The sequence below is a fragment of the Pinus tabuliformis genome, chromosome X (genome assembly GCF_031772625.1).
Source record: "Pinus tabuliformis cultivar Carrire ecotype Pingquan chromosome X, CPIR1, whole genome shotgun sequence".
Lineage (NCBI taxonomy): Eukaryota > Viridiplantae > Streptophyta > Pinopsida > Pinales > Pinaceae > Pinus > Pinus tabuliformis.
This window is the reverse complement of record NC_142308.1, coordinates 1,709,552,785-1,709,624,873: the sequence shown is the minus strand read 5'-3', so window position 1 is coordinate 1,709,624,873 and position 72,089 is coordinate 1,709,552,785.

Here is a 72,089-nt window from a genome sequence, read left to right as displayed (position 1 = left end):
TATTATCTCTCTCTCTCTCTGCTGAACTTTGAAGATAAAAGAAGATTTTATCAAAGGGTTTCCCCACACATTGTGGGGTTTGTCCCTGGCTAGCGCCACATCTTGTGTCCTCTTGTCTTGGCTTGTCTTCTGCGATTTATATTTATGTTCTATCTGCAGTTTATCTTAATGCTGATGTGATTGCTAACTGTGAAAATTTAAATAAATTGCTCTAGCATAGAACATACCTAATCTTAACAACCTCCAGCAACCTACTTTTTTTAAGGCTTCTTCAACTGTTTTATCCTTTGTGAGAGCATCTAAGCCTTCAAGTTCAGTTCTCAGACATTGTCCTGACCTGTGATTCTTTCTTTCTTCCGACATTTCTCCTATGAAATCCCTGTAGACAGAAGACTTGGAAGAAACTGCCTTGCTTTATTTAGGAACTGCCTCGCTTGAATTTGATGAAGAGCTGCCTCGCTTGAAGCCTGCGGAAGAATTTTGGTCTCTGCTCACCCTCGGTTTGTTTACTCGAACTTAAGAACAGCAACAAGTGTCTCTTGCATGAATATAACCAAGATCAACATGAGTATGACCAGGATCAACTAACCCTTTCTTTTTTTGAAATTTGAAATGATTGCAGACAAATGACCCCTAACAAATCTAATGATGGATATGAATGGTTGCATATGAGAGGTAAGGTTCATGCACTGACACCTCCTGATGAAATTTTTCTAGTGGATTTGACAGCTAGACATGATTGTTCATGAATCCCTGATTTCATAGCGCATCCAATGTAATTTCGGGGTTTTGCGCTACGAAAACGCCTAACTACGAATCCCCGATTTCATAGCGCATCCAGTGTAATTTCAGGACTTTGCACTACGAAAACACCTAGACAGTTTCGTAGCGCATCCAATTTTTTTGAAAAGACCAGACACATGAAACTTTAAACATGATATGGGATCCATAAGGGGTCAGACAATGTTGATGAACTTTATTTGACGATGGAAATGAGACTCTAATGCTATAACTAAAACTCTTTAAAAAACATAAAAATGACTTAACCCCTACCTATCACTATGACTTAGGAAAAAATGTAAACTGTCCAAGTTTGGAGAACTTTTATAGTGATAACACCTAACAACGCAGGGTAAGGGCTATTTTCATCCACTATTTCAATAATTTCAAAGTCCGTCCGGGTACTTGCACCGTCAATATCTACCGTAATTCCTTGCAACCTTCCCATGGGCAGGATCTTCTATTGATTTTCCATCCGCAATTGGATAGGAGACCATTGTAGTGTGGGCTTACCCATGCACTCCCAAGTCTGTTTAGGCAGTACGTTTGCATCTGAGCCCAGGTCCAGAATGACCTGATCCATCTCGTAATCGCCAATCTGCGCCGTTAATCGCATTTCCCGTCCAGTTCGCGATGCATGTCTTCCCAATTTTCGAACTACGCGAGGTTCACTCCACCCTGCGCATCTATTTATCAATTCTTGTAAACCTTTAACTACCCTGTTATCGCGAAGCAATTTTATGCATGTCTCTAAGAAGGTAGTCAGCATCGAGGGATCCTTGTCCAGCTCAGGCCGATCCCTACTACCCGGGGTAGAGACCTCCGTGAAGCTCTCCCTAGCTTCCAGATATGTCTCCCTACCAACCCCTACATCTTCCTTAGTTAGGTTCCCTTTATCCTCTCCTGTGGTCGCGCCACTTCTCAGTACCATGTTAACTTTGGGGTCTTCGTTGTGAGGTTCGGACCTCATCATCTGCACGTTTTACGTCATTGTAGGTGGCACTGCCCTTTTTTCACGAATCTGTGCTATCAGTATGGGGCAATCTATCAGCTCATGATCGAATTGCTCACAGTAAGTGCATGATATTCTGGTTGGGTTGGTACAATCCCACGCGTAATGTCCTGGTCCTCCATAGTTGTAACAGATTAGCTGCCCGTGACCCCTTCCGGGCCCCATTCTGTCCCATCCTTGTCCGCATCCCTGGAACCCACCACGTGCGATCGTCGCAGCTGGATCCTAACCTCGTGCCTCAGTCTACATTCTGTAGGCAAGTGAGTGGTCCATCAACATTTGATAACTATGACAATCTCTTTCTTTGTGGCCCACCGATCTACAAAAGTTGCAAAAGAGCTGTTGGGGGGTCTGGTTGAATTTTGGCAGTAGATGATAGTTATCTGTGTTATGCTTTCCTCCCACTTGACAGATTGCGCACCAAAGCAGAGTCGTCATGCTTGGCCTAGCTTGTGCCTCTGGTCACAACGGTATTAGTCCCCCCGTTGCCACATAATTCGCAAAGACCGGGCAGTGATCTTTATCATGCCCCTGGATCTTGCACCTTATACACCATACTTCCTCTCGGACTTCTGGCCGAGGTACCTATTCCTGTTTTAACTTCTTCATTTCCAGACACAAATTTTGTATCTGCGCTTGGATCTGCTGAACTCCCAACCCTGAGTCCTGTAACGGAGTCTCGTGCAACCTCATCGTTGTCTCCAATGCTTCAGCCTGGGTTGAGATCTTTTGTTGTGACAAAGTCGTCCTCAGATGTGGTGTCAATGACGCCACAAACCAAGCACAGTGCTGCGCATCCGACAAGGTCATGTTTGCTTCGCGGATGGTACTTTTTAGTTTTTTATCTAGATTCCACAGAGTTTCACCAAGCATCATCGCAATCTCCTTGAACCCTATAATCGACTGTGTTTCCGACTTTGGTTGACTAAATTCTTTCTCCATTTTGGTCAAGATCTCTGCCGTCCCCACGGTCGGGTGATTGCTTGAGTACTTTATGTACCATTTCATCGCTCGATCCTGCAACTCGCTTAGTGAGGTAGCCTTTCTAATATTATCGTCTATAATTCTTGCACGTCCCATACCAACGTTACCACGAACCAAAATTGTTCTGGATCTTCACTTCCTGCTTCTTTGAATACTGGCAACTGGATCGCGCTCGTAATTTTCAACCTCTAGTTTGCACGTTGATGTGTTCTGAATTACTACTGCTCCTGATCCCTTCGATCCTCAACTTCTTTCTCTATAGATTTCCAGCGTCCCAACATCAGACACCCCTTAGGCAGATCCCTGTCCCGGAAACAGAACCATTTGTTGGCTTATATGGGCCTGACCCAGGTTCGGAAGAGTTATTTAGCCAAACAAATCCCACAACTACCGGCCCTTTCGGCAACAGCCTGCGGAGCACGGACTGAGGTCTCACCCGAGGTAGCAGGGGAGGGTGCTGGAATCATGTTTCCACACCCTTGGTATGTTTAGATGTGGTCTGGAGGCTTCACGCACTGTTCTATAGCCTCGCGCTGCTCTGCTTCTGCGCATATCCGAAGCAGGGCTACTTCTCTCTACTACTTACTAAATGATTTATTATAGATTAGATCTACTTAAAAGGGTCTTTAAGCAAACATTTAATCAAGATAACCAGTGTGCACATTTAACATAAATACAGATTTGCCTTAACCCTAAACATAAGCATATGCATAAAGATTCAATAGAGTTATCAATCATACATTAACCAAATCCACAATAGCTCAGATTAACACAGTAATTCCAAATCAACTTATCTTTATTTCCACTTTATCACCGATACATCCAGATCTACCCTGTGCACTCAGCTGCAGGGGTCCACGCACACAGCTACGGACTCTACCAGGCCTCTGCGCACACAGCTGCAGAACCTTTATCCACTACCCAATACCCTCAACTCGGACTTACAGACACACAAATCACCTTCACAAACCCATAGCACTAGAATTCATTCTCTTCAACAAAAACTACTTTCTACCCTTAAAGTCCCTCTCTATTTATACATTCCCATGGTCTGCGGACCATGGGTAGGCCGACTTACTTCCTATTATTCTATACTATTTCTTGGGCGGACAACCCTTGACCCGACCTTTTACATTTCGCGCTCTACATATTTCAGAGTTTTTACAATTCTTTTTGTCCTAATTCTAGGCTTTCTACCCCAAAACCGTTAAGCTGGACCTTCGCTACCCAACAAAGGCATTATATTAGTGAAGTTTTTCTTTGTCACCTATCAGTGTTTTGAGCATCCACTGTCGATGTACCACTGATTTTCTTGTCCTTCTACATACAAGGTTATACCACATCTTTCTATTTGAGGTTCTTTCCTTCTCCATATCTTGGTATTTAATGGAGTTTTCTCCTTTTGATATGTTTGCCGAAATTTGCTCCTGCATTCATATTCTTCATGGCCAAAGTTGTTACAGATTGAGCATTCTATTTCATTTTCAAGAAGAGAAAAGTTATTATAGGAACTTTTCTTGATCCTTGTCACATTCCTTTGATTTCGTGCTTCCCTAGTCATGATGGTTTTGTAAGCAACACATTGAGCAGCTTTCTATCCAAAATTATGACATGAGAAACATTGACCATTAAAGAAGTTCCTGCGATTATCGAATCTATTGACCTGCTGATTGTAGTTTCTATTGATATTCATCTTTGGAGCAAATTGAGTATGATTTACCTGAGGTTGGTTGTGGCTTCTATTCATCCTTGAAGTAAATTGAGCCTGATTTACCTAGTGATCTACTTTATGCCTTTACTGACGATTGTCATGTTGTTCACTGTTCTTTGCTACATCAAGATAACTTTTAGTGGAGGTTGACGGCTTCTGTGATTGAGATGCTTCTTAAGTATATCCAAGACCTGTCTTTATCAGAGGAGAGCGCTGCACTTTTATAATTTCATTTAAGGTTTCTGATCCTTTAGCAAATCTAAGATTGAGATATTTTTCTTTCTCAAGATCCTTTCTAAGACCCACAATTTCACATTCTAGTTTTTCATTGTGTTTTTCTCTTTCAGCAAGTTGCTATGTCAAGGTATCTATAATCATATTCTTTTCTTCTAAACAGATTTTGATTTTAGAGATTTCTTCATGAAAGTCATCTTCTTCTAAAGTAACCAAAAAATTATCATCATCATAAGCCATTAGAAGTCTATAATCATTACTATTTTCATCTTCATCACTATTTGATAAACCATCGCTATCTTCATGAGTATAGTAACTCTTTTTACTTACACTTTGTTTTCTATTCCATTTTGCAGATTCCTTCCCTTTATCATATTTATATTTATGATGACATTTGGCAACATAATGATCGACTCTACCACAAGCAAAACATTTGAAGGGTAGTTTACCTCTAAATCTTCCGGAACCCCGCTGAAGCTTCTTGACAAAGTTTACTTCATCTTCTTCGTCTGAAATATGTTCGGATTCATTGAGTTATTCCTTTCCTTTTGCTGAAGCTTTAAATGTGGCTTCTCTTATATTTGATGGAACTCTTTTTCTCATCTCAAAGGCAGTTAAGATTCTGTGAAGCTGTGTCATAGTGATAGTCTGCAGATCCTTTTTTTCTTCTAAGGCAGACACTTTTGATTCAAATTTAGCTGACAAGGATCTTAAAACTTTCTCAACTAAGGTAACTTCCTTTATATCTTCACCCAGATTCTTCATACAATTAACAACCTCATCTATACGTAAAAGGTAACTGGCTATACTTTCATCGCTGTGCATCTTAAGAGTTTCATATTGAATTCTGAGAGTTTGAAGTTTAGCACGTTTTACCGGAGAGTCTCCTTCGTAGCTCAGAATGATTTTGTCCCATATTTCTTTTGTTGTTTTGAGCTACATGACTTTGACAAACTCTGATTGTAACAGACTTCCCAATAATGTATTGACAGCCCTGGCATTGGTTTCATATTGCTTTTTGCCTGTCGTATCTATAGGAATTGCTAATGGAAATGTATATCCTCCTTCCACAATTTCCCATACATTTGTTCCAAGTTATTGTAGATAGGTTGTGGTTCTTATCTTCCAATAAACAAAGTTTCTCCCATCAAAGATTGGCAGTCTGATGGATCCCACGCTTTCTTAATTACTCGTGATGATGGATCTCCCTTCAAGCAATCAAGCTTCTTCTGAAGGACCAGCTCTGATACCAATTGTTGGAAATAATACTGAGAGGGGGTGTGAATCAGTGTTATCAGATAAATAATTTTATTTTCCAAACTGATTTGTATGTGCTACTTCAGCTAAGTGAACTTGCGTATACACGCAACTGTACTTAAAGAAACTAGCGTATATGCAAAGAACTTTTGATTTAGCCAATTAATCATGCATTGAACTTTAACCAGTATATCAGAGATGTATTTGTCAGTGCAATAAAAGCAGATTAAAGCATCACACATAAGCAACACACATGAACACCAAGATTTAAGGTGGAAACCCAATGTGGGTGAAAACCACCTGTTGATGTCGTCTCTGTCTTCTTTTAATAATAATAAGAAAATTTGTTTACAATATTGTACTGGTGAAGACTCATACCAGTACGCAGGCTTCTACCTGCAGAAGGCTACAACCTTCTCTCATTCTCCAGCTTCTACTGGAAGGGAGCTACAACCCCCTAGCTCCTGTACTATTCGATATGTTTACTAGTGCATAGGTGCCAACCTACAGAAGGCTACGACCTTCTTTCTTCCTCCAGGGACCATGTTTCATAAATTTTCAGACCAGATCCATCAACAACGTTATAACTGCAATTCAATCATTAAATACATCTGCATCAACCGATCACTGAAACTCAAACATCACTTTCTGAATCATTCACTTTGACAGTCAATCTGATTGATCCGAATTGGATCCTTGAATATTATCAGAGTTTCCATGACTATTTCAAATTATTTCAAGCTTCAAAATCTTATGAACAACGAGCTTATCAGGAAGGACCTCTGGACAGTGGAAATTTGTAGCCAGCACGGAACAACAAGGACCCTCGGTCAAAGCGCATTGATCGTTGGCCCATGGAGACCGCGCATTGGCACAAATTGGCAAATGGGGAGTCCAGATCAGAAAACGGAGGTCCTTTCTGATACGAAAAGTGATAATCACATATTGCAGGGCAAACCCCTCAGTGAAGGAAAGCCCCGAGTGCTCGGTCACAAGGAAAACAGGAAACCATGCGGAAACGCCTAAACCGTCAGAAGGCGGGTCCCGCGCCCAAAACCAGCAGGATATCACGTGCATTTCAAGCGGTAAGCGGGTTTGGCCGAGGTTCGCGCGATGCCACACACCGGGTGACGCGTGTCCGGTGGATGAGAGAGAAAACCGCTTACATCGCATGAGTAACGGTCGAGCAACTCACCCGCGCGATATGAACGGAGACCGTAGGATCTGGAGACTCCAGATCAACGGCGGAGGATCAACCTGATGGATGACCGGATTTGACGGGGAAATAGAATGAGGCACATGAGATTTGGGGTCCGGCATGACTGCTGAGCTGGCAGATGAATCATTTCGCAGGCAATCTTGGAGCAACGGAAATAATGACCATTCAAGGAAAAGTTGGCACTCAGTTCGTGAGGAGACAAGTGGCCACCTCTCTGTGAAACGTTACACAGTAGCGATGACACAGAAGCAGGGGAATTCTAGCAGACAGAGGCAGATGATCCGAAGAGCCGGGAAGAGGAAGTGAACAGTCAAGGAACAGATCGGTTTTAAGCCATGAACAAACAGAGAATAAAGCAGACAGAAAAAGGGAGAAGCAATTTGCAAAGGATAGAGAAGCCGAGCTGACTTGCAAATCAAGGGCAACATCGAGCAGACAAAGAAAGAGACAGAGAGAGTCCAAGAGTCTATGAACTCCAGATAAGGCTTGAGAGGTTCAAGCAACTCCTCTATGTATACCTGTCGGGTATTGAGTACTAAATTGGACTCATGCCATTGAGACCAGTTGAGGTCGAGATCCAGTAAGGGGGAGTCTGTGTACTCTAGAGGCTTAGGGGATCCAAGTACCACCCTATTGATCATCATCTATTAAGTGAGACTCAAATTGAGCTCATTATTGTAAAAACTCTGCTTAAGACACAATAGAAAAGGCCACCACTGAAGGCTGGAACAGGAGATGTAGCCCAGGAGGATTGGGTGAACTCCTTATTAAATTTGTTGTGTTTTATGTGTTTGCTTATTGTGTTCTCTTACTGTTTCAGTGTTTGTGTATTTCACAATCTTATCGATCCATTGCATAAAATAACATAGACACACCTCAGCACATGAGTCTGTAATACCTTTATTTATTTCTCTGAAGTCATCTAAGGGTGAATTTCAAATCAAGTTGTATCAGAGCTCCTAGGTTGTTAAGGTTAGAAAAGTTGTGCTGGATTTTTCTGTTGAATGCTAACTAGATCAAAGCTTAAATTAGGAGAAGGAGAGTTGGTTGAGACTAACCCAGAAATTGGAAGAATCCATCCTCAGAAGAAAATGTCAGAGGAAAGTCTTTTGGGGCCAGACCCTCAGTTTATAGATAGTTTCATGGCCATGAGGTCCATGGTAGAGGAAATGTATATCAAGTTTAAAAAAGGAAAAGATGCAGATGCATCACACTCCAAAGATAAAGGGGAAGAAGAATCTCTCCTCCATGACCACTCCAAAGGCAAAGGGAAAGAAGAAAACTTTCTCACACCTCCTAATAGCCCTGAGAATAAAAAGAAGACATCTCTGATTAAATTAGATGTTAAATTTGATTTACCAATATATGATGGAGAGTTGAATGCAGAAAAGCTGGATAATTGGATCAGACAAATTGATGTTTATTGCAGAGTGCAGAATATCAACTCAGACAAGAGTAAGATTCAGCTGGCCAGCCTACGTCTCGGAGGCACTGCCTTGGTATGGTGGGAATGCAGGACACAAGCTGACATGAAGAAACATGGTAAGATTCTTTCTCTCTGGAGTGAATTTGTTTCTACAATCAAAAAGCAGTTCTATTCATTAGCTTACATGCAACAAGCCATGATAAGCTGACAAACTCTTCGTCAATTGAAAGGGCAAAGTGTACAAAGTTACACTCAAGAATTTAGGAAACTAGCTTTGATTCTAGGAATTTCATTAGACTCACCTGATACTCTGTTGAAGTACATAGGTGGTCTACACAGCTACATGATGCACACTATCCTCATGTTTAATCCCACTAGTCTAGATGAGGTATCTGTTCAAGCTACGCATCTAGAAGCTAGAGGAAAGAATGGGAACCCAGAAATTGGGGGATCATCCAAACCCATTGCAAGCAAGAATAAGGAGAAAAGAAAACAGAAATGGAAAGAGAGGAAGGCCAACACTGCACGAAAGAGAAAGTCTTCATGCACTCACTGTAAGAAGGAGGGGCATGATGATGAGCACTATTGGATTCTGCATCCGGAGCTGAGGCCTAAGAAGTTCGAGGGCAAGAAAAAGAAGATTTTGAATTATTGATCGGAGAGTCCACAGTTTTTGTATTTTTGTACCAACGTTTTGAATCCCAAATGGGATCCATCTTCAGGATAAGAGAATGATGATTGACAGAAGAGCAGCTAAGAAATCATAATAAATAGTGATGAGGATGAAACATTTGGAAAAAGAAGATTTCTGCAGCTATTCAGCAAGATTTGGGGTCGGACTCAGGAGATGAAACAACCATTGCAGCCACAGGTATAAAAGGTAAGAATTTTGAAGCATCTACTAGTAATTCTGCACATAATGAAGAAAATGAGAGAAAAAGACATGAGCTTTTCCATATTCGAGTTATTTCCAAGCATCAAAAGATAGATACTTTGTTTGATAGTGGCTCACAAGTAAATTTAATTTCTGAAGCAATTGTAAAGAAATTGGGATTAATGACTACACCTCAGAAGAAACCATACCCATTAGGTTGGTTAAGTGATAAAGCACAGCTACAAGTGACTAGACAATGTAAACTTAAGTTTTCTTTTGGGTCAGCATTTGTAGACGAGGTTGAGTTGGATATAATTCCTTTGGACATATGTGGAATTGTTTTAGGAAGTCCTTACTTGTATGATAGAAAAGTTATTTTTTATAGAGCTAAGAACAAGTATCTCCTCGTTAAAGATGGAATCGAATATATTCTAAGAGCTCATAAGCTCAAGAATAATTATACTCTCATAAACTCAGCACAGATGAAGTGAATTGTAAATTCATGCAAACAATTTTTATTGATGGTTGTAAAGGAAAAGAAACCTGATAAAACCAATGTATTTTAGGGCTATGATGCTAAACAACAAGCTGATTTACGAAAATTTGTTTCAGATTATGATATCTTGTTTCAAGAACCTAAAGGTCTGCCACCCAAAAAGGAAATAGTGCATGATATTAATTCGCAACAGGATGCTCCATTGCCTAACATCGGAATGTATAGGTTGTCCACTTTAGAGAACGCAGAAATCAAGAAGCAGGTGCAGGAGTTGCTCGAGAAGGGGTTCATCAGACCTAGCACATCACCATATGGGTTTCCAATTGTTTTGGTGAAAAAGAAAGATGGCTCGTGGAGAATGTGCATTGATTACCAGGCACTGAACAAGATTACGATCAAAAATCGTTATCCCCTTCCTCGTATAGATGATCTGTTAGATCAATTAAAGGAAGCTGTTTATTTTTCCAAGTTAGACTTGCATAGTGGATATCATCAGGTCAGGGTTGCAGAACAAGATGTATGGAAGACTGCTTTCAAAACAAAGCAGGGACTGTATGAGTGGCTGGTTATGCCTTTTGGCTTAACCAATGCTCCTGCTACTTTCATGAGATTAATGAATGATGTACTCAGACCTTTTCTTGATGATTTTGTTATTGTATATCTGGATGACATTCTTATATTTAGCAAAACGTGGGAAGAACACTTAAAGCATGTTAAGCAGACACTAGATGTTTTGAAAAGAGAAAAACTTTATGTTAAACTCTCAAAATGTGAATTTGGCAAAACATCTTTGAATTATTTGGGACATATAGTAGGGGATGGTGAATTGAAGATAGATCCCTCTAAGGTTGCAGTCATTGTAAATTGGCCTAAACCCAAATCTGCTACAGAAGTTAGAAGCTTCTTAGGGGCAGCACAAAATTGGAGAAAGTTCATTTCTAACTTCTCCTTCAATGCAACTCCCTTACATGTTTTGATAGGATTGAGCAAGGTGTTTCAGTGGGGAGGCAAACAACAGAAAGCCTTCGACACCTTGAAAGAAAATATTAGTATAGCACCAGTACTAGCACTGTCAGATCTTCAAAGACCATTTGAGATCCAAACAAATGCCAGTGACTATGCCATGGGAGCAGTGTTGATACAACACAGTAAACCCATATGTTATCACTCTGAGACCTTTAATTCTGCAGTAGTTAACTATCCAACATATGATAAATAATTGTATGCATTAGTACAAAGTGTGAAAAAGTGGAAACATTACTTAATGGGCAAAGAGACAGTTATACATACTAATCATCAACCACTTCAATATCTACACTCCCAAACTAAGTTGCAACAATCAAGACACTATAGGTGGATGGGTTTTCTACAACAGTTTCATTTAGTCATCAGATACAAAAAGGGCATACACAATAAAGTTGCAGATATGTTATCTAGGCCAATTATAAATGCATCTACTATACTTAAGCATAACTCAGTATTGCATGAAAGCTACATTGAACAGTATGCTCAAGATATAGATTTTAAAGATGTATATGCAACTTTAAGTCAAGGCAAACGAGTAGAAGAATTGGATTATCATGTTAAGGACCAACTCTTGTATCATTATGGGAAGCTATGCATTCCACAAACTGAAAGAGTAAAGATAATTCGAGAAGCACACACTTCTCTAATATCATGTCACTTTGGGGTAAGCAAAACAGTTGCACAGCTGCAAAGATTTTGTTATTGGCCAAAAATGAATGAGATAGTTTCTAGATATGTAAGAGGGTGTACCATGTGTGCCAAGAGCAAGCCCAGCAATAGGAAACTAGGCTTGTACACTCCACTACCAGTTCCTTCTCATCCTTGGGAAAGTGTTTCCATGGACTTTGTGGGAGGACTGCCTAAATCTAGGAAAGGTCATGACTATCTATATGTTGTTGTGGATAGGTTCAGCAAAATGTGTATTTTGGTACCTTGTAATAAACAGATTACAGCTGAACAAACTGCAAAACTATTCTTCCAGCATGTATGGGTTCATTTTGGATTACCCACTTCCATTATATCTGATCGAGACATCAGATTTGTGGGGAAAGTTTGGTCAAGTCTGTGGGAACTGATGGACACCAAATTAAAGAAAAGCATATCCTTTCATCCACAAATAGATGGCCAGACAGAAGTAGTCAACAGGACAGTGATCCAGTTGCTCAGAGGCTATTGCAGCGAGCATCCCAAGCTTTGGGATGAACATTTTTGTTATGTGCAGCATGCTTACAACCGAGAAACACATTCTTCTACACAAAAATCTCCTTTTGAGACCTGTTTTGGTTTCACACCAAGGTCTCCCTTGGATTTTGTCTTTTGTAAAGACATAACAGTTGATGGACACAGTGATGTGGACAAGGCAACCAAGTTCATTGAACAAATCCAAGAGATTCACCAGGTAGTACAGGAACAGCTGGAAAAGAGCCAAGCCAAATACAAGGCAAGGCATGACAAGCATCGGATGGAGCATAGTTTCCAAGTTGGTGATCAAGTCTGGCTATATATCAGCAAAGATAGAATGCAAGGTGAAGGTAAGAAGCTAAAGCGAATAAGGTACGGACCTTTCAAGATACTTGAGAAAATTGGTGAGAATGCATTTCGCCTTGATTTACCAGCTTACATGCACATCTACTCAGTCATTAATGCAGATAGCTTGAGACTATTTGAACCTTCATTGATTGAAGATCTCGAAGAGCGGAGTCAATTGCCTTCTATTGATGACCTGTTACCTGAATATCTTAATGAATTACAAGAACATACAGTTATGGACAAGAAGGTGAGGACGACGCGCAGGGGAGATATTAAGTACCTCAGGATTGGACTTAAGGGTTCAAAACCCAACAGTGCAAAGTGGATAGAGATTGGACAAGTGAGACAGTTATATCCTCACTTAGTCGATGCTTGAAAACCAAATTTTGGTGGTCCAAAAGCTTTTTCAGTGGGAAGGCCGTGATCCGAATTAGATCCTTGAATATTATCAGAGTTTCCATGACTGTTTTAAATTATGTCAGGCTTCAAAATCTTATGAACAACGAGCTTATCAGGAAGGACCTCTGGACAGTGGCAATTTATAGCCAGCACGGAACAACGAGGACCCTTGGTCAAAGCACGCTGACCGTTGGCCCATGGAGACCGTGCATTGGCGCAAATTGGCAAATGGGGAATCCAGATCAGAAAACAGAGGTCGTTTCTGATACGCGATTATAAGGAAAACAGGAAACTGTGTGGAAACGCCTAAACCGTCAGAAGGCAGGTCCCGTGCCCAAAACCAGCAGGATATCGCGTGCATTTCAAGCAATAAGTGGGTTTGGCCGAAGTCTACGCGATGAGAAAGAAAACCAATTACATCGCGTGAGTAACAGTCGAGCAACTCACCCGCGCAATATGAACGGAGACCGTAGGATCTGGAGACTCCAGATCAACGGCAGAGGATCAACCCGATGAATGACCAGATTTGACGGGGAAATAAAATGAGGCACATGATATTTGGGTTCCAGCATGACTGCTGAGCTGGCAAATGAATCATTTCACAGGCAATATTGGAGCAACGGAAATAACGACTTTTCAAGGAAAAGCTAGTGCTCAGTTCATGAGGAGACAAGTGGCCACCTCTTTGTGAAACGTTACACAGTAGCGATGACACAGAAGCAAGGGAATTCCAGCGGACAAAGGCAGAAGATCCGAAGAGACGGAAAGAGGAAGTGAAAAGTCAAGGAACAAGATCGGTTTTAAGCCATGAACAAACAGAGAGTAAAGCAGGCAGAAAAAGGGAGAAGCAATTTGCAAAGGACAGAGAAGCCGAGCTGACCTGTAGAGAAAAGGCAGCATCGAGCAAACAGAGACAGAGACAGAGAGAGTCCGAGAGTCTGTGAACTCCAGAGAAGTCTTGAGAGGTTCAAGCAACTCCTCTGTGTATACCTGTTGGGTATTGAGTACCAAATTGGACTCATGCCATTGAGACCAATTGAGGTCGAGATCCAGTGAGGGGGAGTCTGTGTACTCTAGAGGCTTGGGGGATCCAAGTACCACCCTACTGATCATTATCTGTTAAGTGACACGCAAATTGAGCTCCTTATTGTAAAAATCTTGCTTAAGACACAATAGGAAAGGCCACCACTGAAGGCTGGACCAGGAGATGTAGCCTAGGAGGATTGGGTGAACTCCTTATTAAATTTGTTTTGTTTTATGTGTTTGCTTATTGTGTTCTCTTACTGTTTCAGTGTCTGTGTATTTCGCAATCTTATCGATCCATTGCATAAAATAACATAGACACACCCCAGCACATGAGTCTGTAATACCTTTATTTATTTCTCTGAAATCATCTAAGGGTGAATTTCATATCACTGATACTGTCACCAGAATACAGTCACCAGAACCCAAACCAGAACCTAGAACTCTGTAACAGAAAACAAAAACAACTGAAACATACTTTATAAGGTATATGCTACTTCCATGTGTCGAACCTGCGTGTGTACGTGCTTTTACCAAAGCGAACCAGCATACAGATCTACAAATAAAATTTATGATGTATACGCTACTTTGATATGCAGAACCAGCGTGTATACGCTCCTTTTCTAAAGTGAACCTGCGTAGATCTGTAAATGATGATTTAAACATTACAACTATTCTAGACTTCAGTCATACCCAAATCATCACATTTACAAACTACAACATGCGTCAGTTATTCAGATACATGATCAAACCACATAAAGATAATTCACTTCAAGCCGTAAGATCCTAATACATCATTAGATCTTATCCTTCATCAAACGCTAAGGTTCATCCTTGGTTCAGATCAAGCACAGCACCATAAGCCAATAACCTGCATATTAGATCTCACACTTCATCAAATATTCGATACTTGCACACCTTGGCCTAATGATCATCTCCTCCTTTTATAGTTTTAGGCCTTACTCAATACCATGGACCAAAACCACTTAGGAACAATACCTTGGACCAAATACCTAGGGTCAATACCTCGGATCAGATACCTTGGACCAATACCATGGACCAAATACTTCGGACCAAAAACTTAGTTTTCCAAGGTATACACACTTTTCCTTTTGTGAAAGTGCGTGTGTATGTATACGCGACTTGTATACAGTGAACCTGCGTGTATACGCAGCTTGGTCAATGGTGAACCTGCGTATACCTCTCTTTCTTCATTATCTGAAGACTGATCTGTAATTCTTTTACCTGTTGTACTGTGATCTTTCATCTGAGTGAGTTGTTATTGTATATTACTTCTGAACTAATTCCTACATTTTGTCACATCTGCCACGCACTCTGTCACATCTGATATATCTTCTGTAGATTCATCTAGTTACCATATACAAGTGAGTTGTTATGCTACAAGTGGGTTTCCATCAAGTACAACACATACATTATAATGCCAACAGCACATTTGTCCCCCCAACACATGCTTATTGACCATACATTTCAGCGCAGAGTTCATGTTCATCCGCGTAGGTTGTTTTCCATATGCCTGCGCCCACCTGGCCAAATGCACACGCGGATTGTCCCATCCATTGTACTTGTCTGTTAATCGCACCCTAGGCTTCCCAAATCACATGCACATAATTCTCCTACATTTGCATCAGTCGTTAAAGCTTCCTTTGTGCGTACCCCACCATCTCGCGGGCATAGCACACAGTACCCAATCCAAGGCCTGGAAGCATTGCTTTTCCGTCACCTCCCTTTCAAATTTATCCAAGAAGGTATCTACCTCACTTAAACCATCATAAGTAGGTAGATATATTTCTTCTATCGATATGCAACGCAGTGACCTTGTCATCATATTATAATTAAGCGTAGTTACTTCATGTAACTAGTTCTGCCATCACTCTATCTCCTTATCAGAATCCGAAGTACAGGAGCTCTCGCACTCCCATGAAATCCGCCCATCCGCGGTGGGATTTACCCAGTCTTTCTCTCGCGTTGTTATCTTGTAGATGCAGTCCAAGCCATCATCACTTTCATAGTCGCACACCGGTTCTGTATAGCGCAATCCTTCAGCAGGGTCCAGGGGTATAATTATGCGTAACGACTTCTTCTCAAAAATCATCTTGCGCTTCTTTAGATTAATCACCCCATTGAAATCAGTGACCCAATCAATTCCTAAGAGCGCGGGGTAGGGATTGTTGTCATCAACAATATCTATCACTTCAAATTCTGCTAGCGCGCTCGCTCCCTCAATATCCACGGTTATTCCCTGCAATCACCCCATGCGTATTATTTTCTACTGATTCGCCATTCTCAGTTGAATTGGAGACCACTGCAACATAGGTCTCCCCATTCGCTCCCATGTTTGTTTCGGCAAAACATTCGCATTTGATCCTAAATCTAGGATGACTTGATCCATCTCATACTCTCTAATCTGCGCGGTTAACCTCATTTCTCTTCCCATCCTTGTCTTATGCTTTCCAATCTTCCGGACTATGCATGGTTCTCTTGGCCTAGTCCCAGCGCATCTGTTAATGAGATCATGTAATCCTTTTACAGCCTTACTATCACGTAGTAACTTCATACATGTTTACAGGAATGTTGTTAGCATAAATGGATCCATCTCCGGCTCCAATCTATCTTTGCTTCCTGAAGTGGAGGCATCAGCGAAGCTCTTCTTAGCTTCCATGAAGGTTTCCCGAGTGCGCTCCAAATCAAACTCTGCTTCTTTCGTTGGAGCTTTGCGAACCCAAGTACTATCTTCAGGATGTTTGCCTTTGTCATCTCTCATCGTGATTCCACTTCGGAGCACAATGTTCACATTCGGATCTTCCTTGCGCGGCTCAGACCTCATCATCTGTAGGTTTTGAGTCGGGGGAGACAGTAGCACTCCTTTGTCGCGTATCCTAGCTATCAGCATAGGACAATCTTCTGTCTCATGATCAAACAAGGTGCAATACAAAGATGACGAGTGTGTGGGGTTCGTGCAATCGTGGGCATAATGTCCTAGCCCTCTATAATTGTAGCATATCAATTTTCCGCAACCTCTTCCAAGTCCTCCTCCGCCTCGGCCTCGTCTGCGCCCTTGAAATCCTGTTCACCCCATTCCTGCATTCGGGTCTAGGGGCCGCGTTTCAGCCTAAACTCTGTAGGTGGGAGTTCTATCCATCATCAACTCATAGCTTCTACAAGTGCGCTCATCATGTCCCACCGACCTACAAAAGTTGCAGAACAATTGTTGCGAATTTTGCGTATACTTCTGTAACAAGTGGCACTTGTCCATGGCATGTTTTCCAGCTATTTGACAAATCGCGCACCACAAAGAAGGCATCACGCCAGGTCCTTCTTGCGCTTTCGGCCTTAAAGGCATTGATCCTCCTCCTGCGAGGTAATTTGTGAAAACCGGGAAGTGGTCCTTGTCATGACCCTGACCCTTTCATTTTACGCACCACACCTCTTCGCGCACTTCTGGTCAAGCCGTCCTGTCCTATTTCAGACTCTACATCTCGAGGCATAAATTCTTCAATTGTGCGTGGATCTGCTGAACTCCCAAGTTGGGATCCTGCATCGGGGTCTCATGCAGTCTCATTGCGATCTCTAAGGCCTCCACCTAAGTCTTTAGCTTCTGCTGTGATAAAGAACTCCTTAAATGTGGTGTTAGCGAAGCTACAAACCACTCGCGATGCTATCCATCCATCATATTCATATTAGCTTCGTGAATCGTGCATTTCAGCCTCTAATCCACCTCCCAAGGAGTCTCTTCTAGTAGCATCATGATCTCTTTGAATCCAATGATCGACTGTGCTTCAGACTTCGGCCTACTAAATTATTTATTTAGCGCAATTTAGATATTCGCGATTCCCGCATTTAGATTATCATTGGAGTTCTTAATATACCAGGTCAGCGCACGATCCTGCAGGGCATTAACCAGTGTTGCTTTCTTTATATTGTCATCTGTAACTCCTTGCGCTTCCCACACGGCTCATACAATGAACGAGAATTGGCCCAGATCCTCATTTCCCAATCCCTTGAACACATGCAACTTCATTGTGCTTGCCATATTGAATCACGGTGGTGATGGAGGTGGTACGGGTGAAGATGGAGGTGATGGCGGTGAAGTTGGTGGCGGTGTGGGTGGAGGTGGTATTTGCGGAATTCTTTGCTTTATCATATGGATCGCACTTCACAGAGAGACCTTCACGAGCTCTTCCTCGTCCCCTCGCGGAGGTGAAGTCAAGGGTCTATTTTATGGTCCCTTATTTCCTTCGTTCCTGTAAGTTTTCCACTTCGCGTAGCCCCAAACATCAAGGTAACTGCATAACCCTATTTTCGCACAATAACATTTTAATCCAAGTATTTAGAGACTTTACATACTTACCTCGCGGTCCTTTGAGAAAGTGACACTCTACCTTGCTATAGCTGAATGAGGTGTCGACCGCGAACTCAGTAATGAATCCTCCTATAATCTAATCGAGCCAATGATCAATGGCATGTGCGATCTTATCCTCCGATGCTTCCAACCTTTGCACTAACTCTGGGGTCCACACAATAGGATCGTCAAGTTTCCACCTTCCTTGGCTATCTGCTAGCTTCGTGATCCACTCGTATAGCTCAGTAGGGAAGGACGCGAAGAAGATTTCATGGATCTCCGTATATAGGTAGCAATCTAACCACTCTTATTTTGACAGTCGTGGGTTCCTATTCTCTTGCGCTGCGAACTCGTGAATTCTTCTATCCAACCAGCCTTCAATTTCCTTCTTAATTGGATTCCAATGATACGATATCGGACATCTCTATGCAGATTCTGGTCCCGGCAATGGAACCATTTGTTGACTTGAGGGGGTCTAACCCAGGTTCAGAGTTATTTAGCCAAACAAATCCCTACACTATTGGCCCTTTCGGCATCATCCAGTGGAGCGCGGACTGAAGTCTCACCTGAAGCAATATGGGGGGATGCTGGAACCAAATTTTCGCACCCTTGAGATGTTTGTGGTGTTGATTTAGTCCAACTCTGCCTAACTTCGCACAGGTTACTTTGTGCACTGTTATGACCTTCAATACCTTCACGATCTGTTATAATCGTCTTTCACGCATCCCTAACTAGGGGTTGAGATGCTTTCGTGCTGCTATGGCAACGACCTGCGCTATTTCCCTAAATTACACCGCGTATCTTACTTATCTTCTTACAGATCTTAGTTAACTTCGCGTAAACATATATTCTATCTTATATTCACTTAATCAACACAGTCATATATATTCGCGCATCATATAAACAGTAGAAGTGTAATTCATACCTAATATATTCAATGCATAAAACAAGAAATAAATACACAGAAATGATATGAAAATTCTCTTTATTAATACTTCCAACTGTTACAGACTCGACTTTCCCTACGCACTCAGCTGTAGGGGTCCACGCACTCAACTGCGGACTACTAGGCCTCTACGCACTCAGCTGCAGAGCCTTCTCCTACTCTACGACCCAAAACTAGACTTTACACTTCAGATCTTCCACTATGCTTCTATTCCATCATTAGATTAGATGTTTTTCTTAACTACTTAGAGCCTCGCTCTATTTATACAATCGCATGGTCTACGGACCATGGGTAGATCTCTATAGCCAACATTATAATAACAAAATTGAGGGCGAAAAAACCTATGACTCTTTTACAAGCTACGCGCTCCACACTCATAAAATGTGGAGTCTTTACATCGAAGTTACACTTTTTGACCAAAATCTGGGTTCTAAGCCCCAAAACTTCCCTTGGGGGATCTCGCGCCCAACAGTGTTCTATAACTCCTTTTCTAAGATTTTTCATACTATGAAATACCTATAAGTACCTCAAGCATAAATTTCAAAATTATATTTGAATGGTTGGATGCATGTTTTCTCATGGGAAGAGGCAAAAAATTAGCAAGTTTTGGGAACGTTACCATAACTTTCACTTGGCACATCAAATTTTGGTCACACTTGTGGAATTGCATAGAACACATATCATAGTATCTCATAACAAAGTTTCGTATTCATAAGGACTCAAATACGAGAGATATATCAAGAAAAAGGCCCTTCATTTAGATATTCTCCAAAATAAAGTTGTAAAGGTTCATAACCTACAAATAACACAACTTTTGATTAGAACATTATATTTTTGGCCAACTGGAAATTGTGATGAAAAGGATTATTTTTATTATTATTTTCTTGGATGGATCCAAAGAAAGATATAAACCTCCTACATGCTCATGTATATGAAAAAAGTGAAGACTTGGAATTTAGGTTCTTCTAATTAGAGAAGAAAGTTAGTATTTATTAAGTTTTAAAGAAAAAATGAATGAAATTGTACAAAAATACATTAAGGAATAAATACCATAAGTACAAACCATTCTATTAAAATACCTCCCTAAAAGGGACCTGGGGATCCAAGAAAACCATGAACACAAGGAGAAGCATGGCGATGGGACTCAATCACATATAGGGAGTATGTTATCTCAATTGGAGAGCACAAATATTGAACCATGAAACCATTATCAAGTCTTTTTAATGCAATATCCACATTATCAGGAATTCAAGTCAACACTAAGAAGATACTACATTCCAAAGATTGATATGAGGAATTTTGATGGTAAAAATCCTACGACATGGAGTATTCCAAATGGGGGAATACTTTGATCTACACCAAGTGGAATCCTTATAAAGGTAAACGTTACGTCAATTTTTTTAAAATAAGAACAACATGTATGGTATCAATGACTATTTGAAAGGAAAAAGGATTTTGTTATATCTTGGTCCATTTCTACAAAGGAGTTAATAACACATTATGGGGATATTAATGGCAATAAATTATTTATTCAATTGGTAAATATTCCACAAAACAGTCTAGTTATAGAGCACAATCAACAATTCCAAAATTTGAGTCTCAAGGTAAAATATATTTCAGTGGATAATTTGTTAGACCTTGGGAACATTAAAGGAAAGCATCCAACATGAGGTTCACCCTTTTAAGCCTAAAGCTCTAGAGCATGCCTTTACTCTAGAAAGCAAAGTTGAAAGTAAAAATATGGTGACTAGAAAATTGGTCACTAATAAATATATATAAGATCATTCTCCCTCTCCTAAACTAACAAGGTTGACTGCTCAATAAATGGATAAGAGAAGAGCAAAGGGACTATGCTTGAATTGAGTCTGCAAGTATAGTAAGGGCATAAATGCAGTGAAAATAAATTATTCTACATAGACTCTAAAGAGGAATAAGATCAATAATTGGAACCATAATAAGATCTATAGCTAGAAGTGACTCCTCCAACAATATCCTTTCTTGCATTGGTAGGAAACAATACTCCACAAACTATCAATATAGAATGATATATTAAAAACAAAAAGGTAATAGTGTTGATTGATTATGGAAATACCCATAACTTTATCAATTACAAATTAGCAAAAAAAAAATGCTCTATATATCTATCACCATACTTTCAAGTGATGATTGTAGATGGAGGTACCATGATTGTTTACGGCAATGGCATATTATTAAGCTCAATACAAGGAAGTATTTATTGGATAATACCATGATTGCAATATGAATGGATGGTGTTGATGTTGTATTAAGGGTTAAATGGTTACAATCATTGGGAACGTTAACCTTTAATTTTCAAGATCTCTTCATAAGATTTACCTTAGAATTAAAGGAAATTTAGCTCAGAGTTATCCAACTTCTTAAAAAGTGATAATCTCTAATTGAATGACAAAACTTCATAAAAAGGAGCACTAAGGTGTAATGTCACAATTATGTCCACTAAATGCTCAAAATTCAATATTATATGTGTCAAGGTATCTCCTTAAAGTTGTTAACCTACTAGAGATAAATGAAGAAGATAAAATCATATTAGAAGTAGAATAACTAGAAATAGTCCCTAAAACAAGGATTAAGCATCCGAGCAACCTAACATTATGGAGCGCCTCCTCAAATAGAAGAACATACTAGTGGAAGAGATGGCATGGGAATATGACTTATTCACACATAATCACTAGAAGCTACTCAATTGTTGAAGACAATTCTTGTTTGAAGTGAAGGGGCAACTTAAGCCCTATATAAGCCTTCCGTTAACCCTAAAATCCCTTATTAAGCCTTATACATTGAGTGATTACACTTATATTGTTATATTGTTATGTTGTCCAAAACCTTTCATGGTCCCATTTCATTATAGTTATACCCTTTTTCTCCTATATATATACTAAAGAGACCTAGTCTTGGTATCGCCAAATCTTGTCTTGTACATTATATTCATTGTAAAAGTAGTCCCCCCATAAAAAATGACTATAATTTTATTTTCTTACCATTTTTAAGGAGCAAGGTTCATAACAGATAAGTTGTTAAGCATAACAAATAAATTAGGGTTGCATAAGAGGAAAAAAATTGGCTGAAAATAGTATATTTCCTGAAGAAAAAAAATTTAAGAATACAAAGCCACCTACCTTTGATGGAGAAGTTAAGAAAAATGAAGAATTTGAAGCATGGTTTTTGGGCTTAAATAAATATTTCAAGGTGCATAATTACTCTGAAAACATGAAGGCATGAGTATCCATTTTCAACTTGAGAGAAAAGGATGATATATGTTTGGAAGTCCTAAATAATTTCAAGGGAATTAGAGAGAAAAATTGACCTAGAGAAAACTTGAGAAGTACTTTAGGGATAAATACCTATATGAAGGGTATTGTGATTGCAAGATCAAGGAATTCCATGAGCATAAGCTACGACAACTTACTACGAAAACATATGCAAATAGATTCATAGAGTGGTTGAGGTATGTGCCTTACATCAAACATGGAAAGGTAAAGATCTAGCACTTCCTTAGTGGAATGCCATAATTCCATCAATACCTCATAGAATTTGGTGAACCTAACATGTTAAAGGATGTCATCTATAAGGAAAATTAGTGTCGTGATTAGTCTAAGCATAAGACTAAATTCCAATCATAATGGAAAAATAAGGAAAAGCTCAAATTTAGAAAGAAGGTATCAAGATCCTCACACTACCAGAAGGATAAGAAAAGTGACAAGTTTAGCATACCTACAAAAAAGTGAATTTCAACATAAATTTCTTGCTCCAAATCGAAATAAATTGATTTAGTCAGCAAAGGAAGAGAATGAGGAACTAAGGAGAAGTCATTGAGGTGCTAGGGGTATGGGTAAGAACATATGTTACGAGATTTTCCCCACTAATAGTAATATATTAGGAGGGTGTACAATGCTAGGAGGCTACCGCAATAAACAATGTGGCCAATGACATGTGTGTAGCGAATATTTATGCAACTGTGGAAAATAGGCAAGTAGACCACCAACCTTCAGTGGTGGAAATGGAAGGTGTACTTGCCAACCATATTATTTCAATTTTAATTAACCTTGGTTCTAACCTGAGTTATGTTACTCCATAAGTTGTGGAAGCTTGAATTCTATAGAGGAAACAACAACTAAATCATGCCTAGTGTAGTTAGTCATATAGTAAAAAGGAAGGTGATTGATTCTATTGAACTGTACAAGTTCAAGATGAGCAGCATAGTTACCAAAGCCACTTTAAATATTTTTCACTTAGGATCATATGACCTACTAATTGGCATGGAGTGGATAATAGCACACAAGGCAATATTCTATTGCTATAACCAAATGTTGGAATGTAAAGACGGTGAAGGAGAACAACTGTTATTGCAAGGAGTGCGGAAGCTTGTCTCCATGAGGTAGATTTTACCTCTCCAATTGAAGTAACATAACAGAAATGGATTCCCCCTATATGTTATTCAAGTGACCAGTTTGTAGAAGAATACTAAGTTGAAGAACTGAAGATCATCCCATATTATAAGAATATTGTGTTGTATTTCTTGAAGAGATGTCAATACTGCCACCTAAGAAAGACATTTATTTCTCAATAGATCTCACTCTAGGCGTAGTACCTATGTCCAGGACACCCTACAGAATGAGCACACCTAAGTTAGTGGAGTTCAAGATACAACTAAAAGAAATATTGGACTAAGGGTACATTAGACCTAGTGTGTCACACAAGGGAGATCCAATATTATTTGTGAACAAAAAGGATGGCACCCTTAGGTTGTATATTGATTGCTTACAACAAAACAATACATTATTTTTAAAAAAAAGTATCAATTGCTCAAGATTAATGATTTATTTGACTAGATGAGAGGATCCATAATGTTTTTCATAGATATATTAGAGGTCCAAGTATCGAGTGGTCCAGATCAAGGATGAGGATATCCACAATACTACATTCAGGACCAAATATGGAAACTATGAAAGAATTCATAGTGGTTCCATTTAGGTTGAAAAAATTCAGCAGCCAAATTCATATGCCTCATGAATAATGTTCTCAACATATAATAATTTCATGAATTTGTGTTGGTATTCATTAATGACACCTTAGCGTATTCAAAGACCAAAAAGGTGCATTAAGAACACCTCAAGGCCATGTTATAAGTTCCATAAGAGCATTGACTATATACTAATATCAACAAATGAAATTTCTTCAAATCACAAGTGCACTACTTGGGTCATGTTATCTCCAAAGAAGAACTGGAAGTTGATCCTAAAAATATTGAGGCCATACCAGCGTGGCCTGCTCTCCGAAATGTAGCAAAAGTTAGATATTTATGGGGATATTAGGATATTACAAGAGATTTATTCAATGATTCTTGAAGATGGAACACCCAATTACAAAATTGCAAAAGAAGGGTGTGATATTTCATTAGATATCAAAGCGTGCATTAAGCTTTGAATAGCTGAAGCACCTTCTCACACATGCCCTATTTTGAAGATTGCATGCCTAGATAAATATTTTTTGTTCTACACTAACGTTTGCAAGGAGGTACTTCGTGGATTTCTCATTCAAGTTGGACATGTCATCTATTATCAATCCAAGAAATTAAATCAACATGAAAATAAATATATAACACATGATTTAGAGCTTGGAGCCACTGCACATGCTTTGAAAATGTGGAGGTGATACTTACTTGGGAGAAAGTCCATAATAATGACAGATAACAACAAGTTGAGGTATTTGTTTGATCAACCCTGATTGAATTCCAAGCAAGCTAGATGGATGACCCTTATTAGTGAATTTTATTTGAAATAATGCACATTAATGGAAAAGAATATTGAGTGGTTTATGCATTAAAAAAATCATGTAGTGATACACATGGAAGTCATAAGCACATGTCATACAAAGATTAGAGAAAGAATAAGAGAAATCTTGTAGGAAGACGAGAACTTCCAACATGTCGATAACTACGTGTAGCAAGATCCCAAGGGGCCAATGGGATAAAATTATCAGCTACCCAAGAATGGATTCATTTTATTCAAAGGAAGGTCGAACATACCTAATGTGGCTAAATTAAATAATTTCATAATGAATGATTTTCATAGAAGACGATATGCAAGTCACCCAGGATATAAAAAATGATAACAATAACTAGGAAATTATATCTTTGGTAATTGATGAAGAAAGAAGTTGTTGAAAATATTTCCAAATGTTTAGAAATTCAACAAGATGTGGAATTAAATCACCTAGTAGAATTATTGCATGAAATACCAATTCCATAATGGAAGTGGGAAGTCATATCAATGGATTTCATCACTAGATTACCAAGAACTCCCACGCAACATGATGCAATCATGGTGGTCGTAGATAAGCAAAGAAAGACAACTCACTTTATACTTATAAATTCTACATATAAGGAAGTCGATATTTCTCAAATTTTCATGAAGGAGATTTCCAGATTGCATGGTATACCTTTAGAAATTCCTTGTAGATTCAAAATTGCATATGAAATTTACTCAATCAAGAAACATGAATCTACTCTACTCATTAGCAAAAAACAATTGATGATCAAACTCACAACTCATAAACATGTGACATGATTAAACACACATTTCTTAGATATTTATCTAGGGGAAAGCAACTGCTAAAAACCCCTTCCTATCTATATTGCATTAATCAGAAAATTGAGAAGAAATGCAATTCTTGCTCAAGATTAAGCAACCTTTGCACTAGTATAGTCTATCTCACTGCCTCACAAGCAAACTCTGTTCAATACTTAACCAAATTCATGCCTTCCCAAGCTCTTATTTCCTTGCGATGTTCCTTCAGGAATTATCCCCTATTATTTAGGATAATTACACATGGAGAATTGTGCAATTCCTTTAGGCGCTTCTCTGACTACATGCACCACTTGTACAACTGGGAAAATTCTACAATTGATAGTACTCTTCCCTTGAACTCTAATATCAACTGGGTAACTCGAGTTTCCTAATATTCTGGGTTGATTGCAGGGAAAATTTTAGGGGCTAATATTCGCAAGTGAGTTAATTTTCCATGCTTTTTCCAAAAAATATTTGCTAATTTCCATTTCTCCTAAAAATGATTCACCCAAATTTTATAGTATAAAATTATTTTACCTAAAAAAAGGCCAAAAACTTATATAGAAACTATATAAAATTATTAGAAATTTGAATACTTTTACAAAACTATCACCAAAGATTTTAGAGATTGAATATTATGAACTAGTGAGATTCGCCAAGGTTTTAAACTTTCAAATAAATTTCCATCCTTAAAATTTTCCTTGGTTGATTGATGAGTTGAATGGTTGACCATCGGTGAACACACCCCACTATTGGACCTTCCACTAGTTCTTAATCAGTCAGAACTAGTTAAACTCACAATAACTCAAATTAACTAAAATAGATTGCTAGAAATTAGCGCTCAATCATACCAAAATGAACTCAAGTGTCTCCGACTTGAATTAATTGAGTTATTTGAGTGACAAGTTCCATGTCGCCTCACTCAACTACCTCCAATGATTTTATTTCAATTGAAATTCGAATTTTAATCTAGTTTGACCAAGGCAAAGTCAAAACTAGATTTTCTTGTTGCATTTTCAACACTCCCACTCAGCAAGAAAGGGATTATCTAATACCTCGATCCTTCCTTAATGGAACTCAAAATTTCCTCTTGACAAAACCTTTGTCAAAATATTTTCATCTTGCTCCTCTGTAGGAATGTATTCCAACAACATGATCTACCTTTGCACACAATCTCGTAGATGGTGATACCAGATGTCAATATGCTTGGATCGATCATGAAATACTGGATTCTTAGAGAGTTTGATATAGCTATGATTGTCATAGTAAATCACAATAGGATCCATCTACTAATCAAATAACCCAACAAGAATCTTTCTCATCTAGATAGCCTCACATGTTGCTTGACTTGCAGCCATGTACTATGCTTCCGTTGAGTTGAATGTAATGGATCTATGCTTCCTAATGTACCAAGAAACCGTTGTTGACCCAACACTGAAAGTTCCTCTTAATGTGCTCTTCCTATATGATGGACTCCCTGACCAATCTGCATCTGTGAAGCCTTGCATCTTCACTCCCTTTGTCCGCCTGTACCAAATACCAAACTGAGTAATGCCTATGAGGCATCTCAACACATGCTTTGCTCCCTTCCAATATAGTTTGGTTGGCTTTGTTAGGTGGACTAATCCTTCTTGCAGACAAGATGGATCTCCCTAGAAATCTAGTAACAAACAAGAAAAGAACTGCTACCTTTCCTTAGCTTATGACTTATTGAAACAAGTAATATGTGAGGGATCACTTACTGATTTAATGAAGTTCCTTTTGAATTCCTTTAGTGCCTTCCATAGTTGGCTTCTCCTTGATGCTTTAGACACCATTCCAACACTTTCCACAACTTCTCCATGATGTTTAGAAGGAGATATGCATAGACAAAAATACACAAAGGATCAAAGCATCTATTATATAGAATGAAATATAAATGAAATTCTTAACTCGGCATATATCATAAATTGAATCAGTAACCAATCATAAACTATGTGAGTGATCAAGGAATCTCACAAATGATATCATAATAGACATGATTTAAAAAGAACAGTTTTTTTTATTGAATAAAAAAGAAGAAAAAACTTACAACCATAATGCCTTGATGTTACAAGCCTCTTCCCACGATCTCCAACCTTCTCCTTGGATGAAAATACTTCTAGCCCTATTTCTACAACATAAGCCTACCTTCAATGGTCCTCTCCAATCCTCTGCCATGTGTTTGATTTATATGCCAAGAGGAGGAGGTTTTGGATCCTCTTCCTAAGGTATGAGGTCCAAAAATGGTGGGACAGGAGATCCATAAAGCGAGGAAAATAGCTCCATGATGGGAGGGATTAGGCTTGAGTAAGCATCAACTCGAAGTTGTTAGTTGGGAAGTATTTGACTAACAAAGCTTCTAGATTTTACTTTTTATTTTTTACTTGCGTTTAGTCATGTGCACAAGACACAGTGTAAGACAAAGTGCACTTTTGCGTAGACTCTAATGGAAACTTTTGCGTATGCATAGAAACTGACTAGGGAACTGCGCAGGTAGTCAAAAATAGGCTTTTGAGCCTCGAGATCCAGGAATTTCATTCTCTTTGGGAGTTCTAGCCTTGCATGGGGATGCTTTGGAATACTTTAATGGATAGCGAAAGAACTGAACCGATAGTGATTTTCCTAAGGCGAAAAAATGGTGTGTAACAGATTTCCCCCTAAAGTGCAAAGTCAGAAGAGATGTTTGATGACTAAAGCGCTTTATCATGCCAAGGTTCAAGTTAGAGACTGTAGTTGGAGACCTGAAACAATCAATCAAATGTTGCAATGCATTATAATTATTATTGAGGTAGGCATTCTCACACTTAGAGCATAAATGTCTCAGAGAACCAGTACATAAATACAACTAAAGATCATGGACCAGGCTACTAGTCTAAAATATTCTTGGCACCTCACAGGGAGGATGCCATCCCCATTGGAGCCATTGTTAGGGTCCTATAATATAGGATATCAAATTCTATTTGTCTAGTTATTTGTTTTGGGTATCTGCTAGTAAAGTTAACCTATAAATCCACTAGGTCTTATAGTCTAAATTGTCTTTGTACAAAGGTCCTTAAGGCGTCATCATTAAGGTGTCATGAGTCAGTTGTCAATAAACCTTTCCATTGCTAAAAGATGAAATGTCTCTAAAGTTATTTTTAATAGTTTTTATTTTAAATAAGATTTAATTTTATAAAATATATTATATTTTTTGTAAAATTATTTATTTAAAATATTAAACTTAATTAAAAAATGGCAAATCAACCCAATCTCTAAATTATAGGACAAAGATTTTACAAGAGTAAATAATGAAAGTAAAAGATACTTTACCAACCATGGAAAAACAATACATGGTTTTTAAAATCCATGGGAAGGAAATGAGTGGATGGTTTTTATAAAATATTTTTATGAATCCCATTTATTCATCAATATATAACTTCCATGAAACAAGACATGGATTTCAAAATAAGAGGATGGTTTATAAAATCATTCAAAGAAATATTTTGAGATTTTATTTATGAAATTCATTTACACGTTTAAGCAAAATATTTGGAAATATTTATCAAAATATTGTCTTCCCAAATATTTTGGGACAATGATGAAGTATTCAAAAGATGATGAAGGCAAAGACTATGGGAAAAAAGGTCAACACATAAATTTGGTTTAACTCCAAAATACAAATAATTCATTGAACAACTAGGTGGAAAACATAAACATGCATTAAATTATTTTCAGATTTTTTGGCTCAGAAATAGCAGTCAAAGGGATAGCTAGTTGATACAGGGGTCAGAGTTAATCAAGTTTGAAAGGGTATCTAACAGGTTTTGTGAAAACAACTTCAACCGTCCTAGATTCGGAGGCATAGGATCAACATTAATGAACCAATTTCCATATTTGAAGGCTGAAGATGTTCTAACAGTTCTAGATTTCATGCAGTTTTCTAGTGATTAATTTTATCTTTAGTTTATTGTTCATGTTTTTTCCTAAAATTGTTAGATATTATTCTGTAATCAATTCCTTTATGGAATCCAAAGTTAGTTCAATAGGAAGTCTATATGTATGTTGTAATAAGACTTAATAAGGGTTGGAACTTGTATGAAGAAAAGAATTGTGCATTGATGTAAGTCATGGATTGTACTCAAAGTGATCAATTTACAGAAATACAAAGAAAGTTGTTCCAGGATTCCCGTGTCCAAAAATTGGTGATGTGTTTTCTTATGTAAAATTGTTTCTTTTCTCAGTTTCCATATGTTTTTTCCCTCTTTATTGTTGCAAGAATATTAAGGGCTGAATTTTCTTAAGTGTACTTTGCTCTGGCTTGCCAATAATATCAATGTTTCCTTTCTAATATTTAAATATAGAATTCATATGTGTATGCTCTACAATTAAATTGAGCCTAAATCATATTCATCATATTCACCCCACAGACACTCTATAAGATCCAAAATTTTGCCTATCTTGCCCTATTACAGCTACTTTGACATTTTGTGATTGATTACCCAAAGGTTCATGACTCCATGCCCAATGGACTTTTCCTACATATTTCAACCAAACTTTTGAAAAACCCTACTCGAATTTAAATAACTAGCATAAGATCTTAAAAACAAAAATCTAAATCATACAGAGAGATCCCTCTCTGAAGTTGGAAGGGTTAGATCCCAGCTTTAAAAGTGGTTTTGTGGTTACCTTTGTAGTTTTCTTCCTCAGCCTAGGAAAATTATGGAGTGATAACATTCGGACGACCATACTGGGGAGTGAAATGTTTCATATTCCCTGGGAAAGACTATCAAGATTCAGATTTAACTGTTGATGGTGGACAACAGTTAGACACATATAAAGGCTGAACCATTCACTTGGTGACTCCATTGTCTAAGAATCCATATTGCAGAAACACTCATGGAGAATCCATTGTCCAAAGAATTTAGAGCTTGAATTGCCTAATCTAAATGACAAGGTATGTGACAAACCCTATTTCTATTGAAGTTTTCAAAGAATACTCGAATATTTGTGATGATGATCAAATTGATGAAGATTTCTTCAATTTATTGCTTATTTATTTTAGGACATGCAAATCTAGCTCTGAAGTTAAAGCCAACTTCTTAGAAGAATTTTCTGATAAAATTGAGAATGACATTTAGATCTTAAATGTTCGACTTTAGGCTTACAATTTTCAAGGTCAAAATCATTTTTCTGAGGACCTTTTACAGTTGAAACTAGGGTCTCATTTAAACAACACATGTGAGCAGTTTCAATTTGAAAAACAAATTACAGAACTTCTTAATGATCAACAAATGAAATGTGTTTTATCTGATCCAGTGGTTGTCTATATGGAGGAATTGTTCATTACAGAGTTCCAATTATGTTTTTGTTGTGAAATAACAATATACAATCACATGTCATTGCACTTACATTTTCCAGTTTCCATTTTGTTGAAACGCAGTCCGGGAATCACATCAAGTATGAAGCTACTTGATTGGTTGTTTTGGAAATTTTCTATTACTTAATTTTTTAGGGGTATAAGCAGCCTAAAGTAGGTAGGAGTGTGAATAAGCTCAACATTTTGAGCATCTTTTTCAGCCGTATTTTTCAAACTTCAGTTTGCAGCAGAGTTTTTAGTTTTCAGTGTACAGTTCAGATTCCAATTTGAAGAATGGATTTGGTTCAGTTTAAGGATTGGAACAGATTACCAGTTGGGTTTCAGTTGCAGTGGTTTCAGGGGCATGTTGTAGGTTTTCGATCAGCATACATTCTTGGCACCTCACAGGGGGATGCCATCCCCATTGGAGCCACTATTAGGGTCCTATAATATAGGTAATCAAAGTTTGTTTGTCTAATCATTTATTTTTGGAATCTACTGGTAAAGTTTAGCTTATAAATCCACCAGGTCTTATAGTCTAAATTGTCTTTGTACAAAGGACCTTAAGAGGTCATCATTGAGGTGTCATGAGTCAGTTGTCAATAACCCTTTCCATTGCTAAAAGATGAAATGTCTCTAAAGTTATTTTTAATAGTTTTTATTTTAAATCAGATTTAATTTTATAAAATATGTATAATTATATTTTTTATAAAATTATTTATTTAAAATATTAATTAATTAAAAAATGACAAATCAACCCAATTTCTAAACTATAGGAACCACATTTATTATCATACATCAGTCACAAGTCAAAATAAAAAGTAAAATTAATTTATGACCCCACCCTGCACTTCATACATTAAACTTCTATGCCTAGAGATGAGTGAAAAAATAAATCAATGGTCAATGATGGATTTTGGGGGTTTGCCTATTACCCCCCCCCCCTTCCGAAAGGTCATTTGAAACCAGTATCTATGTTTATTTATATATCATGATATATGGCGAGGAAGGTCGTCATCTCTGCGAGAACTTGGATTTCTCTGAAGCTTGGCAGTTGAAAGAATAAAATGAGATTGAGGTAAAAGGAGCCAGAGTAAAATGAGGTAAAATGGAATTTTGCAGAGAAGAGAAATATTGTTTTTGCTATGGTATAAATTGGAGGAATGCAGGGAACATGAAATTTCGATAAATGCTTATCCAAATATTTTACAAGAGTAAATGGCGAAAGTAAAATATACTTTATCAACCATGGAAAAACAAGACATGGTTTTTAAAATCCATGGGAAGTAAATCAGTGGATGGTTTTTATAAAATATGTTTTTGAATCCCATTTATTCATCAATGTATAACTTCAGGGAAACAAGACATGGAATTAAAAAACAAGACATGGATTTAAAAAACGAGACATGGATTTCAAAACAAGAGGATGGTTTATAAAATCATTCAAAGAAATATTTTGAGATTTTATTTATGAAATTCATTTACAGGTTTAAGCAAAATATTTGGAAATATTTATCAAAATATTTTCTTCCCAAATATTTTGCAAAAATGATGAAGTATTCAAAAGATGATGAAGACAAAGACTATGGGAAAAATGGTCAACACATAAATTTGGTTTAACTCCAAAATAAAAATAATTCATTGATCAAATAGGTGGAAAACATAAACATGTAAGCAATTATTTTCATATTTTTTGGCTCAGAAATAGCAGCCAAAGGGACAACTAATTGATATAGGTGGTAAATTTAGTCAAGTTTCAAAGGGCATCTAACAGGTTTTGTCAAAACAACTTCAACCATTCCAGATTCCAAGGTAGAAGATCAACATTAATGAACCAATTTCCATATTTGAAGGCTGAAGATGTTCCAACAATTCCAAATTTCATGCAGTTTTCCAGTGATTGATTTTATCTTTAGTTTATTATTCATATTTCCAAAAATTGTTAGATATTATTTTACAATCAATTCCTTTTTGCAACCCAAAGTTAGTTCAATAGGAAGTTTATAAATATTTTTTAATAAGACTTAGTAAGGGTTGAAACTTGTATGAAGAAAAGAGTTGCACATTGATGTAAGTCATGGATTGTACTCAAAGTGATCAATTTATAGAGAAACAGAGAAATTTGCTCCACAATTCCCGTGTCAAGAAATTGGTTATGTGTTTTCTTATGTAATATTGTTTCTTTTCTTAGTTTCCATATTTTTTTCCCTCTTTATTGTTTCAAGAAGATTAAGGGTCAAATTTGTTTAAGTGTACTCTGCTCTCGCTTGTTAACAATATCAATGTTTTCTTTCTGAGATTTAAGTATAGAATCCATCTGTGTATGTTCTATAGTTAAATTGTTCCTAAATCATATCCATCCTATTCACCCCACACACACTCTATAAGATCCAAAAGTTTTCATATCCTGCCCTGTTACAACTGCTCTGACATTTTGTGATTGATTACCCAAAGCTTAATGAATCCATGCCAAATGGACTTTTCCTACATCTTTGAACCAAAATTTTGAGAAACCCTACTCTAACTTAAATAACTAGCCTAAGATCTTAAAACATAAATCTAAATCATATAGAGAGACCCCTCCCTGAAGTTGGAAGGGCTAGATCCCAGCTTTAAAAGTGGTTTTGTGGTTACCTTTGTAATTTTCTTCCTTAGCCTAGGAAAATTACGGAGTGATAACAGCGTAAACCTGTCGGAAGGGAGTAAAACCAGTCAAAGTTTTTCCTGAGGTACGATACGCCCACAAGGTTGGAAAAAGCATCAGATGCTAATTTCGTTTATGAATTTTGAAAATTTGTTTAATCGTGGCAGTCAAAACCTTGTTTATGTCTTCTACTTGGCCATTTTCCCTGTGGGTAATATGGATTAGAACTGTCATGACTCAAGCCTAGCTTCGCAGTAATTTTGGTCATCATAAAGTTTCGAAAATGGCTACCATGGTCCGTGATGATGGCTTGTTGAACACCTAACCTAGCAATCACATGATTGAATATGAAAATAGTTGTCGTTTTTCCATCATCCTTATATGTAAGAATCGCCTCGACCCATTTCGTAAAATAATCCATTGTTAGGATAATGTACTCATGCCCCTCGATCAAGTGAGGGTTAATCGATGCCCCATTTTGCAAAAGGACCTACAACAATGATTGGGTGAATAAGAGCTAGAGGTCCACGGATTTTGTGATCGTAGATTTGGCAATTCTAGCATTTCTAGACCGCAGTTATACAATATTTGAACATCGAAGGCCATAAATACCTAACACACAAAATATTTCGGGAAGTGGCAAACCCTGACATATGACCGCCACAAGCTCCAAAATGGTAGTCATTCAATGCTTTTTTAGCTTCCTCGTGTTTCAAACATCGTCTGAAGATGGAATCAGTATCATGAAGATAAAGTGTATCGCCAACAATAGTGTATTGTTGGGATTGGTACAGAATACAACGACGGTCGGTTCTAGTCAATTCTGGCCAAAAGGTTTGGGTTTGAAGATACACGATATATCTCCATACTAGGGGTCTAAAGTACTTATAAGAAAGAGGGATTCATATGGAATAGAATCCTCTGCCATGGTTTCTGTCTCATTATAGGGAAAGTCGCAGCAATTTGGAAAACACCAATCATTTCTTAGACTTAGATTTTATGAATTCTAAATCAAATTATTGCATGATAACTATCCATTTAGAATATTCCCCCCCTAACAATTGTATCGTAAGAATGTAAACCATAGGGTTGCAGTCTGAAATCGCTATTGTTTTACGTAAGAGAATGTAGTGGCGAAATATTTGGACAGCTTGAACGGCTGCCAAGGTCAATTTATCCACATGTGTGTATTTTATATCAGTTTTAGTAAGATTTCTGCTCAAATAATATATCACATGCTCATCGTTCAACTCGTCTTCCTGAAATAAAACCATTCCAATGGTGATATCGAATGTAGCTAAATACAAAAAGTAGTGTCGATGATAATCGGGAGGATGCAACAACGGTGTATGAGTCAACGCGTGTTTGAGTGCATCAAAAGATTTTTTAGCAACGCCATCCCATATAAATGAGATGCCATTTTTCAAAAATCGAGTAAAACATTTAGTTAGCTCAGTGTAGTTCGGGATGAATCGACATAAAAAATTCGCTTTCCCTTCCAAACTTTCGAGTTGGCACAAGTTGGAAGGAGCAGGCAAATTCAGAATAGCCTATACCTTAAGTGGATCGACACGAATGCCTTCTTTTGATACGACAAATCCCAGTAATCGACCGCATTTCACACAAAAAACACATTTGTGAGCATTCAAACATATATTGTAGTATCGACACCTAATAAATATAGCTTTCAAATGTGTTGGATGATCTTCTTGTTTCAGCGAATGCACTGGTAAATCATCCAAATAGGGTTATACAATATGCTTGGTATCGTGAAATGCGTAAGGCATGGCTCGTTGAAAGGTTGCACCAACAGTCTTTAATCCAATAGGAGTTTCCGATAATAAAAAGTCCCCCATGGACAGATGAACGTGGTTTTGTGCTGATCAGCCGGAGTACGTTGATTTCGTTGTATTTGGAAAATCCATCCATGAAAAAAAATATTTTGTTACTGGCACAATCATCAATAATTTGGTCGATATAGGAGGTCAGATAGTTGTCTTTGGGACAAGCCTTATTAATATCCCTATAATCTACGCATACTCTTAGCGTCCATTGCTTTTTGTTCACGGAACAATATTGGAAACCCAATCAGTCAAGGGAACATGATAGATAAAACCTACTTTAAGCAGTTTTTCAACCTCAAGTTTAATAACAATAGCTTTTCGTGGATGCACTAGATGTAATCTTTGTTTGATAGGTTTAGCATCTGGGTAAGTCTTAATTTCTTGAAAAAAAATACTCAGGCCAATTCATGGCATTTCCTCATAGGACCAGGCAAAAATGTTACGAAATTATTGAAATAGGGCTTTGTACGTTTGAGTTTCTTCAAGTAAGCATGAAGCACCTATGTGAATGTTATCGATAATTCTTGATTTGATAGAGATATAAATTGAAATCATTGTAGATATGCTTCCCAAATTATTTTCTAATTTAGATTGAACAACTGACATGGGCCATTCGGGATTATCTACGATCTCAGGCGAAAATATAGTAGAAAAATCATTCTCAATTTTATGAAGGTTTGGAAGAAAGGATGAACAATGATGATAATCGTCCCATGGAATTTCATCCAAAGTCGTAATCTCCAAAATAATTTCATCAATTGGAAATGTAATTTTGAAAGGATCAAGAAATGAAATTGGTTCTAACCAAGGTAATTAAGAATAATCATTAGTGATCACATTCACTCGATCAATTTCAGAATGTGGTGGATCGAAAAATGTTTGAATTTCCTGATAATCCAATTCAAATGGTCTTAAATGCATCTCGTTTCCATATGAAGTCAATTCAGATTCTAAAGGAATTATCCAAGGAACAAAATATTCTATAGCGCTTGATGAGATCATGTTAACCCGGGAAACATTAAAATGAAAATTCGGTGGAGGGAGTGCAAAGGTTCCCATTAGTGATGAAGCCTTAAGAAAACTAACACCTATATCCTCATAGGAAGTAATCATTTTCCCGAGGAAAGGTACACTACTAGTAGAGTTAGGGTCATAAGTATAGTAAGACATCTAGTCTACTTTTACTATTCTCCCTTGATGGGGAAATAATATCATGCAGAAAAGTGATGAGACCATTGCATACATAACATAGGTCCAACTTCGACCAAGTAAAAGGTTGTAATCTAGTTGGGCATCAACAACTTCAACTTTGATTGCGACCGTCTTACCTTCTAACTCTATGTAATAGATCTTACCTACAAATATATGATAAAGCAAATATACCCAGAAATAACAAGAGAGAAATAGATAAACTTCGGATCTTTATTAATATCAAACCCTTGAGGTAGGGTAGCACCATACAATCACTCCTTAAGGAAGGAGAACACTCCACAAGCCATATGCTTTCCAATACAATAATCCTTGACATCTCTCAATGTGGAGTCTCTAGCCTCTATATAGGCTTCATACATAAAATACCATGGGTCATTACCATGCGTCTCTCAATACCATATATCTAATACAATGGGCTTATCACATTATTGTTAACTACTTGTGGTCCCTTACATGATGCGAGTTAACCACTTTATTTATTAACTATGACCCATCCCATTATTACATTATTCCCTTGGGTACCTCCCTCTATACCCCATAATATCTCCCCTAGGTATACTACATTCCACCCCCCTTAAACATGTTTCATCCCCAAAACATAAGAAGAACACAAATAATAAGATCTACTCAAAAGAGTAATCCATTGGTACCATGCACGTGCATATATCCATCCAAGACAAAGGTGAACCCTCGATCTAGCTGGTGCCTCACTCGCTTGAGAAGGGAGTTGATCCTGGCGATTCCTCTGTGTTGATGTGTTATGGGTGGATTGTCGCCCTTCTTTATCTGTCATGCAGGGGTTGTTGTCCTTGTTGTTGATTCGTTTCCATTTTGTTGGTTGTTTTCTTGCTGGGTGACGTGGGTGGTGATATGCTTAAGTTTTAACCAATGGTGTATCTTTCTTTAATTCACCACCTAATGAAGCTTGATTGGTATCTAGTGCATGTTGTGGCGCCTGCGGTTGTTTCTTATCTTCCAGTATTACTTCAACCACAGATTCCTCATCTGATGTGTCAGTACCTGGAACATCTTCTGCTTCAACCTCCTTGGACTCTACCTACTTATTGATGGAAAAATCATGTAATGTAATTTTCTTCTTTTTATACGAGAGCTTTAGGAATTTCTTTTGCACATTAATGTTTATAGTACCAGCAGATTCCATCCAAGGGTATCCCAAAACAACATCCACATTAGCCATATCTAAAGCACAAAAATCCAAATGCAATACATACTTGTCCATAACAATCTTCAAATATTTATAAACTTAAATATCCTCATTATCAATCTGTGCGTTTTCAATGTGTTTTGCTTGAACTTGCAATTTTTTTGCCAATTTAACATTTATAAGATTTTTCTTGCAACTAGGATTTATAGACACAATGATCTTCTCCTTCTGAATACATCCATGAACCTATAATAAGGAGATACCAGTAGAAAATAACCCCACATGTTTCTCATTATCTTGTTTTCTAGCATGAGACCATTTGTCTAAAAGGAATTTTTCAAATTCTTCATCAGGAAGGCTTAACAACTTCTTACTGTCAAGTGAGCTCCACCATATGGCAGTCTCATCTTCAAAACAAGGTCATATGAAAGTTTTCCAATATTTTGGTCATAATGACTTTTGTCTTTTTATGAATTCTTCAATAGTAGGACCATTATCTTTCCCTATAAAATATTTTTTGCTAGAAACCATGAACAGGGTTTTGAAAAAAGTCACTTACTTTGGCGAAAATTTAAAATGGACACAACTCGATCAATATTGCTCAGAATCCTTATTATAACCTGTTTTTGGAATGGAACGATCATTTTGCATCTTCTCGTAAGATAGAAATCCAGATCTAGGCACTCTGTAATTTCAGATTTGTTGTCACAAAAAATTCTAAAAACAAATTAAAATAAAATAAAATAAAACTATATATATATATATATATAGATATATAATTTTAAAAACCATATTTCCCTCAGTCGGACTCTGATTCGACCGATTTTTTTTAAATTGGGTAATTTTTCAAGAGGATTTCAGATCTACAATTAGTTTCTCAAAATACCCCACAAAAACTACAAAAATTGACTGGAGATCCGACGTCCATGAATTTGCGTCAGAAAAATTTTTGCAACACAGCAAATTTTTAAATCAGTGATATCTCCCTCATCCGGACTCTGATTCGACCAATTTTTTTTTTTGTATTTTTACGCAAAGAATTCAGATTTGCAATTTGTTTATGCAAATTTTGCACAATAAGTTTCAAATCTAATTTGCAAACTCGTCGCCCCAAAAATTTCCTAAAAAAAAAATCTCCCCTCTTTGCCCAAGAAAGTGCTCTGATACCACTTGTAATAGATCTGACCTGCAAATATATTATAAAACAAATATACCCAGAAATAGCAAGAGAGAAATATATAAACTTCATATCTTTATTAATATCAAACCCTTGAGGTAGGGTAACACCATACAATCACTCCTTAAGGAAGGAGAACACTCCACAAGCCATATGCTTGCCAATACAATAATCCTTAACATCTCTCAATGGGGAGTCTTTAGCCTCTATATAGGCTTCATACATACAATACCATGGGTCATTACCATGGGTCTCTCAATACCATATATCTAATACCATGGGCTTATCACATTATTGCTAACTACTTGTGGTCCCTTACATGATGCGGGTTAACCACTTTATTTATTAACTATGGCCCATCTCATTATTACATTATTCCCTTGGTTACCTCCCTCTGTACCCTGTACTATCCCCCTAGGTATACTACAAATTCATAGTCATATGCTCATTTTGATCCTTCATTTTTCAACCCTATACCACAATGAAAACCCAAATATGTCACTAAACATACCTACCTTGCCTCATTTGCATCCCTGCAATTGATCATTCAAAACCCTGACCTAGTTCCTAGATCTATGACCTTGATCCAGCAAACCCCATTTCAAAACCCTAATGAGTTGAATACCTAGCCTAAGATTTATTTTTCTCTCTAGTCATTTCATTGGTTGTGAGATTGAAGAGAGAACCCTCTCTGATTTGGTAGGGCTAACTACCAAGTTGAAAGTTGGTCTGAGGTTACCTCCTTAGCTTCCTTTCTTAGCCTTGGGAAACTAAGGAGCACTAACAATGCACACAACATCATATGTACACAATACTGCATATGCTACATGTACACAACACTAGTATTGCACACCCTAAGACCACACTGTCCTTACCAAGCAACCTTGCTTCTAGTGTCTTATCCATGCTTGCCCCAGCATGTCCCAGATCATACTGCTTTCATTCCGCTAATGTATCCCTCAACATTACCTGCTATAACATAAACATATGCATAGTATAATCATGTAATATCAATTAATATTCACATGATACTAACCTCATATATTTGTTCGGGTTACTATTGTTAGGATATTCCGACACATAGGATATAGTTAAGTTCAACTTGGTCTAGTGTAGAATTAGGTATAGAGTTAGGTAAAGTGTGTTTCTTTACCGTTGTACATTTTGTAACTTACAATCCGACGGTCACGATATGTAGTGATCCGACGGTTCATTCTCTCCTCGGTATTACCGACACTTGATCCGTGGCTTGACACCCGATTGGTCCATGAGTTCTATTTAAAGCGCATGGAGGGTCATTGTTCGGGTAATCCGTGCATGAGAGAAGCTTATGTAAATTTTCATTCTTTGATTAATAAATTGCCTGTAGTACCCACGTTGGGACAGGTCGTGGACTGTTTCCCTCCTTGCACTTTGAGGGTTTTAACCACGTCAAAAATACTGGTGTATTGATTTGAGATCTGGTTGTGAGCGGTGTCCTTTTGGTGTTCTTTCTGAGGAACTTACCCTGTAAATTCCTACATGGTATCAGAGCTATTTGAGGGCCGCGTCCGTTGGTGATCCAAATCTGAAGCCGGTAGAACTGCATGCGGCTGTCGTTTCCTAGATCTGCTGTTTCTGACTGCTTTCGGGCCGAGAGGACTGCTCTGTTGCGTTCGGAGCATCTGTTCCAGTGAGGAACCCCTTTCGTTTCACGCGAAAAGGTTTCTGGTAGCCCTAGCTGCGTCATTTTTCAGATCGGGAGGTATACAGTGTTTTTTTGCAGTTTACTGTTATTTTCTCTCTGCTTATTTCGGTTTCGGTTTATTTAGCCCTTTTTTTTAACCGGATCTATACCTTTCATTTCTGCGTATGCTCTTTGCCCTGCGACTCTGTGCGATCTGGGCAAATCAGAAACAGAAAGGAAGGATTTTTCTCATGCGTATGCTCTTTTCCCTGCACCTTAGTGTGATCTCGGAAAATCAGAAACATTGAGAAAAATATTTAGTTTTTCGGCTAAAGCTAACTTTGAGATTTTTTTAAAAAATTTCTAGTTTTTTGGCTAAAGCTAACTTCGAGCCGCAAGGTTCGTTTTTCTTTGCATATTCGTGTTGGGTTTTGTGTTTTGTGTTTTGTAGGGAAAAAGAGCTTTCTCAAGGCAAGCACGCAAACCAAGGCCCCCCCCCCCCCCTCTCTCTCTCTCTCTCTCTCTCAAATTTTTTGTATAGATCAATTGGTTCAAAGCTATTTTAAGAGAGTAGAGGTCTTGGGTTCAAGTCTCCATTTTGTGGGGGCGGATTTTTTCATTCCCGCACATTCGCGCACTTTGCCGGCAACTTCAACAATTTTTTTTTCAAAAAGCCATAACTTCTTCATCCGGAAGCCTTTTTCAGAGCCGTTTTTTTTAAAACCGCCTATTTTTTCGAGATCTATCCATTGGAACACTTACTTTCAGCATCTTCAGCTTCAGTTTTTTTTAAAATGGAAAGTCCATGCCAAGTCATTCTTGACAGCACTAACTACTTCCAATGGGTAGCCTACATGGAAGATTTACTTAGAAGTAAAGGTCTCTTCAGAATAGCCACAGACCAAGAGAAGAAACCAAAAGATGAAGACAAGGCTGCAAAATGGGAAAATAGACAAGATCAAGCACGTGGTTTGATAGGGATGTCTATTTCTCCTGATCTTAGATTCCACATTGCAGAACTTGAGACTCCTCATGAAGCATTAGAAAAACTCGCTAAAGTTTTTGGGATTAAAAATGAAATTAGAGCCCATCAACTTGAAAATGAGTTGCTTACTTTGGATCCTAATAATTTTTCTTGCATTGAAGATTTCTTGTCCAAATTCAAGACCCTTAGATATCTCTTGGAAGGTGTTAAAGTTAAGAAAGAAGATGGTAACCTTATTTATTCCATCCTTACTAAGTTGGGACCAGCCTACTCTGTATTTGTTTCCACTTTCCATTCTACAAGGGAAGCTTTCATTTGTCAAGGAAAAGACTACAAGGCCCCTTCCTTTGACTCCTTTTGTGATTCTTAATAAGAGAACAAGAAAAACTCTTACACCTTGGTCTTCTTAATCTTGGAAACTCTTCCACGAAAGCGTTAGCCGCCCAGCAGCAACCAAATTCAAAGAATCCTAAGAAGTCATATCCTCAAAAGAATGGTCCTAAACCAACTCAGCCTCAAAATGAAAGATCATTTCAGCAAAATGATAAGACCAATAAAAACAAATGGAAGAAGACTGATAGACATTGTAACTTTTGTAATCGAGATGGCCACTTAGAATCTAAATGCTTTAAGAAGATGGAAGCCTTGGAAGCCGCAATGAAGAAACATAACATCCATGTGGAGCCTACTTCAACTTCAACTTCCGGAATGGCACTTTCTGCATGTCGTTGTCAATCATCTCAGTCTGGTTATGCATTAAATGTATCTTCTTCTTCTTCTCATTCTCATGAGTGGCTCATTGATTCTGGAGCCTCTTATCACATGGCCAAAAACCAAGCCATGTTTTCTTCTTTAAATGATTGTAACACCAAAAATATATATGTTGGTGATGATAGATCTCTTAATGTTGTAGGGACTGGAACTGTTCATCTAGACAATGGTCAGTTTAATGATGTATTATGTGTTCCAACCTTATCCTGCAACCTTCTATCTGTCTATCAGATAACTCATTCAGGTGAAGGTAAAATTGTTGAATTTTCACCTCATGATGTTGTAATCAAGGATCTAAAAGATCCTAAACAGATTCTAGCTACTGGTCTTGCTGATGATTCCACAAGGTTGTATAAGTTTCACAACTTTGGGTCATCAAATCTTCCCTCAGTATTTGTTGCTCATAATGATGAAGTGAGCAAACTTTGGCATGAGCGATTTGGTCACTTAAACTATCGCTCCCTTCAGCATCTATGTAAAGAAAATATGGTGACAGGTCTTCCTATGGTATCTTGCAGAGATGGTGTTTGTTCCGGATGTGTACTCGGAAAACATCATCGGGACAGTTTTGACAAACGTGCCTCTTGGCACGCCTCAGCCCCTTTACAGCTTGTGCACAGTGATTTATGTGGTCCTCTTCCTGTTGCTTCATTCTCTGGCTGCAAGTACTTCTTAACTTTCATTGATGATTTCTCCAGACGCACTTGGGTATACTTCTTAAAACTCAAGAGCGAAGTATTTAACACATTTTTGGCCTTCAAAGCCTTTGTTGAAAAACAATCTGGACATCAAATTCTTAAGCTAAGAACTGATAATGGTGGAGAATATGTTAAAAACACATTCATCAACTTTTGCACCGAAAATGGAATTCAAATGCAACATACTGTTCCATACACTCCACAACAAAATGGTGTAGCTGAAAGGAAAAATCGCACCTTAAAGGAAATGGCTAATTGTATGCTGCAATCTAAAGGACTCAGTCTTAGTTTTTGGGCCGAAGCAATTAATTGTGCAAATTATATAATCAATCGCACTCCTACTAAGGTTCTAGAGAATATCACTCCAGAAGAAGCTTGGAGTTCCATTAAACCAGATGTAAGTCACTTTCGTGTGTTTGGAAGTGAAGCATGGGCCCATATTCCAGATGAAAAGCATAAAGCTTTAGAACCTAAGAGTGAGAAATGTACTTTTGTTGGATATTCTGAAGATGTAAAAGGTTATAGACTTATTCCATTTAAGTCCAAAAATGTTATCATTAGAAGAGATGTAAAATTTGATGAAAATAAATCGGCCTGCGAGCCTAGTCCGGCGGATGTGCCACCTCTTCCTATCTCTTCTACTTTTGAAAACATTTCTTCTTCAGATGATGAAAGCGAGGATGATAATCCTCCCCCACCTTCTCAGGATCCTCAACTTCCAAGATGGGTCCGTGCTACTCGGGATGCAGCAGGTGATCTTGCCGGTGATCCTACAGATCAGCGACGTACACGTTCTCAGTTTGAAAGAGCCTCTTCTTTACTGGCTCAAGCTCCAGTAAATCATGATCCTGACACTTTTGCAGAAGCTTCAGGCCATCCACATTGGGAAGCAGCTATGAATGAAGAATATCATTCATTGATGACAAATGATACATGGGATCTTGTTCCTCTACCAAAGGGACGCAAACTTGTTAGATGTAAATGGGTTTACAGAACCAAGTATGGACCAGATGGGAAAGTTGATAAACATAAAGCTCGTCTCGTTGCTAAGGGCTTTTCACAGGTTGAAGGCATTGACTACACTGAAACCTTCTCCCCTGTTGCCAAAATGAACTCTATCCGCCTTGTTCTTTCCCTTGCTGCCTCTTTAAAATGGGAAGTCCATCAGATGGATGTTAAATCTGCCTTCTTGCATGGGGACTTGCAGGAAGAAATCTATATGGAACAACCCATTGGCTTCATACAAACAGACTCCAGCCTTGTTTGTCGACTTAAGAAATCCCTTTATGGCCTCAAGCAAGCTCCTCGGGCTTGGTATGCCAAAATGGATAGCTTTCTTTTAGAATCTGGCTTTTCTAGGTGTCATTCTGACAATACTGTCTACACCAAGAAAGTGGGCAACTCTCTTATCATCCTTGTTCTTTATGTTGATGATCTTATTCTTACTGGTAGTGATCCCAACCTTATAAACCATGTGAAGTCCAGCCTTAAAAAGAAATTTGAAATGACAGACTTAGGACACTTACACTATTTTCTCGGTCTTCAAGTCTTGCAATCCAAGGAGGGTATTTTCCTTTCCCAGTCCAAGTATGCTTGTGATATTCTTCGTCATTTTCACATGGAAGACTGTAAGCCAGCCCCTTCTCCCTTTCAGTCTGGAGTCAAACTTTCAGTCTCTTGTACTTCTCCTGAAGTTGATGCTACCTTATACCGTCAACTTGTAGGAAAACTCTTGTATTTAACCCATACTCGTCCTGATCTTTCCTTTGTTGTTGGCCTTGTTGCTCGTTTTATGCAAAACCCCCGTGAAAGTCATTGGAAAGCAGCTAAAAGAATACTTCGTTATGTTCGAGGTACAGTACAGTTTGGGATTCATTACAGTGCCAAAGCAGCTCCTCTATTAGTTGGTTTCACTGATTCTGATTGGGCTGGTGACCCTGATGATCGGAAGTCTACTGCCGGTTATGTCTTCACTCTTGGTTCAGGACCTATTACATGGGCTTGTAAGAAACAGGCTGCCATTTCTCTTTCGTCAGCAGAAGCAGAGTATCGTGGTGCCGTGGAAGCTAGTAAGGAAGCCTTGTGGCTTCGTCAGATCCTATCAGAGTTTGGCTTTGAGCAGCAGCATCCAACCACACTTTGGTGTGATAATCAAAGTGCCATTCAGCTATGCAAAGATCCAGTCCAGCATCAGCGCAGCAAACACATTGAACTACACATGCACTTCATCAGAAAGCTCATTCATGACCATGTTCTTGAAGTGCAATATTGTCCAACAGATGATCAGGTTGCAGACATCTTCACAAAGGCTCTCACAGAGGCGAAGTTCACTAAACTTCGATATATGCTTGGAGTTCAGGAAGTTGTCACTAAGGGGGGATAGGCTCTAGTGCCTCCTTCCTTCTCCTATTGTGTCATATTTGTAAATCCTTCAATCCTATCCCAAGTTGTTCTTAAGGGGGGATGTTAGGATATTCCGACACATAGGATATAGTTAAGTTCAACTTGGTCTAGTGTAGAGTTAGGTATAGAGTTAGGTAAAGTTTGTTTCTTTACCGTTGTACATTTTGTAACTTACAATCCGACGGTCACGATATGTAGTGATCCGACGGTTCATTCTCTCCTCGGTATTACCGACACTTGATCCGTGGCTTGACACCCGATTGGTCCATGAGTTCTATTTAAAGCGCATGGAGGGTCATTGTTCGGGTAATCCGTGCATGAGAGAAGCTTATGTAAATTTTCATTCTTTGATTAATAAATTGCATGTAATACCCACGTTGGGACAGGTCGTGGACTGTTTCCTCCTTGCACTTTGAGGGTTTTAACCACGTCAAAAATACTGGTGTATTGATTTGAGATCTGGTTGTGAGCGGTGTCCTTTTGGTGTTATTTCTGAGGAACTTACCCTGTAAATTCCTACAACTATGTCCACTTGATTCCAAGAACTTCTTCATGTGATTCACCTTCATAAACAATCATTCCTCCACAAGAATGATCCTTAACGACCCTGTCAGAAATGACATTCATACATATATATACATATATAAACATCAACATAAAACAATTATGACCTCTGATGACCCTGTCAGAAAATGGCATACATACATACATATATATACATAAGTACACAGTAGCATAATCATGATCACCACATAATTACCCAATATCATAAGGTTTAGGTTAAGAGAACTCCCTTTATTCATGCAACACATGCACAACATTGAGAACAATAGTTCCCAACGTAGCCAAGACATTTGAACCCTCAAATTGATTTACCTTACCTTTCATATTACTTTTCTCATGACTGTCCTACCACCATCCATTTAACCCAATGGACCCCCACCAATCCAACTGGCTATCATGATCTTGCCTTCAATTTCTCGTATACATGCACTAAGATTCATCTAGGTATTATATTACTTGTTGGACTTCATTCATCTTCCCCCTCCACTAACTTTCCTCTTTCCCCAACCAATCCCCAAGACCCTCAAAACATAAAAGGCAAGAACCAAAAGCAACCAAGAAGAAACCATGAAAACCAATAACAATATGACACCACAAACAAAGTGGCACGACCATGCACTAAAATCAATCAACACCCCAAATCAAGCGCAACAAATCACAAAAGAACAAGACTAGAAACAAACACCATGACTTAGTCCCCATGGGTTCCCCATGCTTCCAAGAGAAAGCTCAACCTGAGCCTTCTTCAAGATTTCATGGCAGTATCTTTGACATGCAATTCCATGTATCATACTGCCATAAACACATAATTGTCAGTGTATAAATAAATATAACAATATACTAGTTATCTTACCTTGTTGTGCAAGCACATTGCCTTGTAATTGAACACACATGTCAGTCACATGTTCCAAATATCAAGGCATAATATCTATTAATTTGAAATCAACCTTTACCAAGTCTAACAACCATGTCATAATCAACAATCAACTCATATTCATCAGTCATAATACATAATGCTACAACTATCACCTACTTACACTCAAGTACATATCAGTTGTTCTCAACACATGTGTTAGTGCAATAATCTCAAACAAGATCATTCCTTGATGAAATCTTATAGATACAAACTCATATCATGAAGCTAGTCAAACATTCAAACAATAGATAGACGACATAACAGACACCAAACACTCAAACACCAAATATATGACATAGTCAAACATTCAAGCACCAATTATATGACATAAGCAAACTCGTACCAAATAGGTGACATAATCAAACACTCAAACACCAAATAAACGACATAATAAAACTCATACCTCAATGTATATCAGGGGAGTATATCTTGCCTGCTCAATCAATCTATATTAGCATGATATAACTTCACAACATACCAACCCAAACATAATTAAGGTCATGATATCCATAACAATAAATAACTCACATGTTCACATCATAAACTCATAAGCAATTGTCATTCATGCATAAACATCACATATGCACAGTCAATCTAGATTATTATGACACAATATCAAAAGCATATCAACTCATACCTTAATACCATAACCGTAACCATCTACAAAGACAAATCCAGGTTAGCATGATAAATATAACATCAAGATCCTAGTTGCAATGACCATAACCATCATGCACATGACCCCAAAGCATATGACAATAAGTTACTATCCTTCATAACTAACCAACGCATGTACATGTGATCACACTAATTAACTAGCATTTATCATACATGTAACCACAAAAAAATAGAATGGTAGGCATGTACATAACCATAATGCTTATAAAAATCATTAACCAACATACTTGCATGCCAACATACAATACTTGTATGACAATCTACTCTTACCCCAAAGTCTAGTGTTGTAGCATCACTCTGATGATTTGCATCTCTTGATTTATATCAACCAACACATTAGCATCACAACATACCAATAACATCATAATGACATAACCTTCATACCATAAACTCATGCATGACAACCTTAACCATGATAATGCATGCATAACAACATGCATCTAGCCCATCCAGTCCAAGTGTTGAACCATGCTCTAATACCACCCTGTAACGCGCCTCCTCTCATGCATCTACCCACTTTCACTGGTTTGCCTGGGGTAAACATGAGATGAGGGTCATTATCATAAGACTCAACCTCCTATATGACCTTAAGGAAATTGAGTCGACAAAACAAGACCTTACAGACCTCCCTCAGGTGCTACAGGACCCCCAAGAGCTAATCTGCCACTCCAGGTGCCCAACACCTGAGTTAACCTAGCCTTTCAATGAATTAAACCCCCAGATGCTCCCATGACAAACCATGCATGTGAGTGGAACCCTTCAGTTTCTCCCACAATGCCTACAAGGGAGAGACTGCACTCTTTTTCAATGACTAGAATTAACCAAGATCTTTTACTTTTGTGATTGTTACACAGTAATTTGTCACTGCCTTCCTATCAGTCATCCTGCTGTGCCAATCACTAAGTTCATGCCTTCTGAACTGGCCCAAAAACCCATTTTTCTAAAGTTTTATTCATCAGCGCGTCTGTTTGCAAAATACCCGCGATGACTGGCGCTCCATAGTGTATTCCGTGCGCTGTCAGCTCGGAAGGACATCACTTTTCCGCGCTGGTCGCCAGCGCGCCTTTCCCGTGTTCTTCCGCGCTGACATGACTGTCCCAGTTATGTACACGCGGCGACATCGCGTCAGTTGCCTCATAATCCGCGCTGATCCAGTTTGGGCGAATTTGTTCAAACAACCAGCCTTCTAGATTACTCCAGGCTTGGTTGTTAGCTTTGTGAATGTCGACTCCCTTCTATGGCATGTCTGTTCGACCCTTTGCAACCACTTCCCTTGAAGATAAGCTCATCCTTCCACCCTTTTAGGAGGCTCCTTCTCCTACATATACTTCCACCATTACCATGAGCAGCTAGTTAGACATAGCTTGGATTGTATAGAGCTTATAGTGCTCAGATTGCTGCTACTATAGGTATTTGGTGTGCTAGGTGTGGAAGTGATTGATTGCTTAGGGAAGGTTGTTTTGTGTTGCTTGTGTGTGAGAGAGAGTTGTTTGTCTTGGGAGAATCATCCTCAAAGGTGAATGCTTGAGATACATGCTGACCGGCCCCTCCTGAGAAGGTTACTGACGTCAGAACATTTGGTTGTACTCTTCTCTATTTTGATTAATAATAGATGACTGCTATTATTGTTCCATTCTCATTTGTACTTGCAATGGTTAAATGTGAATTACATCTTTTCTGACTGATGTATGGTTGCTTTTACTAGATTTCACGCTTGTGTTTGTTTCCTCTTCGTGTGTGCAGGTGTCTATTCGCAGAGATCGCGGAGGATTGTGACCAGCCAAAGCGAAGGAGCGAAGGCAACATCTCTTCGTCAAACGACGGCGCGGGAATCCAAGTAGGTGCTCTTTACCTCTTGTTTAATTGTAATTAGGAACATGCATAGCAGCATTGTTTGATTGTTGCTAGACCCTTGCTGGGCTAGTAGGGATCGCCTCTATCCGTAGAGGGGATTTACCTCTCCAACAATTTGGCGACTCCACATGGGGTCCAGCAACCATATGGCTACCAGCAACCCCAGGGGCAAAATCAGTTTGCTCCTTATCAAAATTATCAGCAACCACAGGTCACTCCTTACCAAAATTATCAATATGGTGCACCTGCGGGGCAAGCTGCTAATACATGGGGTGCTGGGGGGCAGTATCAGGGTCAATCGTCCGCATATGGACAAAATCCGTATGGACAGAACCCCTCTGGACAAGGTCCCTACGCGCCCGGCCCTTTTGGGCCAGGCCCGTCGGGACAAGGTCCTTATGCGCCTGGCCCTTTCGGGCCAGGTCCGTCGGGACAAAGTTCTTATGCTCCAGGCCCTTTCGGGACAGGTCCATCTGGACAAGATCCTTGGGGGCAACCACCATCTGGTTGGAACCCTAATACTGCCTCGAACCCTCAGCCTCGGATGTCCTTTAATCCTCAGCTGCCATTTTTAGCGACATTGGAACTTCCGGATGTGTCCAAGTTAACAAATGATCCCCTTTTGCATAATCCATATTGGCCGCCGGTTCCAACTAAAATACCTGGTGATTGTCCAAAGTTTGACGATAAGGCAGGAGAGGATCCTCAAGCACATGTTATGACTTATCATCTTTGGTGTTCATCGAACTCATGGCTTGATGACTCTATCCGGCTTCGCCTCTTTCATAGGACTCTCACCGGTGCAGCTGCCAAATGGTATATTGAGCTGAATCGCGGTATGTTTCAAGACTTCAACTCGTTAGCTATGGCATTTTTAACCCATTTTCAGTTGCCCATTCGGTATGAGACTGGGACTAATCTCCTCACGTCTTTGAAACAGGACACGGCTACGCATATCTCTGATCATATACATGAATGGAGAAGGCGTCGTCGTTTGATCAAATTCTGGATTCCTGATCAACTCCTGACCGACTGGTTTACAACCTCCTTTGTGCCCAAAATTGCAAAAGATATTGCCATGGGAGCTTGTGTAACTGAAGAGCAAGCGATCGCGCGAGCTTAGTACCTAGACTTAGTCTATTCTCAGTCAGGTACTCTATATGAGTATTTTCCAGATGCTCCGAGGCCTGGGCAGACCAAGGCTCCGCCGAAACCATCAGTAGATGGAGTCATTGGCTCTGTCAATTCGTCGTCGAAGAAATCCTCCGCAAACCCTGGAAAGCAAAAGCAAAATGCTTCCAATGAAAAAGCTTCTCAGGGCCCATCGAATTCTGTTAGTACCTCAGAGGTTAACGCCATTCAGTCCACCGCGGCGGACAAATCCTCGAAAGGGAAAGGGAAGGGGAAAGGAAAACCAAAAAATGAAAATAAACAACCCAAGCAGGAACCTTCTAAAAATTCATCTGAAGATGGAGCCAAGCGAAAACCTAAGTACCCTTGCCTCATCTGTGAGGAAGATCACTATACCAAAGACTGCCCTAGGCGGTCCGAGGTTAGTCGGTTATTGAAAGGCGCTCCTGGACCTCCTGCCGTGTTGAAAGAACCTTTCCCTTCCCAACAGACGCATCAGGTGGCTGACCCCTCTCAGTCCTCTTCCTCGTTCGGTTCTCAAGTGTTCATGGCTGGCACCATTCCCATCCATGTTTCGACTCGAGCAAAAGATTATCCTTCTTCAGCCGGGAAGGAGCCGGAGATTCCCTCCAGCGCTCCTCCGTCCAGTTCTGGTCCCCTTCACATCGAACGGCCCAGCGCTGAGACGATCCCCCGACCCCCTCCTAAAGGTGTACTCAGGAAGTCATCCTATAACCCCAATGCTCGTGCCGCCCAGCACTATAGCATTGTCGAGGACTTAGCTCAGGCTCCGTCTGCTATGTCCGCGTTAGAAGTCCTCCAGAGCTGCCCCTCACAGAGGAAGTCCCTGCTATCAGCCATTGGTGGCATCGACCCGGCAGATTCGGATTTGATTACTTTTGATCTCGAGGGTTTTTCCCAGAGACTGCCTCACCAAGTAGCATTCCTTATCCAGGTCATCATTAATAGCAAAACGATTCATCGTACCGTTATTGATGAAGGTGCCTCAACCTGTATCATGTCAGTTGCTTGCTGGAAGGCTATTGGTTCTCCTGCTTTGAGTCAGTCTCCCACGACCCTAGAAGCGTTCGATGGAAGAGAATCTCGCCCTTACGGTATTCTCCAACGTTTACCCATTTCCTTAGAAGGCAAGACAGTCGAAGTAGAGGTAGAGGTCGTTGACGCAAATCTCACGTACAACCTCCTCCTCGGCCGCAGCTGGACATATGCCATGCAGGCCGTAGCGTCCTCCTTATTCCGTGTCATTCGTTTCCCTCACCAAGGAAAGATTGTCACGGTGGACCAGCTCTCTTTCTTCGCCTCTTCCTCCGAAGGTAATGTGCCATTTGTGGAGCATACCTCCAGGTCCTTAGAAAGTGTGGGAGCCGGACTTTTCAAAGATCCTGCTTTGATGGGAGTTTTTCCCCTCCCACCTCCCAATTTCGCCTCTGTCAATATGATCTCTGTACGTTCAGATCCATGGGTTCTTCCTCCCCCGAATCAGGAAGACTCTTGGGGCGATATGATGCCATTGAGCCCCGCTGAGCTCAATTACATCGAGATTGTCGCTGCATCGGCTCCACCCCCTGAACCTGCTCTTCCAAGCAGTGTTCCCGATTCATATGATCATTTCCCATGGTTAGGAGATGAGCCTACTTCGGACCCTTTGAAAGAGATTTTCCCCTCCGATGAGGCCATTATAGAGATTATGTCTCTAGAAGAGCTCCCTTGGTCAGATCACCACCATCGCTCTTCGTTTCTCCCTCCCCATCCGGAAATGGCCGCATGTCTCGAGCGGTTTGCTTCATGTGTCCCATCTCCGCCTCTCCAAACACCTATCCAGCTATATCAAGTGTCGTCGGAGGGCAATTTGGGAAATATAACGCAAACCCAGCCAATCGACATCTCTGTCAAACCAGGGATTGTCGAGAATATTTTCATTGGAGTCACATGCACTCCTGAGGAAGTTCAACTTTATACCGCTTTATTTCGTGAATTCCGGGATGTCTTTGCATGGTCTTACGAGGAAATGCCCGGCATCGACCCTAGTATTGTGGTGCACGAAATTCCTACTTATCCAGGCGCCAAGCCTGTTCGTCAGCGTTTACGTCCTGTGCACCCTCGAAAGGCAGCAGCCATCAAGGCCGAAGTTGAAAAGCTTCTTCGAGCTGGTTTCATTTATGCCATTCCCCTCACGGAATGGGTATCCAATATAGTCCCTGTAAATAAAAAGCAGGGTACTATTCGGGTCTGTGTTGACTACCGCAATATCAACCGCGCCTGTCCAAAAGATAATTTTCCTACGCCTTTTATTGATCAGCTTATTGATGACTGCGCGGGAAGCGAGATTTATTCGTTTATGGACGGCTTCTCTGGTTACAACCAGATCAACATAGCCCCCGCAGACCAGCACAAGACAGCTTTCATTTGTCCTTGGGGTACCTTCGCTTATAAGAAGCTCCCTTTCGGTCTCAAAAATGCCGGTGCCACTTTCCAGCGTGCGATGTCGTATGCTTTTCATGATATCTGACACATCGTACAGCCTTACCTGGATGACCTCCCAGCTCATTCAGCTAAACGTCAAGACCATCCATCTCATTTACGCGAAATCTTCCTCCGCTGTCGACACTACCGTATTCGACTTAATCCACACAAGTGTGTCTTCTGTGTGGAAGTTGGCCGACTACTCGGGTTCATCGTCTCCCGAGAAGGCATCCGCTTGGATCCCCTCAAAGTTGAGGCCATTTTGAATCTTCCTCCCCCTGCCTCTTTGCAGCAATTGCAGAGCTTGCAGGGAAAAGCTAATTTTCTCAGACGATTTATCCCAAATTATGCCGAGGTGGCTAAAGGCTTCACGCGGTTATTAAAGCGAGACACACCCTTTCGTTGGGATGCCATCGCCCAGGAGTCTTTTGAGCGCCTTAAAGACCTTCTTGTCTCAGCCCCGCTCTTAAGACCGCCGAACTATCACCGCGACTACACTCTCTATTTAGCTGCCGCTGACACCACCATCGGTATGGTTCTAGTGCAGGACGATGATGTTGGCACCGAGCATGTTATCTATTATCTTAGCCGCAACCTTCTGGATACGGAAACTCGCTACGCATACGTCGAGAAGTTGGCTTTGGCAGCTGTCTGTGCCGTCCAACGATTCCGGCATTATATCCTGTTGCGCACAACGACCGTGATCTCTGATTGCAACCCCATGACCTACATTTTGTCACGTCAGCTGCTGGGGGGCAAATACTCGAAGTGGATTGTAATCCTCCAAGAGTTCGACTTGGAATTCACTGCAGCCAAGTCTAAGAAATCTCTGGTATTTGCTGAACTGCTCTGCTCCTTACCATCTCACTCTGCACCATCCCGCTCAGAGGAGTATATTCCGGATGAAACTTTGTTTCTCATCAGCACCCTCGACCCCTGGTACGGGGATATTATCATATATTTACAAACGTCTTCGTTCCGTCCCAACGTATCGAAAGATGCTCGACGACGAATTCGTCACCAAGCTCAACCATATCGTATCTTGGGCGATACCCTGTACCGCCTCGGCGTCGATTCTGTTCTTCGCCGATGCTTAACTCTCGAGGAGGCTGAGCGAGTCTTGAATGACTGCCACTCCGGTGCTTGTGGCGGCCATATGTCCGGATATGATACCGCCCAGAAGATCCTCCGGGCTGGTTATTTCTGGCCTTCCATCTTCAAGGATTGCATCCTTGTTGTACGTGCATGTCACGAATGCCAGGTTTACCACCGGAAGATGCATGCACCTGTCGCACCACTGCACCCTGTTGTAACCGTAGGTCCATTTGCCAAATGGGGCATCGATTATACATCCTGTAACCCTCGTTCGGCCAGGGGGCATGGGTACATTATCGTTGATGTGGATTATTTCACCAAGTGGGCCGAAGCGATGCCTACATTGAACGAAGACGGTCACACAGCGGCGCAGTTTTTATTCAATCATGTTATCACTCGTTTCGGAGTCCCTCAGGCTATCGTTACAGATCATGGAAAGCATTTCTGAAATCATATGATGACGGAGCTAACGACCCAACTAGGCTTGCGCCAAGATAGTTCGTCACCGTACTATCCACAATCTAACGGCCAAGTTGAAGCCGTGAACAAAGTTTTGATCACTATGCTTCAGCGCACCGTCAATACGCACAAGTCTAACTGGCACCTTATGCTTTTCCCAGCCTTGTGGGCCTACCGGACTTCTGTGAAGGATGCCACCGGTTTCACTCCTTTCCAGTTGGTTTATGGACTGGAGGCTACCCTTCCCGTCGAATGTGAGATTCCTTCATTAAAATTAGCTGTCGAGTTACTTCCCAACACCGCTCTGGTGGAGGAACGGCTTCTTTACCTAGAACGGTTAGACGAGACTCGTCGTTTGGCTTCTCTGGCTATCGAAGCGTAGAAGAAGAGAGTCAAGGCTCACTTCGACCAGAATATTCATCCTCGTTCCTTTGTTGAGGGAGATTTAGTACTGCTCTACGATCAAGCTAAGGATAAGCTGGGGGCAGGGAAGCTCGAATCTATGTGGTTAGGTCCCTACATCGTGAAAAGAGTTTTACAAAAGGGCGCATATGAGTTAATTGATTATGAAGGAAATCCTCTTGACAAGCCCCGCAACGGGCTGTATCTGAAGAAATATTATGCATAACTTCGCACACTCACTTTGTATATACGTGTGTTTTGTGTGTTGTGCATGACTTCGTTTTTGCTTTGGTATGAAGGCGTGTTTTGCCTCTTATTGTGCTCTCTTTTTCTTGTGCAGATGTCTAGTGCACCCTATGTTGGTTTCGCTGATGGCGCCTGCCGCAGCACTTGCAATTTGTCATCTGCGGCGTGGGTGATCTACGATCCTCACGGAGAATTGTTAGACCTTCAGGGTGTCTGCCTAGGTCGTACCACTAACAATGTTGCCGAATACAGCGCTGTAATTGAATTACTTGCCGAAGCGGTTGACCTCGGCATCCGAGAATTAGTGGTGAACCTGGACTCCCAGCTGGTCGTCCATCAACTTAACGGGCGATATTCCGTCAGAGACCAACGCATACTAAGGTTGTACCTACGTGTAAGATTGTTGGAACGGAACTTTGATTACATTACATATCAACATATTCCGAGACGATTAAACACGTTGACTGATGCATTGGCAAATCATGTGTTAGACAGACATTTGCGAAACAGATAACATCATACAAGAAGACATAGAAAGCATAATAGAGTAAAGCATATGTAAATAAATCATTTCAAGCATAGTGTGCATGTGTGTGCCTTTAAGCTTGTTTAAAAATATAAAATACATGGGTCATGTGTCGTGCAAATTCATACACAAGATCACAGTTGTACTGAACAAATTGCATAACATAAACAAAACATCATCACATGTAACAATGATCCATCCAAAAAGCCGGTATGTATATATATATCGTGTGGCGCACTAAGGCGCTAAAAAATAAGTGTATATGTCCAAAAAATCAGTACATCTGAGTCATGTGTCTCAAAATAACAGTGGAAATAAAACCTAGGTAACTATTGAGCCGGGTGGTGCTCTCTGTAGTACACAGTCGCTCGTGCTACCCGCCTCAGAAGGCGGTGCACCCTGGGTTCCACCCCCACTGTATGGATCTGGTGCTCTAAAGGGACCTCCTCGACCCCCTGGTAGTCAGGCACTCCCTCCAGCAACCCCTCAAGGTTGCGAGCTACAGTCTCTGACGTGTCAACCCCTGGAGGGACTAAGGCCAGGGCTCCAGCTCCCTGTCCCTCTCTCCGTGCCTCGGCAGCCAGGTCAATCGGTCTAGTGGGCCCCACATCTGCATACCATGACATTTATTAGGACATGTACATGAAAAATTCAAAAACATTACAAAACTCAAAAAGTCAAGGGTTATACCTGCATCATCCCACTGTTCCCCTGGGGGCAGCACCATATCAGGGTCATTGCGGAAATCCATACCCGCGTATGCCCAGTCCTCCACGAAGATAACCTGCTGATCCAACCAGTCCCGGAAGAATGCTCCCCAGGAATGCGGCCGGCCACCGCCTCCGCGTGGCATGATGCGAGCCCATCGTGTGGCCCTCGTCTCCCGAGGATCCCTAGGAGCATCCACGGCCATCGTCTGCAGCCGCATGGCTGGCACTCGCTCTAGGATAAGCGGGACTAAGATAGACCCGTAGCCGAACTGCTTCGTCTCTCCGCGACGACAGTTGCTGAGCTGCCTCTTCATGTTGTTGGTCACCGCTGTAGCCCAATCAAACACAGTAGGCTCAAGGCAATCAAGAGCTAGCATAAGGTGAGTCTTCGAGGCCTCGTGGTTGGCCATGCTTCCCACTGCCCGGGTCACCATGAACAGGATGGTGCGAAGGACTATGTTTCTCACTGTGGGGATTGCCACTTTCCCACTCCGCGTCTTCTCGGCTTCTGGACATACTCGAGCCATGAGATCGTCTAGAGGACCGCCGCCAGGTCGTTGTCCCTCTATGATGGGCCTTGCACCCCGGCGTGACAACCCAGTCAGAAAGAAAATGTCCATATGGTCGAATTCAATGTCTTGGCCCCGGATGGTGAATTTCCCATCCACCGGGTTCCATGCCCTGATCAGTAGCTCGAGGAGATCATGCTGGGCCCTTAGGCGCGGTGTGAGGAAGAACTTCATAAACCCGCATGCCCGCATGGCATTGCAGCAATCCACACTTGCGAAAGCGGCTATATCCTCAACTTCGTGAACCCTTTCCTGCCACTGGAAAGCCATTGCACCCTGCATAAGCAATGCAAAAAATTAGAAGTGCTGGCATTGGAATTTTTACGTTCGGAAATTGAAAAAACAAATCTTTCCGCGCCAGCGCGGCTGTTTTAAAAACAGCCGCGCTGGCCATGGCAGCCCTTTGTTATTTTTCAAGGTCAGCGCGGAAGAACACGGGTTTTCCGCGCTGACCCGAAGTTGGGTGCGTTTTGTCCTAATTCGGCCAGCGCGGACCCGCGTGGGAAATCCGCGCTGACCGAGAGCGCATCCATGCTCAAGAAATTCGCCCAATTGGGCGTATTCCACCGTTAAAAAATTGCTAAACATAATCAAAATGCAGGGCAAGGAGAGGAGAACCTACCTGGAAGAAACGGTTCGAAGAACGGTGTCCGTACGAGCTGGAAATCACTCCGTCAACTTTCTGGCTTCTCCACGTCCTTCACGTCCCAAAATGGTAAAAATGATTTTTCACCTCCCCTATTTATAGTAAAAACTCATAAATGACCATATTTTTGGGTTTCTACCATCTTTTGCCATGGATTTAGCCCTAGCCTTATTGAATGCATGTTTTAATATGTTTTTTACACATATCGAATGGATTTATGCGGGTAGTGTTCCTGTGCAGGTTCGAATAGACGGTGAAAATCATCATGGTCCTGAAATCACTTGGTCCCAACAATGTCGTCTTTGAGCTCTTTTCCGACATAAAACGAGAAAAGATGGCCGAGCCTCCTTTCAGCTCGTTAAAGGGAACGAGAGGCGGTCATTTTAAGCTCTTTTTCCGACCGTATAACTTAAAAAGATTGCCGGGTGTTTGTCGTTTCGCACTCGTTATCGGCTCTAAAACGACGTGTTTTCGACCGCTTTTTTACTTTTTCGGGTCAAAAACACTATTTACGAAAAGTACTCCTCGATCGTAATGGTCGGGCGGTTCTTTCGAGCATTGTTTTATACTTTTTCGGGCTCGAGAGACACAACTGTACGAAAAAGGACCCCCCTGGAGTCTTCTTTTTGCTGTCTTTTCAGACTCTCTAAACAAGAAAAGACGCCGAGTTTTTCCTTTGTCAGGCTCGTTAAACACTTGATGACATCGGATATTGTCGAAATGACATTCTTCAAGCATATGCTATCCCCGTCAAGCTTGTCATCCAAAAATAACCGGGGTACCCGCCAGAAATGGTGGGGAAAATGGAACTGTAATCATAGTCGTGTCGGCAGTATGTCGCTCTTGAACATGGCACTCTTCTGCTTCGTGTCTGGGTGGGACCATCTCATCTTGTTTTTCACTGGCCTCCGTGGGTTTGGGTTATCCTATTCGACCTCTCATCTGCTCATTGCCATCATTACTATACCCTCTGCTCATTTGATGTCAAATACTGCCAAACCCGCTACAGTGCCGCCGATATGTTCAAGAGAAGTTGACCTCTGCAATAATACAACCTCATCTGCTATCTCACACAAATCATTTTTCCTCTGTCTCGCGTCGATGATGTGGGAAACATTATGGCCCACCTTCGATCAAGGTCACTTCCTGTCGACTTCAGCTCATTATCCGGGAAGGTGACTTAGAGACTCCCTTCAGGTGCCTTAGAGCCTGCATGCCTCAATGGCAGGTTCTTCGTGTTCGACGCGAGGTTTACATCATTGGCCTCCGATCGAATGATTCCGTGGGTGTTCGACACCAGCTCATTGATTCACATGCCACGGATTGTACCTATAGTATCTTGAGGGCCATTGTCATTACTGGTGGTACCTCTCGCGTCTGTTAACAATTTTCATCATTGACTGGTAATCAGACGATGTTCATGCATGTTCGACTTCAACCCATATATTCACATGCTTGAACTTGTACTTTGTTCGGATCGAGACGGAGCGCAAGACCCTGGATCCCTGTCTGTTATGGTCCAGGTTGCGATTTTGTGGATGATCATTACATGACTCATTGATGGATGGTTGCGCCCAGACCTGAGTCTTCATGGATGGCTGCGACCATACCTTATCATTATTATGGTCTCTTTAGTTGGGTGGCTGCGTCCATTCCAACAGACCTTTTCGCATGTCTTTTCGGATGGCTGCGCCCATGCCTAAACTGCATGTATTTGATTATCAGAGATTTTCGGTCCTTCCTGGTGGTGTTCCAGTTTGGCGTGTGTTGTAAAGCATTTCACCCCTCCCACTCTCTCGGTCTTCATGCTTTAGGGGGCATCTGTTACACAGTAATTTGTCACTGCCTTCCTGTCAATCATCCTGCTGTGCCAATCACTAAGTTCATGCCTTCTGAACTGGCCCAAAAACCCATTTTTCTAAAGTTTTATTCATCAGCGCGTCTGTTTGCAAAATACCCGCGATGACTGGCGCTCCATAGTGTATTCCATGCGCTGTCAGCTCGGAAGGACATCACTTTTCCGCGCTGGTCGCCAGCGCGCCTTTCCCGTGTTCTTCCGCACTGACATGATTGTCCCAGTTATGTACACGCGGCGACATCGCGTCAGTTGCCTCATAATCCGCGCTGATCCAGTTTGGGCGAATTTGTTCAAACAGCCAGCCTTCCAGATTACTCCAGGCTTGGTTGTTAGCTTTGTGAATGTCGACTCCCTTCTATGGCATGTCTGTTCGACCCTTTGCAACCACTTCCCTTGAAGATAAGCTCATCCTTCCACCCTTTTAGGAGGCTCCTTCTCCTACATATACTTCCACCATTACCATGAGCAGCTAGTTAGACATAGCTTGGATTGTATAGAGCTTATAGTGCTCAGATTGCTGCTACTATAGGTATTTGGTGTGCTAGGTGTGGAAGTGATTGATTGCTTAGGGAAGGTTGTTTTGTGTTGCTTGTGTGTGAGAGAGAGTTGTTTGTCTTGGGAGAATCATCCTCAAAGGTGAATGCTTGAGATACATGCTGACCGGCCCCTCCTGAGAAGGTTACTGACGTCAGAACATTTGGTTGTACTCTTCTCTATTTTGATTAATAATAGATGACTGCTATTATTGTTCCATTCTCATTTGTACTTGCAATGGTTAAATGTGAATTACATCTTTTCTGGCTGATGTATGGTTGCTTTTACTAGATTTCACGCTTGTGTTTGTTTCCTCTTCGTGTGTGCAGGTGTCTATTCGCGGAGATCGCGGAGGATTGTGACCAGCCAAAGCGAAGGAGCGAAGGCAACATCTCTTCGTCAAACGACGGCGCGAGAATCCAAGTAGGTGCTCTTTACCTCTTGTTTAATTGTAATTAGGAACATGCATAGCAGCATTGTTTGATTGTTGCTACACCCTTGCTGGGCTAGTAGGGATCGCCTCTATCCGTAGAGGGGATTTACCTCTCCAACAGTGATGTTAGCAGAATTGCATGTGCAAGAGTATGAAAAAGCCACATGTGCATATTTTTAAGAAGAGGAAACATAATGACGACCATCAAATCAAAGGACACACACATTCATCACAAAGTTCACCCAGTGTGGGTTATGTCTCCGGGCCCGTTGTCAAAAGTGGGGAGGTCGGTTCATTAAATGTTGCAAGATGATGATGATGATGTACATGGGATATTCTTTGTCATTACAAGGATAAACTCCCTCAACAAGAGTGGCATGTCTCTCCACAATATGTTCTTCTACAAGAACTCACTCATATGGGCCCTCCTTTAGCATGACAAGATATCTAAATATCACATGAAGTGGTATACAAGTATCATCCAACATCATAGCAAACAAGGATCTCAACATCAATCATCATCTCAACAAATCAAAAGAAATATATGACATCACTACATCATATACCTCCACTTCCGTGGATGGCCTAAAAATGCACAACTCTGCTAAATAAATGGACTTCACCATTGAATTCGTGGTGCGAAATCGTGTTGAATGACTATAAACTAGACCCCTTTCTGACACCGTCAAAATTTGGACCCTCGGGAATCTTGAAGATTCCCAAAGATTCCTTCTCGTTGGTTAACTGGAGTTATGCTAATCGGGTGACAATTATGAGTTCACCACTGCGCTCCTTGTGAAAAACTAAGTAATTTGAGTAGAGTTATCCTGGTTCTGGAACTGTCAAAATTCAGCCCTCAGGGATTCTTTTAGATTCCTCACGATTCCACAAAGATTCCTCTCTGCGAGTTGATTGAAATTCCGCTACTTAGATCATAAAACTAATCATGCCATCAGCCTCCTGGTGAAATTCTAGTTCGTTTGAGTGTTAATTTAACATGATTTTGTCACTGTGAAAAATTGGCCCCAAGGGAATCTTTTAGATTCCTCATGATTCCACAAAGATTCCTCTCTGGAAGTTGAATAAAGATTTGCTGCTCAGATGAGGAAACTGATTACACCATCAGATTCCCTGCGGAAAACTGAGAAAATGAGTATAAGGTTGATATACTTCTACCTCTGTAAAAAATTAGCCTCCAAAGGAATCTAAAGATTCCTCCCCTGCATCAGAGAATATTCGTCACAAAATCCATGCCAGGTATGGTTCCACTACTTCGGCATTTGTGTGCACTCTCAGTTCCGTGACGTTGGTTGACAGGCAACATTTTACCCCCTTTGACCTCCGATGGTTGGGCAAATGAAATCGACTGATTTAAATAAAAATGTGGGTGGATTTTACAATGGGGTCCTTGGCTTATTAGCTGGTGGAATGAATTTGGTAAGGGGTGGTCGAGGGTTCCAACCCCATTGACCCCCATATGTAACCTTGTTTTTGTGTTGGCAGTGATTAAATAAGGGTGGTGGTTTTGTTTTAAGTGGTGGCTGATACATATATGGGGCCACCCATTGGCGGGTCAGCCCACCAGAGCCAGGCGAGTTGACCCCCACCGTCTCCCTTTTGGTAGTCGTTGAAACGGTGCATGTAACATATAGACTGGTCGAGTCAGCCAACAAGGTTTGACCTTCTGTCGACCGGTCTATTTTAATATTATTTAATAAGACTGTTGTGGGGGTGGCAACCCACCACCCTATTTTTTTAATATATATATTTTTTTATAAGACAAATTGGCCAAAATTCTCCCACCAAATTTTTAGGGTTATTGGTAAAATTAACGAGGTGGAAAATTCACCTGTTTTGACCACTGGAATCTGTCCCCGATAAGTGCCAAATTGTTGCCTCGTTAGTCACTCCCAATGGGCCTAGTTTGACCAAAAGTTTGACTGGCCATAACTTTCACGTACGAACTCGAATTGAGGTGTTGTTTGCGTTGTTGGAAATATTGCGACGAGATATTAAATATGACCCTAATTTCACTTCGATCCAGAAACTTTGATTTTTTAGCTTTTCCAAAGCCAATTCTGAATTTTGAGCGTTTCTAGAGCCACCTAGATCACCAAAACTTGATGAGACTTTCCAAGACAATAGATGACACGAATACAAATCCTCTAACATAAAAATTGATCAAGGTATTGACCTAACCAAGCCCAACCATGACAATCATTCCATCAAACACATGATGAACATGCAACCTACAGGTCATGAATGCAAGTCTAAACATAAGGATATGAAAACTTATCTGAGGTTTAGCAAGAAGGGTCATTGCCTTCTCACATTAGTTGTCATATAACCATGCTTATAACCAGCATATAACCAGATAAATAACAATAAGAGAACAACCATTAAAGCAACATAATAACTAGTACTTTTCCTCACTAAAAGTAAGAGAAACTTAGCTTTTATTAAACATAGGCAAAATCCAACCAACTTTGGAACTTCCATGAACCACCAAACCATAGATTTGTTGAACTAGATATTTCTTTTAGCTAATCACCCCCGTGCCATATTCCAAGCATGAATGTGGGATCTCATGGGACAAACTAATCCAAAGACAACCAAGGGAATGCAGAGGTTAAACCACCTCCACCCTCTCCATACTGTGATATCATCTAAACCGGTGTCGATATCACCAAATTGAACCGAGCTTAGATGCCTCATAAATTCTTCACCATCCTTGAGTAATTTTCATGTCTCCACCCTTATACTTTGCCTTGTATCTTGCCATTACCACTCAAGGGATTCCTAGGCATTTGGGAATTTTCGTGAGACCACCTCACCCCAAACTCTAAAACCATCCGGCAACCCAAAGGTCAAACCAAGAATAGTCCCATCACACCATGACTATCCAGAAATCGAAAGGCTAGGCTAAAATCCATTGTCGAATCCCGACAAAATCCATGCCAATGACAACAAAATAACCATATACCAATATGTTACCTACATGTATTCCCATTGAAGCTGCTTGATCCTTGCCTTCCTTTGCTTTCCTTGTCCTTCTTTGATTTTCCTTTCCTTTCCTTGCTTTTCCTTCCCTTTCATTGCTTTTCCTTTCCTTGCTTGCTTACTTTCTTTCTCCTCTTGGTGCTTTCTCCTCTTTGAGACAAATTCTAATACTAAACTGACAAAAGGCCGTGAACTGATCCTCAAAATCATTTATATCATTGATACCTCTATTTTCTCTATTTTCCTCCTCATGAGCCCCAGAAATGGGTAATTATATGGGCTCATTTGGCCTCCTAACTCAGCTTAATCCGCCATTCTCATTAGTTTATTGCATGTTTTTTATTATATTTATGTTAATAGAGTGAATTGGGTTAGTCATTATGCCATGAAGTCTAATGTGTGCTTTATGCAGATTTTTGGTCAATTTTGAGGCAAAGTCAAAGGTTTAATGAGCATTTGGCAGCCAAAATTCGAGGAAAACAAGGGAGAGGATTTGTAGGAGGGTGTCCCCCTCATTTATGACCCCCTACCTCAAATCCTCCTTCAGAAAACTCAGAGCACAAGCAACCATATTGATGCAACAAAGGGGCAGCAGAGCAAGTGAAGTAGCACTGTTGTCTATCTCTAGTCTTGGGAGTCGAGCCTCCTTGATTTTAGGAGAATTGTTGGATGCTCCAATGGTATAAATAGGAGGGATTAGGTGCTCAATAGTTTATTTAGTCAGTTATTAGTCAAATTCTCGCATTTTTGTGCAGCTCTTGCTCAGCTCATTCTCGAGCTTACTCTTGTGAACAGTTTTTATGTAATGTGACTATTATTTTGATAATGGAGATAAAGCATTTTCTGAGCCAGCATCGATTTCTTTCAGAGGACTGAAGCTCTTGGGTTAGGGCCCAACCCAAGCTGCCCAACACCTCTTGCTTTATACTTATATGTTTTTGCTTCAGTTCATGAATTAATTTCTGTTACATAGATTCATTTTACCTTGTTTAGAATAGGTTGCTTTTGATGGTTTGCATAGCTGCTTTTGTTTCAGTTGTTGAAGTAGGTTAATACAGTGATAGGCTAAGATTCAAAAAGGCCAACAACAGGCCCTGATCTCCTTTCTCCCTTCCTGGGACCATGATTTGAGGTCAAGGCACCATTGCTGCCACAAAAAACACAGTTTTGCTTCTTCCATGCAATTTCTAGTGTAGTAGTTTGACCTGAAAAGTTAATGTGTTGCTTCATATTCATTTTACCAAGATTGCTTCATGTTTCTGTAATAAATCTCTTTGCAAGCTTTTCTATTCATAAGGTATTGTTCAACATTTCATGTTTCTCGGTCAGAAATTAGGTTAACAAGAGATATGGTTCTGTTTTCGTGGTGCAGCTAGTCCTTTTCTTGCTCAGCTCTGTAGTTAGATGTGCAGATCTATTACAACACACCTCAGCTCACCATACATCCATAAAGCAGCCAACATCAGCTCATTTCTCACAGGTTTCACAAGTTATCCACAGTGCTTCACGAATCTGCCCTAATTTCTACACTTTTTCCATAAGCTTCCCTCTCGTCATTTGAACAAATCCAACCATAATTTTCTTTCTTGATCCTCCTTGATAATCCCAGACACCTAAACACATCCCTGTAGCCTTCAGCTACCCTTTTCCACCATTTTTCCACTCTTAAAACCTCTAAAAATAGCTCTCGGCATCCCCCTGTAGCCTCCTGTAGAATTTCCTGTGAATGATTTTTCGAAGTCTGATTGCAAGGGAAGTCTTCAGAAGGGTACTAGAGGCTTCTAAGCACCCCTCCACACCTTCCTATACCTCTGCAAAAACCAAAGCCGCCCACCATCGCCACCAAACCTCTGCCACAGTCACAAACAGACAAAATCACATACATAACAGTTTCACATAAAACACATAAAAACTCAAAAAGATGTTATTTTCTCATTTTCTTCTAGAAATAGCTTAAGTAGATGTAGTATGCTCTCTCAGTAGGTAATGGCATTCATTTCCTGGGTGTTCACCTCTCTTTCTGCAAAAGTAGGGTTAGTTGGGAAAATTAGGGTTTTCTAGGGTTTGCTTTACACTCCAGTCTTCTTTCTCTTTCTGCAAGTAGAATAGTCTCTGTAGAGTTAGCTTTCTTTCATCACAGTTAAAAGCTTCTTCTGGAAACTCATAGAAGTTGGCTTGAGCTCCTAGTGATCTTGCGCCAGCTGACCAAGTGACAGCCTGCAGTAAGAACTAGTACTTGTGCATATAGCACCGTCGCTACCGGGTTGATAAAAGTAAAGTAGGAAGCCCTAGGAGTTGCAGCATTCTTGCTGCAATACTGGTGCTCACCACCTCCTCACATGCAACTTGTGACCTTTCACCTTCCTTTTTTCCTAATTTCCATTATTTTCATAAATAAAATGTCAATTAATGCCTCATTGCCTTTTCAAAGCCTTAACCATTGCCTTTGCCAATTTCCCCTTAGTCATAAACACATCAAGTGATGCCCACTAGGATATTTTGCCCGACATTCAGCTTGGCATAAGTGTCCTTTGACCGTGGTCTTATTTTTCCTTTATTAACTTTTATTACATGAACTTTTAACTTGGGGTTGTTACATTCTACTTGTCTTGTGTTACCTTTATATTCTTCTTGATTACCTGCATTTCTTGTTCCATCTCTGCCAACATGTTCGGTCCAATCAATATCTTGTTCACTAGATCGCTCCAATTGATAGGAGTATTACAACTCTGCCCATAAAGCGCCTCAAACAGACTCATCTTCAAAAATTCTTGATACCCATTGTTATATACAAACTCCACCAGTGGAAGATACTCTTCCCACTTTTGTTGTTGATGCATGACATACATCCTCAACAAGTCCTCCAAAATCCTATTGACCCTCTCTATCTGTCCATCTGTTTGCGGATGAGAAGTGGTACTGAAGGCCAACTGTGTACCCAAACCTACAAATAAATCTTTCCAAAACCTAGAAGTGAACTTAGCGTCTTTGTCTGACGCAATCTTCTTTAGAACACCACACAAATTTACTATATCTCTGATGAAGACCTGTGCTACTTCACTAGCTGAAATCGTAGACTTTACTAAAATGAAGTGAGCTACCTTTGTCAACCACAAACATAATAGAATGATGTTTTCTAGGGGCCCTCGACAAACCTGTGATGAAGTCCATCGAAATGGCCTCCCATATTCACTATGGAATCAAAATTGGATGTAGTAAACCACTTGGATGCTTACACTCTACTTTTACATGTTGAAAATACAAACACCTTGCGACAATATTTGCCACCTCTTTCTTCAAATTCAGCCAATAGTATAACCTCTTAACTGTTGTCAATGTCTTTTGATATCCTGGGTGACCTGAATACAACTTAGCATGAAATTCCCTCAACATAAGCTTCTTGAGTTCACTGTTGTCCAACACATAGATAATGTCCCTAAATCTCACCAAACCATCTGCCTTGAGATGATAGTCCACATCCTGTTCACTTGTACCCTCTTGTTGTAACATGTGCCTAAGCTACTAGTACCTGTCATCCTACTGTCCTGCCTACAAGATCTGATCTTGTAAATCTATCCCATATGAACTCATAGTTGTTATGTGATTTACCTATACTCTTATGCTAAGAGCATCTGCAACTATGTTCTCTTTACCCTTAATGTACCTGATTTCAAAGTCAAACTCACTGATCGTAGTCAACCATCTAGCTTGTCTAACATTCATATTAGGTTGGTCAAACAAGTACCTCAACTCACTATGTTCAATCATCAACCTCCTGCCAAGAAGATAACGTCTCCACATATTCAATGCATGAATGATAGCTACCAACTCAATATCATGCGTTGCGTAGTTCTGCTTGTGCTCATTCAGTTTCCTTGATTCGTAACATACTACATGTCCCTCCTGCATCAGGACTCCACCAAGTCCTCTCTTGCGAGCATCTGTACACACCACAAACTCTTTATCTAGATAAGCAATCTTTAAAACTAGAGCATTTGTCAACAACCACTCAAAACTTGCTGCACATTCCTCTGTCCATTCAAATTTATTTCCTTTCCTCTGCAAGGAGGTAATAGGATAGGCAATTTGTGAGAATTTCTTGATGAACCTCCTATAATAACCAATTAATTCCATGAATGTTTTGACCTCATCCACATTCCTAGGAGTTTCCCATTCCATGATAGCTCTTATCTTTTCTGGATCCACTGTTATGCCTTCCTTGGAGACAACATGCCCCAAGTAATGTACCTCTATGTGAAAGAAATTGCATTTTCTAAGCTTGGAATACAACTCATGCTCTCTTGGTAGTTTTAAAATTGTTTTTAAGTGTTCGACATGCTCTTCCTCATTCTTAGAATATATCGATATATCATCAATGAATACAATCACAAACTTGTCTAGATAAGGACACAACACACTATTCATCAAACACATGAAAGTAGCTGGAACATTAGTTTGACTGAGAGAAACTACAACAAACTCATAATGCCCATACCTGGTTCGAAAAGTTGTCTTGTAGATGTCCTCTTCTTTGATGTGTACCTAATGGTATCCCAATCTCAAATAAATCTTCAAGAACATTGTTGCTCACAGGCTTTAAAATTGACACTCGTTTGCTCATTTTTGCCTTTTTTAGCCGTAAAATACAGTTGATTGCCAAATAAACACGTCATTGTTGACTAGTTAATTATTTAGAAAAATGTCAAAATGAAAGGCAGATAAAAAATTCAGAAGTTTCAAATTTTATGTATATATTTATATAATTATTTCAGTTAGTCTGGCACTGGGTATCACATTTAATGCCATTTTTCAAAATATATACGGGTTGGTGGCTTTTTGAATACGGATTGTTGGAATTTTGAATCAAATTTATTGTCCTCATTCTCCTTTGAGTGTCGTGTTGATCGCTCACATCCTTGTTCTCATTTTCCTCTGGATGTGGTGCTTTGTGTATCCTACTACAACTGTTGCTTGCATTGGTTTATTCGGGTGGAAACCCTATGTTGGTCCTTGGGGTTTCCTTCAAGAACAAACTTGTTTCTATTAATAGTTTTCAGCGTCAGTGCATTGTTTTCATGTTGTTACCATTGGGAGAAGTTCAGGACTCTACACAGTCGATACACGAACACTGGTTTTCTTGATCCATCTATTACCCCAGTTCAAGATTTTCCAATGCATGTCAACTTCTTCGTCATCGAAGGACACTATTAAGTAGGTGATGCTTCTATTTCCCTTTGCTGGCTACCAATTAGAACCTAATACAACCTGTCTATCCAAATTGTTTTCAACAATTTATGAAAATAAAAGAAATTTAAATGCCTTTTTTTTAATCATAGTGTGGAATTCTGTCTGTTTAGATGCCCGGAGACATGATACATAAGTTTATCGCAAGTCCCTCTCCCAAGGATTTTATCCATCACCCTAAACAAACTAGATCAAGGCCGACGCACAAAGTTCTACCTGTGAATATTTTCTTATGCATTTTCAGTACTATTTTATATTCAATTCAGTCTGAGGGAGGTGTTGTTTTGCATAATCGATTCTAAATTCAAGAGATGTAAGTTAAAATTACCTATATTTACCACACCTTCATTGTTGTTGCTCTTTTTCCCTATATTTATGGAACACGGTGGTGAATATTTTTAAAATTGGAGTTTCTTGTTATTTTGTGGTAAGTTAGTTATTCACCGGAACTTGAAGTGTCGATTTTATTGATTTAGAATTGGATTGGAAATTGTTTTTGGGAAAATAGAACCGGTGACCACAAAGGCGCTTTATGTTGCTTATGGCAAAATCTACTCACTTTGTGATCAGGAACGAGTGCAAAGAGTCACGAATCCACGTCATGTTTAGCTCTATTTTCTTATTTCCGCAAGACTTCAAAATATTTTTCCCCGCTAGATGAATTTACAACAAATACTCCTCAATGCTTATTGCTTATATGCAAAAGTAAACATTAGCACAGTCCCACTGGACATAATTGGTGTAGATTAATAAGGAAATTTAGCGAGAGATCACTTTCAGTAAATAAAAATAAAATCTCCAAATATTGGTTCTATGTGGATGAAAATCTCTATTCGGTGTCCACTGTATCAGTTTCGCCAAATAAGTTTAACTTGGAATAAATCTAGGTTGTTCAACCAGTCTATGAAACCGAGAGTTCTTATCCAAATCATGATTGTGTTCGGGAGTTCTTATCCAAATTATGATTGTGTTCGATCTCGAAGAAGTTTAGTTTGCTCCAACCAGCTTGGGAGTTATTAATCCAAGTGCCTGACACGTCCAATCTGGGATAGAATGGAATAACGTGGAGTAGATAAAGTAATTCATAGTTCATTAATTTAATATTTTAAATTAGAATAATATAACGTGAATCAATTTCAGTATTCCATCGTTTATTAATTAATTTATTTTAATTATCAATCTTAGTATTAAGGGAAGAGGGTAGCCAATAATAGTGCCAAATTTGGGCTATTTGTTGGAAAGATGTGAGGATAAATGTAGTTCGCTCACGAAACCAACCTACATCTTGTCTCCAGAGTCCTTTTCGTCTCCCATTGCTAGTTTGGAAAAATATTATGAATAGTAAAAGTAAATATTAAAAGTCACCTGAAGGGAAGTTTAAAAGTAGAACCGTCGCAACAAAAAAGAAAATTAATGGGTAGGGGGACCTGTCAAATTTAACCCCTGGCCGCTCCCCTCAACTGATCAAACAAGTCATCAATGATTGACAAAGGGTAGTTGTTCTTAATCGCCACCTTATTCAACTGCCTGTAATCAATACACACCCGAGAGTATCATCCTTCTTCTTCAAAAACAACACTTGTGCACCTTAAGGCGACACAGTTAACTTATGTATCCCTTGTCCAACATTTCCTTCAATTGCAACTTCAACTCCACTAACTCTAGAGTGCTCATCCTGTAAGGTGCCTTTGATGTAGGTGTTGCTCCTGGTACCAACTCAATAGAAAAGTCCACTTCCTCGTGAGACACCAATTCTGAAATCTCTGTTGGGAACGTATCTTGAAACTACTATAAAATCGGGTACCTATTGAAGGCCTTTGCATCCTCAAAATCCTTACCTTTCCTGTGACTATGATTTTCCTGCATATTTGTAACCATTTTACCTGATGTTGCCTTCTTCTTACCTTGAACAAGCATAAATACTCATGAAAATTTAAGAGGAATAGAGCTCATATTAACATATGCAAATCCAAACAAGTCAAGGACTTCCACGTACCACTTGACCATAGATTGGGCTGAACCAAAATCTCCCTTTCAGCCAATCACCCCTGTGTCATATTCCAAGCATGAATGTGGGATCTCATGGAAATAACCAACCAAAACCAAACCAAGGCTTCCAGAGGCCAAACCACCTCAACCCTCAATGAATGGTTCCACCTCACGGTTGAACATCACCAGATTGGTCTCTATCCAAGTTATTCAGGGCTCCAAAGAATTTTTCCCAACCCAGCTCCAGGACTAGTAACTCAACCCATAGTTATCGCAAGGTTCCAGAGCATTTTTCCAACCAAGGCTCTAGGACTAGTAACTCAACCCACCAAGGGCTCCAAAGTGTTTGTCCAACCAAGGCTTCCATGACTAGTAACTCAACCCAAGTTGTTCCAGGGCTTCCAGAGCATTTGTCCAACCAAGGTCCAAGGAACTAATAACTCAATGCACAACCATAAGGAACATAAGCACCACACATAAAACAAATGGGAAAACCCACAACACCATGGATATCTAGGAAATGACAAGGCTAGGTAAAACCACTATCAATCCAGGCAATCCTCCATGCCTATAACAGATCACAACCAAATAACCGCATGCATATGCCATGCATACGAAAACTAGCAAGGAAATCATACATGTAACTCGGTACCTGCAAAGCAAACTCGTTGTAGTTTTCGATCCCGTTGTCATCTTGTGCGTTCCTACTTTTCCTTTGCCTTTTTTCTCCAAACCCAAAAATATGCCACAATGCTCCCAGAAACTCTAAGTGTGAAAGAGTATGAGAGAGATAGAATAGAATGAGAGTGCCAAAGACTAAATTGATAAAAGTTGTGAATTGATCCTCATAAGCCTTTTTATCATTGAGGCCTCTATTTTCTTCATTTTTTCTCTATTTTCCTCATATGTAATTTTGTGACCTTTCACCTTCCTTTTCTCCTATTTTCC